The 72,089-nt window shown below is 41.7% G+C and overlaps 1 protein-coding gene across 3 annotated transcripts; it reads right to left on the bottom strand.

Moving 5' to 3' along the window:
- Positions 1 to 15,479: 15,479 nt before the first annotated feature.
- Positions 15,480 to 57,887, bottom strand: angpt4 (angiopoietin 4). Of its 3 annotated transcripts, XM_042301268.1 has the most exons (10): positions 57,117 to 57,887; positions 28,499 to 28,654; positions 26,952 to 27,073; positions 24,219 to 24,451; positions 23,115 to 23,227; positions 22,838 to 22,939; positions 22,367 to 22,533; positions 20,176 to 20,306; positions 16,955 to 17,119; positions 15,480 to 16,913 (listed from the first exon to the last, which is right to left on the bottom strand). In XM_042301268.1, the coding sequence occupies exons 1-9, from the start codon at positions 57,444 to 57,446 to the stop codon at positions 16,959 to 16,961; spliced, it is 1,515 nt and encodes a 504-aa protein (XP_042157202.1). In that variant the 5' UTR covers positions 57,447 to 57,887; the 3' UTR covers positions 15,480 to 16,913; positions 16,955 to 16,958. The 3 variants fall into 3 exon arrangements, with proteins under 3 accessions (XP_042157202.1, XP_024300164.2, XP_042157205.1); XM_024444396.2 differs by having other exon boundaries at positions 15,480 to 17,119; XM_042301271.1 differs by lacking the exon at positions 57,117 to 57,887 and adding an exon at positions 29,933 to 30,039 and having other exon boundaries at positions 15,480 to 17,119.
- Positions 57,888 to 72,089: the final 14,202 nt, after the last annotated feature.

Genomic DNA, 72,089 nt, shown 5'->3' with positions numbered 1-72,089 from the left:
GAGTCACATATGTGCAGCCATCTGTACCTCTGATCGTTTAACCACAGATAGAACAATGAGACAGATATTTATTTCACTGTCACGTTAAAGCCTTATTCAAAATATTTTTAATATGCAAACTTGATTGGAGTCCACCTGTTGAGTGGACATGATTTAGAAAGGCACACACCTGTCTATATAAGGTTGCACAGTTGACAGTGCATATCTGTGCAAAAACCAAGCTATGAGGTCGAGGGAATTGTCTATAGAGCTCTGAGACAGGTTTGTGTCGAGGCACAGATCTGGGGAATGGTACTTAAAAATGTCTGCAGCATTGAAGATCCCCAATAATACAGTGGCCTCCATCATTCTTAAATGAAAGAATTTTGGAACCACAAAGACTCTTCCTAGAGCTGGCCGCCCGGCCAAACTGAGCGAACGGGGAGAAGGGCCTTGGTCAGGGAGGACTCTGACAGAGCTCCAGAATTCCTCTGTGGAGATGGGAGAACTTTACAGAAGGACAACCATCTGCAGCACTCCACCAATCAGGTCTATAATGGTAGAGTGGCCAGACGGAAGCCACTCCTCAGTAAAAGGCATATGACAGTCCGCTTGGAGTTTGCCAAAAGGCACCAAAAGGACTCAGACAACGAGAAACAACTGATGTTGTACCCACAGCGACTATTAAAACCTTCCACAACCAGAAACGATGGATTGATGGCAGCATTCGTGCAAAACTGAAAGCGCGAACCACTGCTTTTAATCAGGGCAAGGCGACCGGAAACATGACCGAATACAAACAGTGTAGCTCTTCCCTCCGCAAGGCAATCAAACAAGCTAAGCGTCAGTATAGAGACAAAGTAGAGTCACAATTCAACGGCTCAGACACGAGAGGTATGTGGCAGGGTCTACAGTCAATCACAGACTACAAAAAGAAAACCAGCCCTGTAGCAGACCATGAAGTCTTGCTCCCAGACAGACTAAACAACTTCTTTGCTCAATTTGAGGACAATACACTGCCACTGATACGGCCCGCTACCAAAACCTGCGGGCTCCCCTTCACTGCAGCCGACGTGAGTAAAATATTTAAACATGTTAACTCTCGCAAGGCTGCCGGCCCAGACTTCATCCCTATCCACGTCCGCAGAGCATGCGCAGACCAGCTGGCTGGTGTGTTTACGGACATATTCAATCCATCCTTATCCCAGTCTGCTGTTCCCACATGCTTCAAGAGGGCCACCATTGTTCCTGTTTCCAAGAAAGCTAAGGTAACTGAGTTAAATGACTTCCGTCATCATGAAGTGCTTTAAGAGACTAGTCAAGGACTATATCACCTCCACCCTACCTGACACCCTAGACCCACTCCAATTTGCTTACCGCCCCAATAGGTCCACAGACGACGCAATCGCAATCACACCACTCACTGCCCTAACCCATCTGCACCAGAGGAATACCTATGTAAGAATGCAGTTCATCGACTACAGCTCAGCATTTAACACCATAGTACCCTCCAAACTCGTCATTAAGCTCGAGATCCTGGGTCTCGATCCCGACCTGTGCAACTGGGTCCTGGACTTCCTGACGGGCCGCCCCAGGTGGTGAGGCCACCCCGGTGATCCTCAACACTGGGGCCCCACAAGGGTGCGTTCTCAGCCCTCTCCTGTACTCCCTGTTCACCCCTGACTGCGTGGCCATGCACGCCTCCATCTCAATCATCAAGTTTGCAGACGACACTACAGTGGTAGGCTTGATTACCAACAATGATGAGACGGCCTATAGAGAGGAGGTGAGGGCCCTCGGAGTGTGGTGTCAGGAAAATAACCTCACACTCAATGTCAACAAAACAAAGGAGATGATCGTGGACTTCAGGAAACAGCAGAGGGAGCAGCCCCCTTTCCACATTGACGGGACAGTAGTGGAGAAGGTGGAACGTTTTAAGTTCCTCGGCATACACATCACAGACAAACTGAAATTGTTCACCCACACAGACAGCGTGGTGAAGAAGGCGCAACAGCGCCTCTTCAACCTCAGGAGGCTGAAGAAATTTGGCTTGTCACTGAAAACACTCACAAACTTTTACAGATGCACAATCGAGAGCATCCTGTCGGGCTGTATCACCACCTGGTACGGCAACTGCTCCGCCCACAACCGTAAGGCTCTCCAGAGGGTAGTGAGGTCTGCACAATGCATCACCGGGGGCAAACTACCTGCCCTCCAGGACACCTACAGCACCCGATGTCACAGGAAGGCCAAAAAGATCATCAAGGACAACAACCACCCAAGCCACTGCCTGTTCACCCCGCTATCATCCAGAAGGCGAGGTCAGTACAGGTGCATCAAAGCGGGGACCGAGAGACTGATAAACAGCTTCTCAAGGCCATCAGATTGTTAAACAGCCATCAATAACATTGAGTTGCTGCTGCCAACATACTGACGCATCTCTAGCCACTTCTTCAATAAAAATTGGATGTAATAAATGCATCACTAGCCACTTTAAACAATGCCACTTTATATAATGTTTACATACCCTACATTACTCATCTCATATGAAAATACTGTACTCTATACCATCTACTGCATCTTGCCTATGCTGTTCGGCCATCGCTCATCCATATATTTTATGTACATATTCTTATTCATTGCTTTACACTTGTGTGTATAAGGTAGTAGTTGTGGAATTGTTAGATTACTTGTTGGCCTTTCTGGCGCAGGCGTTCCGCTAGCGACCCACCTCGACAACATCCGGTGAAATTGCAGAGCCCCAAATTCAAAATACAGAAATAGTCATGATAATCATTCAGAAAAAATACAAGTGTTATACATCGGCTTAAAGATGAACTTCTTGTTAATCCAGACGCTTTGTCAGATTTCAAAAAGGAGGCGAAAGCATACATTGCAATTATCTGAGTACAGCTCCATGCTTACAAAAGCATACAAACATTTTACAACATAGTAAAGGAATTACAAGTCAGAAATAGCGATAAAGTTAATCACTTACCTCTGAAGATCTTCATATGGTTGCAGTCACAAGAGACCCAGCTACACAATAAATGTTTGTTTTGTTCGATAAAGTCCCTCTTTATATCCCAAAAACTCAGTTTTGTTGGCGTGTTGTTCAGTAATCCACATGCTCAAAGGCAGTCAAAACATGCAGACAAATACATCCTAATAGAACCGGTAAAGTTTGTCAAAACATGTCAAACGATGTTTATAATTAATCCTCAGGTTGTCAATTGTCTAAATAATCGATAATATTTCAAACAGACAATAGCGCAATCATTCGCGCGCACAAACCAGCTCTGCATTCTTCCTCAGTCCACTGACAGAGGGTCTCATTCTTCTTCATTTTTCAGAAAACAAGCCTGAAACAATGTCTAAAGACTGTTGACTTCCAGTGGAAGCCATAGGAACTGCAATCTGGGTCCTAACCCATTAGATACTCTATAGGTATTCAATTGAAAATACCCAAATCAAAAAAATCCTACTTCCTGGATGGATTTCCTCAGGTTTTCGCCTGCCATATCAGTTCTGTTATACTCACATACATTATTTTAACAGTTTTGGAAACTTTGGAGTGTTTTCTATCCAAATATACCAATTATATGCATATCCTAGGAACAGGCAGTTTACTTTGGGCACGCTTCTCATCCAGACGTCGAAATACTGCCCCCAAGCCATAAGAAGTTAGATATTACTGCATGGTCGGAACCTAGAAGCACAAGCATTTCACTACACTTGCATTAACATCTGCTAACCATGTGTATGTGAGAAATAAAATTTGATTTGATTTTGATTTCACATCTGAAGGAAACCTTGCACCATCCCTAAGTTGAAGCAGGGTGGTGGCAGCATCACGCTGCGGGGATGTTTTTCAGCTGCAAGGGGGAAGATGAATGGATCAAAGTACAGAGAGATGTATGTAGTTGGTTTTGTAGTACTGTCCTTGAGTTGTTCTTGTCTAATTATGTTCTGTATTATGTATTATTCTGTACTTTTGCAACAGCTAATGGGGATCTTAATAAAATACCAAATACCAAATCTTTGATGAAAACCTTCTCGAGTGCTCAGGACCTCAGACTGGGGTGAAGGTTCACCTTCCAACAGGACAACGACTCTAAGCACACAGCCAAGACAATGCAGAAGTGGCTTCAGGGCAAGACTCTGAATGTCCTAGAGTGGCCCAGCCAGAGCCCGGGCTTGAACCCGATCTCTGGAGAGACCTGAAAATAGCTGTGTAGCGACACGCCCCATCAACCTGACAGAGTTTGAGAGGATCTGCAGAGAAGAATGGGGGAAAGTGTTGAAGCATCATACCCAAGAAGACTTTAGGCTGTAATCGCTGCCAAAGCTGCTTCAACAAAGAACTGAGTAAAGGGTCTGAATACTGTTTTTGCTTTGTGATTGTGGAGTATTGTGTGTAGGTTGATGAGGGCAAAAAATGATTTAATCCATTTTAGAATAAGGCTGTATTGTAACAAAATGTGGAAAAAGTCAATGGGTCTGAATACTTTCCGGATGCACTGTATAAATGTGAAGCCAATATGATAGTGAGAGGAATCCCACTGGCGGGCAGTGGGAGAAGATGGAAGGTGGGATTTTGTCTGATATTCTGAAAATGTTCTTATCGATGAAACATTTGATCTCAATACAGTTTTCTGTTTCCAAAACTAGAATATGTTAAAAACAGAGTGGACTCATTTGAGGATACTTTACCCTTTGCAAAAGTTTTTTTAAAATGCCATTGTTTAGAAGGTGCTCAAAGGCAAATTGTCACGTTCGTTCATAGAAACGGACCAAGGGTTATGTTGAGTTCCACATATTTATTAAAGAAGTGAAACTTAGCAAAGACAAAAAAACAAATAAACAAATAAACTAACAACGAACCGTGACTACAGAGAATGTTAACGTACAATAACTCAAAGTTATTGTGGTGGAAAAAATGTGGAAAAAATGGTGGAAATAATGCTACTTAAGTATGATCCCCAATTAGAGACAACGATAGCCAGCTGCCTCTAATTGGAGATCATACCAAAACACCAACATAGAAAAAACAAACTAGAACCCCACATAGAAAATATAAACTAGACTAAACCCCTAGTCACGCCCTAACCTACTCTACCATAGAAACTTAAAGGCTTTCTATGGTCAGGACGTGGCACGAATTGAGTTATTGTACATGCTCACATCACAAAGTAGGCGTTCCCTATAGGCGTTCCCTAACGGAAATATGCAGATGCATACCTAGAACACACCACTAGGACCTTGTGCTTGGCTCTGCCCACCTCCTTGCTTGTTCTGCCCACTATGACTAATTTGTTCCCATTGGAAACGACAGGCTGTGGTCTATCTCGGTTGAGTTATAAAAAAACGATTTGGTATAACTGTGTTATTCTCACTTACAAATGTAGTTCCTGTGTCAAACAATGTTCATGCATTAGAAAATGGGGCATCATTTCTCTTGTGTTTCTCCGTTTGTGCATGAGAAATTTCTGATTGATTTCACATTTCCGATTTACAATACCTACAGTAAGCTTTTCTGTCATCTCCTGGGATGCTCTTAATCCATTATATCCCATTCTCTTTCCCAGTCTTTGCAAGATTTTGGCCCATATTTTCCCCATTTTACCTGGCATACTGACAATAGAATTGTGTATAGCCAGTAAACTAGCGTGTTAAATCGGTTTGTTCCTCTGTCCTCATCTCTGCACGTTGCTACATACACAGAGAGAAAGCAAGTTGTTTGATCCTTTCTCCCTCTGAAACTGTTGGATGATTATTTCTCAGTTTCTGTCCTTTGCTGTGTTGGCTATAATGATCGGTAGGACTGGGGGCGGTCAGGATACAAAGAAAAGAAGAATTTTGAGGGAGAAGTATGTCGTTAGCTAGCTAGTGCTTCTGTTCATTGTTGAATCTCACATCATTTGCCATTATTTGTGCGCCTGCTGCTCTCCTCTCACTGATGTGACTGAGCTGAGCTACCTGCTGCAGCAGAAAAGCCACTCTGATGCAACAGTACGACACACACACCCCTCAAGCCCGCCCTTCTATTTCAATGACTTTATGAAGCTCCTTCCCAGTCACCACTCACTCAGCATCAGCAGCCTGCAGTTGTGGAAAAAGTACCCCATTTTCATGCTTGAGTAAAAGTAAAGATACTTTAAAAGAAATTAACTTAAGTAAAAGTGACTTTCACTTTAACTTGAGTAAAATGCTACTTGAGTAAAATTCTAAAAGTATTTGGTTTTAAATGTACTTAAGTATCAAAAGTAAAAGTATAAATAATTTAAAATGTATTGTATTAAGCAAACCAGACAATACGATTTTCTTGTTTTTTTAGTTTACGTGTAGCCATGGACACAGTTCAACACTCAGACAAAATTTACAAATGGAGCATTTGTGTTAAGTGACTCTTCCAGATCAGAGGCAGTAGGGATGACCAGGGATGTTCTCTTGATAAGTGCGTGAATTAGAGCATTTTCCTGTCCTACTAAGCATTCAAAATGTAAAGAGTACTTTTGCTTGTCATTCCACAAGTTACCACCAGCTAAATCTATGATGTTAAAATGCCTATTTACTCTGTTCCATCTGACTGCGCAATCCACTGTCTCATCAGCCCGGCCAGTCAATTTATAAACTAAAAGCATTAATTAATTTTCAACAGCGGAGATTTGTGTATACCTTGCTCTGTCTCTCCGACATTTGCAACATTGTTTCAGTATTCAAATTCGATCTCCCGCTGTCCCATATGAACAATTTGGGACGAGACAGACAAGCAGGCAGTGTTTCTCAGCCAGTCGAAATCATGAATCGGCTGGCATAATTTTTAGCAGCTAATTTACAGTCTTTCCAGCTTCCGTTTGAAGTCATTGTTTTACTGTAGCTGTGTCGCTGGCAAGCTCCTCTGGACAACAGACGAGTGAGAACATTTTCTTTGCCAGGCAAAATCACACCTCATTAGCTCCTTGTTATTTATGTATCCAAATAAATGTCACTAGAAAACAGCTTAGATGAATGCAAATGCAGCTACTTTGCTGTTATACTGGTTTCACGTCCTGACCATAGAAAGCCTGTATTTTCTATGGTAGAGTAGGTCAGGGCGTGACTAGGGGTTTTAGTCTAGTTTATTATTTCTATGTGGGGTTCTAGGTTTATTTTTCTATGTTTGGGTTGGATAGATACAATCAATGGAGCGTAAGTACTTCCACATGGATGATATCCCTTCCATCTACACGTTGGAGAGCTACATAATAGAGAGACCTGGTATTGTTCAAGCTCTGAGCGAGAAGATGACGGTATCCGTGAAATAAAGGCTCTGCCAACATGGAATTGCAATCATCGATAAGATGCATTTTCCGTGTTTCAATGATAACAAAGCCCTTTAGTGTCAATCAAGATGTTAATCACTGATGACCATTGCAATTGATCTTGACTTACAAAATATAAATCAAAATCAAAATTGAATGATGCTTATGTTTTTATAGTTATAACACACGAGTAAAAAAGCAAAAATTCAATGTCATAATACTGTTTTTACGAGCAAAGGCAGTCATCTTCACCGCAACAATGAGCATAGAAACACTTATTTTCCAATTTAAAAGCGATATCAATATTTGACTGAAATGTTACAAGTAAACATTTTATAGCTGCAGAGAGAGATATAATGTGTGTGTTGGGGAGAGTTTTGGGATCCTAACTGTGCTTTCAACAGGGAATGTTTCAAATGCTTCTGTTTGTGTTGGCTTGTACAAAATAATTTGGTACGAACAAATGGAACCACTTTTTTAAGACAGAGGAATACATTACATTTCTTTACTACAACCCTGCTGAGCTCTTTGCAATCAACCATGACATAATTCTGTGTTCAAATGTCACAGTTCAAATAAAGATCTATCATGTGCACTTATGAGAAAACAACTCACTGGAATATTGCTGTACAAAGAGAACATTTGCAGTATAATATCTTTTATTCAGTGCTCCTTGTTTTGTATAGGCCTATGTTTCCAAATATTTTACTTCTGTAGTGATGGTGAAGAGAATACTGCATCAGCACAATGGCGTAAGAGGCCTAGTTATTAAGTTCCATACATTAGCACAGCTGGCATGAACATGAGTTCACATTTATGTTTTTGCTTTTCATTCAAATCAATGACAATATTAGCAATACAAAAAAGTGATAACATAGCTGTCAAATGTTACAATAAAATAATGTAAGGGCTGCCTCACTGTCACACTGCAATTCAAACTTCTAAAGGCTAGAAGGCAGTATTCGGAAGTTCGGATGACTGAGGTGCCCAAAGTAAACTGCCTGTTACTCAGGCCTAGAAGCTAGGATATGCATATGCATGGTGGTATTGTATAGAAAACACTCTATAGTTTCTAAAACTGTTCAAATAATCTCTGTGAGTATAACAGAACTAATTTAGCAGGCGAAACCCCAAGGACAATCCATCCAGGAATATTTGTTGTTGTTGAGGTCATTGTATTTTCCAATGCTTTTCTATGGGAAAGGCAAATTATTAGGACCCAGATTGCAGTTGCTATGGCTACCAGTTCCTATGGATTTAACAGTCTTTAGAAATTGTTCAATGTTTTTTTTTTTAAATGAAGAAGTATTCGTATTCTTTCTTAGTGTCATTCAGGTGGACTCTAGTGTTTTGGTGCGCGTGAATGAGAATGCGTTCCTTGTTGTTTTTCTCCGGTATTGAAAACAGTTTATTCTGTCTTAAATTTGATCTATTATTGACATATTAGGGTACCTGAATTTAGAAACGTTGTTTGAAATGTTTGCACCAAGTTTACAGGTAACTTATTAGATCCTTTGTAGGCATGTTGGGTGAGTTGGAGCAGGTGTAATTCTGAATCAAACGCACCAAATAAACATTTTGGGGAAATAAAGAAGGACTTTATCAAACAAAACGACCATTCATTGTGTAACTGGGACCTTTGGGATTGCAAAAATATGAAGATCTTCAAAGGTAAGCAATTTCTTTTATCGCTATTTCTGACTTCCGTGATGCATCTGTCCTCAGATAGTCGCATGGTATGCTTTCGCCGTAAAGCCTTTTTGAAATCTGACAAAGCGGCTGGATTAACAAGAAGTTAAGCTTTTAAATGATGTAAGGCACTTGTATCTTCATGAATGTTTAATATTACGAATTTAGTATTTTTTGAATTTCGCGCTCTGCAATTTACCGGATGTTGTCAAATCGAAGAGTTGAAGAGTTATGGGGCTAATTAATGTTGCACAAAATTGGCCAAAATATGGAAAAACTGGCACAACATAGACACTCCCTGCAAGAAAGTAACATGTTTCAACAGTAACTCAATGCGAAAATGTACCTCACCCTAGGTTTAAAAGAAAGCTTTGGCCATTTACTGTATCAGATACTAAGTTGTAATAAAGTGCATCATCTCAAAAGTTAAGTTGGAATAATTCACTTCGGGGCCAATTCAGACTTTTACACCTTTCTTACGCACGCCTTTCATACTCACTTCTCAGTATTTGGTATTCAGACTTACCTAATTCAGTCGCGTAACTCGCTCTGCCGATGTGGCTACCTTGCTTGCTCTGAATACTTTTCATTCAACCACTGAAAACCCTCAAACTTGCAGGCCAAAATATTTTCTTGTGGACTTTTCAGTCAATAGGTTTTTCAATACATGTGTCTTAAGCCATTCCTTTAAAGCTGCTATATGCAACTTTTTGGGCGGCCCGGCCAAGTTCACATAGAAATGTGATTTAAAGATCTGCCATTTTCATTGAAAGCAAGTCTAAGAAGCGGTATATCTGTTCTATGTGCTTTATTTCTATGCTTCCCATTCTGAAGTTTCATTTTTGCATCTTTTAATTTCAGTTTTGTACACCAGCTGAAAATACAATATTTTGGGTTATGGAAGATGTATTTCACAGCAGTTTAAATGGTACAATGATTCTCTACACTATACTTGCTCGTCACCGAGCTTAGGACTTTAGGTCTGAACACCGCCCTCTGCAACTGGATTCTGGACTTCCTGATGGGCCGACCTCAGGTGGTGAGGGTAGGCAACATCACCTCCGCTACGCTGACCCTTAATACACAGGCCCCACTGGGATGTGTGCTTAGTCCCCTCCTGTATTCCCTCTTCATCCACGACTGTGTGACCACGCACAACTCCAACACCATTATCAAGTTCCCTGACGACACGGCAGTGGTAGGCCTGATCACCGGCGATGATGAGTCAGCCTACAGGGAGGAGGTCAGTGAATTGGCAGTGTGATGCCGGAGCAACAACCTCTCGCTCAATGTCAGCAAGACCAAGGAGCCGATCGTGGACTACAGGAAAAGCGGGTGAGGTGAGCACGTCCCCATCCACATCGATGGGGCGGCAGTGGAGCAGGTAGACAGTTCCTTGGTGTCCAAATCACTAAAGACTTAAAATGGTCCAAACACACACACACGCACACGCACACACACACACACACACACACACACACACACACACACACACACACACACACACACACACACACACGCACACAGAGTCTTGAAGAAGGGCCGACAGTGCCTCTTCCCCCTCAGGAGGTTGAAAAAGTTTGGCATGGGCCCTCAAATCCTGAAAAGGTTCTACAGCTGTACCATTGAGAACATGCAATAGCACAAGAGGGTTGTGTGGACAGCCCAGTACATCACTGAGGCCGAGCTCCCTGCCATCCAGGACCTCTATATCAGGTGGTGTGAAAAGAAGGCCCTGAAAATGGTCAAACCACCCAAGCCATAGACTTTCTCTGCTTCCGCACGGCAAGAGGTACAGGTGCATCAAGGCTGACAACAACAGGCTCTTGAACAGCTTCGATCCCCAAGCAATATGACTGCTAAATAGCTAACAAAATAGCTACACGGACTATCTGAGTTGACCTTGTACCTTTATTGACCTTTAATTTCAATATTTGTCTCTATGCAGACTCACAGTGCCTTATACAACACACACAAACACTCACTCCATCACTTGCTCACTCACACATAATATGCACATACATTTATACTGACTCCACACACCCACTCACATGCAAGCTGCTGCTACTCTGTTTATCTTATATCCTGTTGCCTAGTCCCCTTACCCCTATACATATCTACCTCCATCCCTCCAACATCATGTAACTATGGTATGGATTGGATTTCCTGTATATAGTATGCTTACTTACTTATTTATATTGTGTATTTCATATTCTTATTTCTTGTGTTTTTAAAGTATTTGTTTTGAAAGTATTAAATTGTTGTTGATTATTGTATTGGTGGGTTTTGAGTTAGCAAGGCATTTTACTGGATGTGAAATGTGTGACAATGTGACAATAAAACTTGAAACTTGTTTTGTCAATAAACTGAAATTAGGCTAAATATTAGAGTTTTTGCAACCAGGAAATGGTGGAGCGATTTCTCCACAGTGCTCCTTTAAATATGGTGTACCTTTTAGTTAGAATTTTGTCGACAGACTCACTAGAATACTGTATATCGAGAGAATGGGTTCAGAATATTAGGGATTAATGAAAGAAAGCCATCTACATATACCATAAAACTTAGATACATGATAGATAGATAGATAGATAGGTAGATACATGCTTCTATTTGAGCCAGGTGTCTATTTCTTTAATGTACACAGCTTTTGATCATTTGCATAGTTTATTGTTTAATTCCAGCATTCACTTTCAGCATTTTAATCAATTTCTTCATTTCCTGCACTAATGTGTTGTCATTTACACACTGTGACACTTTTATTTTGATTCAGACACCTTGACCTTTTCCACATTTTGTTATGTTACAGCCTTATTCTAAAATGTATGAAATTAATTTTCCCCCTCCTCAATCTGCACACAATACCCCATAAAAACGAAGTGAAAACAGTTTAAGAAAAGTTTGCAAAAAACAGAAATACCTTATTTTACATAGGTATTCAGACCCTTTGCTATGAGATACGAAATTGAACTCCGGTGCATCCTATTTCCATTGATAACCCTTGAGAAGTTTCTACAACTTGTTTGGACTCCACCTGTGATAAATTCAATTGACATTATTTTGAAAGGCTATATAAGGTTCCACATTTGACAGTGCATGTCATAGCAAAAACCAAGCCATGAGGTCGAAGGAATAGTCTGTAGAGCCCCGAGACAGGATTGTATCAAGGCACAGATCGGGGGAAGGGTACCATAAAATGTATGCAGCATTGAAGGTCCCCAAGAACACAGTGACCTCCACCATTCTTAAATGGAAGAAGTTTGGAACCACAAAGACTCTTCCTAGAGCTGGCCACCCAGCCAAACTGAGCAATCGGGGAAGAAGGGCCTTGGTCAGGGAGGTGTCCAAGAACCCGATGGTCACTCTGACAGAGCTCCGGAGTTTCTCTGTGGAGATGTGAGAACCTTCCAGAAGGACAACGATCTCTGTAGCACTCCACCAATCAGGCCTTTATGGTAGAGTGGGCAGACGAAAGCAACTCCTCAGTAAAAGGCACATGACAGCAGGCTTGTAGTTTCCCAAAGGCAACTGAAGACTCTCAGAACATGAGAAACAAGATTCTCTAGTCTGATTAAACCAAGATTGAACTCTTTGGCCTGAATGCCAAGCGTCACGTCTGAAGGAAACCTGGCACCATCCCTACGGCGAAGCATTGGGGTGGCAGCATCATGCTGTTGGGATATTTTTCTGCGGCAGGGTCTGGGAGACTAATCAGGATTTAGAGAAAGATGAAGAGATCCTTGATGAAAACCTGCTCCAGAGCGCTCAGGACCTCAGACTGGGGTTAAGGTTCATCTTCCAACAGGACAACGACCCTAAACACATATCCAAGACAATGCAGGATTGGCTTCGGTACAAATCTCTGAATGTCCTTGAGTGGTCCAGCCAGAACCATACTTAGGCAGCCTGTTTTCCCACTATGGGTTGTGGGTAGTTGTTTTCTGTGTCTGTGTTTTCCATACAGAACTGTTTCGGTTTTCATTTATTTCTCTTGTTCTTTTGTATTCTGTGTTCAGGTTAATAAATATATTATGGACACTTACCACACTGTGCATTGGTCCGATATTTCATACTCCTCGTCAGAGGAAGAAGAAAATCGTTACACAGCGTCTATTTGAAACAGCCGTTTATTTGATGAAATGTGTGACATTGCCCGGCTATTAAAAGGGATACGCGGCTATTTGAGACTGAGCGTTTAATTAAAGTTTACAGTATCCATCTCGGTTTCAGCACCAATTCGTATATTTAAAAATATGATGATCTTGTAGATTATTTAGTTTTAGGAAAGTATTTGTGAATCATAAAAAACAGGTTTGGAGAGCCTTTACGCACAAAATAAAGAAAACGGTGGTTTGAATCATTCTTAAAATTGCCACATTCAGTTTTTCCACCCATGGTAATGTTGGAAGATTAGTGTATATTATATAATTATAATAGGGAGAATAGTGTAGGTTATACCCTTGTCTATTGCATGCACTAACCATGGAACTGTGTGATGACGGCCATGCCTCTGGTTCAAACTGTTATGGCTTGGTCTGCTCGCTGCTCCTGTCACGTTCGTCATAACGAGGAGACCAAGGCGCAGCGTGATTGGAATACATTCTTCTTTTATTTAACGAAGAATACTTAAACAAACTAACAAAACGAACGTAAAGCTATAAACAACTAGTGCTGACATGCAACTACACATAGACAATAACCCACAAAACAAAAATGGAAAATGGCAACCCTAAATAGGATCCCCAATCAGACAACGATAAACAGCTGTCTCTGATTGGGAACCAATTCAGGCCACCATAGACCTACATATACCTAGACATACCAAAACCCCATAGAATACAAAAAACCCTAGACAAGACAAAGCACACATACCACCCATAGCCACCTATCCCTAATAAAGAAAGAAAAAAAAGATAACTAAAAAAAGTGCAGACTCCCGGCCGCAAACCTAAACCTAAACCTATATGGGAGGGTCTGGGTGGGCATCTAACCTCGGTGGCGGCTCTGGTTCTGGATGCCGCCCCCCTTCTTTACTCTGAGTCCGCTCTTGACCCGTGGATCATCTTCGGATGTTTTGGACTGCGGATCCTCGCCGTAGGCCCCGGGCTGGGTACCCTCGCTGCGTGGATCATCGCCAGATGTTCTGGACTGGGGACTGTCGCTTGAGACCCCGGGCTGGGGACTGTCGTCGGAGGCCCCGGACTGGGGACCGTCGTTGGAGGTTCCGGACTGTGGCCCGTCGTTGGAGGTTCCGGACTGGGTACTGTCACCGGACGCTCCGGACTAGGTACTGTCGCCGGACGCTCCGGACTGGGTACTGTCGCCGGACGCTCCGGACTGGGTACTGTCGCCGGGCGCTCCGGACTGGGTACTGTCGCCGGACGCTCCGGACTGGATACTGTCGCCGGACGCTCCGGACTGGGTACTGTCGCCGGACGCTCCGGACTGGGTACTGTCGCCGGACGCTCCGGACTGGGTACTGTCGCCGGACGCTCCGGACTGGGTACTGTCGCCGGACGCTCCGGACTGGGTACTGTCGCCGGACGCTCAGGACTGGGTACTATCGCCGGACGCTCCGGACTGGGTACTGTCGCCGGACGCTCAGGACTGGGTACTATCGCCGGACGCTCCGGACTGGGTACTGTCGCCGGACGCTCAGGACTGGGTACTATCGCCGGACGCTCCGGACTGGGTACTGTCGCCGGGCTCCGGACTGGGTACTGTCGCGGGACGCTCCGGACTGGGCACTGTCGCCGGATGCTCCGGACTGGGTACTGTCGCCGGACGCTCCGGACTGAGTACTGTCGCCGGACGCTCCGGACTGGGTACTGTCGCCGGACGCTCAGGACTGGGTACTGTCGCCGGACGCTCCGGACTGGGTACTGTCGCCGGACGCTCCGGACTGGGTACTGTCGCCGGACGCTCTGGACTGGGTACTGTCGCCGGACGCTCCGGACTGGGTACTGTCGCCGGACGCTTTGGACTGGGTACTGTCGCCGGACGCTCTGGACTGGGTACTGTCGCCAGACACTCTGGACTGCCGAGGCGCATTGGAGGCCTGATGACTGGTGCCGGTACTGGTGGTACTGGGCTGGTGACACACACCTCAGGGCGAGTGCGGGGAGCAGGCACAGGACGTACTGGACTGTGGAGGCGCACTGGAGATCTGGAGTGTAGAGCTGACACAACCCGTCCTGGCTGGATGTTTATTTTCGCCCTGCACAGGACGCACTGGGCTGTGCAGACTCACCGGAGACACAGTACGCAGAGCCGGCGCAGGATTTCCTGGTCCAAGGAGGTATACTGGAGACCAGGAGCGCTAAGCCGGCACCCTCCTTCCTGGCTGGATGCCCATTCTAGCCCGGCCAAGGCCACCATAGACCTACATATACCTAGACATACCAAAACCCCATAGAATACAAAAAAACTTAGACAAGACAGAAACACACATACCACCCTCGTCACACCCTAACCTAACCAAAATAATAAAGAAAACAAAGATAACCAAGGTCAGGGCGTGACAGCTCCATAACGATTTAATTAGACTACATGTCTTTTAGCTCGTATCAATAGCTCAAGTTGTAATTTACAGTGAATGGAGAATGGTGTTATTTCTACCTGAAAATGTAGTAGATGCTTTTCCCACTTGGAACTGGTAGGGTCGCTAAACTTTATTAATGGTTTCCTCACGCATAAATGTGGTTGAATTATTAGGGAATTAAGTCAAGGCCAGAATACAGAGTATCTGTAGACACACCTCCGCCACACCTTCATTTATTCCATCTCCACCCCAAACTAATAGTGGGTGAATAGCATTCTATACTCATGCTTAAATTCAAGGTCAGAATGCGCATATAGAGAAAAGTACATAAAAAAGGAATGTAGACATATCCTTAATAGAAAAAACAAGCTTAGAGAAATATTAACAGATTCACACGGAATGGCAGAGCAATGAACCCAAAATTTAACATACAATCCAGTTATGCAAAACAATTATGTCAAAGTTTAGCTCACATTTACAGTACGCAAATACAATTTTGCAAAAAAAAAAGTAGGAATGTTGAAATATTTCATAAGCAGGCCTCACAGTATGACCTGTCCATATCACATCTTGTCAATCATAAAATATTCTGGCACATTCTGGCCAAAATGTCCTCCATATCTTTGTCTTGGTGTCTTTATCTGTGGTTAATTTAAAATAGTCCTCTTGGCTCATGGATATGAGACATTCTTATATATTCATTTAATGTTGTCTTGATGATGACAGCTTCAGAATGTTCTGGAATAAACACTGAGGGTGTGAGGGAGCTGTGTAGATTTTTTGTATTTTTGTATTTTTGACATCACTAGCACATTGTGGTAAAGCAAGACATCAGAGGACTGAGAATCTGGCACCTTATAGTATATATTAAAAAGAGCTGAGGCCAGATCTACACTGCATAAAAGGTGCCAAGTGACGAAGACTATCAGTCTGGTCTCTTCTGCTGACTCCCAATGTTTTCGCTTGTACTAAATGACACCCAGTCATCCGGTGACTGATTGATTGTTTGCTATTAAAAACTTAAATTTACACCTGCCTTTGTCCTGGAGACAATGAGGCAAAGAAATGTATGTCCCTTTCCCATTCACAGCCCTTCCCCTCTCCAAATGACTGTCCCTTTCCCATTCACAGCCCTTCCCCTCTCCAAATGACTGTCCCTTTCCCATCCACAGCCCTTCCCCTCTCCAAATGACTGTCCCTTTTCCATTCACAGCCCTTCCCCTCTCCAAATGACTGTCCCTTTCCCATTCACAGCCCTTCCCCTCTCCAAATGACTGTCCCTTTTCCATTCACAGCCCTTCCCCTCTCCAAATGACTGTCCCTTTCCCATTCACAGCCCTTCCCCTCTCCAAATGACTGTCCCTTTCCCATTCACAGCCCTTCCCCTCTCCAAATGACTGTCCCTTTCCCATTCACAGCCCTTCCCCTCTCCAAATGACTGTCCGGTCTTAGAAGTCGGATGGTCGGATCATCATGGCTGTCGAACTAAGTGAATAACTCGGTCCCCGAAAGTGATGCCACTTTATGCCGTTCAGCTTGCGGATGTTGTGGCCCACGGTGTAGTAAATGCCGTTGAGGTTGGACAAGCCACAAGCGTCAAACCACCAACCTAAAGAACAGAAAGAGTGGTTGGGTTATAGCAGGATGGACTCTGGAAGATATGTCTTTGTGTTAGCAAAATGGTTACAGCAATTAAAGTGGAACCGACACTTGTGAACAGCTTGCCACACAGTCCTTAAGCCTCAATTAATCATTCCCCCCTTTTCCAACCAAGTTCTTTCTCTCTCACCAAATGTGGTGTTTTGACTCATGGTAGTGGTGTGCTAACCTGCTGTGCATAAGGTTCTTATTCCATTTCAAAGCAAACATGGATCCTGCTATGAGAACCACACTCGCGCCTCAGAGAGATACTGCAAATTCATCTCTGATCAATCTAATATCACCTCACTGCTGTTTGCTTTGGATGGCATGTGTCAAGAGGTTGTACCCCATAAGTGGTTTGATTACGGATGACATAGTTTCAAACATTTTGAAAGGGGTTCCAGCTGTGCTGGAGCAATTAACTTGAAAAACTTTCAGAATCAATCAAAGTTTTAGTATTAAAAAGCTATTTATCTTGGAGTTTGTGTGACTGAGGGAATGGTTTGAGGTCGGGATGTGTTTTACACAGCACTTAGGAGATAGGAGCTGGAATGCTTGTATCTGGTGAAGATCCCAGAAATTGCGTTTATGCCTTGTCTTGTTGTCTTTAGCTCTGGGCCTAGAGTCAAGACCCACTGGGCAAAAACTGATTTAGTTAACGTTGTTTCCATGTCATTTAAACCAAAAAATATATATGGGATGATGTTGAATCAACATGGAAAACTGATTGGATTTGCAATAATTCATCAACGTAAGAGAACTTCTGATTTTTTTCACCCAACTTTTATTAACCTAAATCCAATGGCAGGGTGAACTTTTTGGTTGATTTCACATTGAATTGAAATTAGTTGACAACTCAACCCAAAGTAAATTAAAACTAGAAGTTGAAATGACGTCTGTGCCCAGTGAGGAGTCAAGAAGAGAGTAAGCCATTCAGATTGAAACTGCTGTATGGAGTTCAATGAGTTTATCAGGGTGTTACACAAAAAGCACAGACTAAAATAAAATGATCGAGAGTACTATAGTACCACAAACAAACTAATAATTATATACAAACATGTAGACCTGAAAAACATATATTTTTTTAGTATGTAGGTATTTACAGTGGGTCTGAAATCATTGACAGCCTTGATAAAGATGAGCAAGAATTACTGTATAAAATAAATAATTCAAATACGGAGCTACAGTATATTGTACGCTCAATAAAATTGGGAAATATATTATTTTATACTAACTAATACAATTGCTCAGAAAAATAGATTTTGTTTAAGTAAAAAAAATATATATACAAAAAATGTAGGGGTTAAAACGAACATTCCAGTTTTCTATAATAACTTTCCATAACTAACCTGGCGAGGATAACGGCACTAATCCTTTTTCTAAAATGTTTTATGAGATTGGAGGACATATTGGGCCAAAAGAGCTCGGTTTTCATGCCATCTTACAGTAGCACTGGTTCCAATCCAAGTGCCAGTGCCGTTTAGCAAACTCCAGCCATTTACATTTGTTGAATCACATGAAAATAAAGCTCTTTGGCCATGCACACAAGTGGTCGGTTTTGGCGTCGAAAAGAGGAATTAGATGCAGAAAAGAACCACATACCAACTGTAAAATATGGTGGTGGATTTGTGATGTTATGGGGCTATTTTGCTTCCACTGATCCTTGGGCCCTTGTTAAGGTCAACAGCATCATGAACTTTTAAAAACCTGGTTGTCTCGGCCAGGAGGCCGAAACTTGGCCGCAAGTGGATCTATCAGCAAGACAATAACCCCAAGCACATATCAAAATCCACAAAGAAATGGTTAACTGACCCAAAAAAATCTACATTTTGCAATGACCATCTATGTCTCTGGACTTGAATGCCATTGAAAACATGTGGTTTGAATTGAAGAGGGCCGTCCATTAGTACAGACAAAGAAATATCAATGTTCTGGAATGATTATGTCTGGAGGCATAGTCTAATTGTCACGTTCTGACCTTTATTTCCTTTGTTTTTGTATTTATTTAGTATGGTTAGGGCGTGAGTTGGGGTGGGCAGTCTATGTTTGTTTTTCTATGATTTGGGGATTTGTATGTTTCGGCCTAGTATGGTTCTCAATCAGAGGCAGGTGTCATTAGTTGTCTCTGATTGAGAATCATACTTAGGTAGCCTGGGTTTCACTGTTTGTTTGTGGGTGATTGTCTATGTTAGTTGCTTGTGTCAGCACAGGTCTCATTTATAGCTTCACGGTCGTAATTTGTTTATTGTTTTTGTATAGTTTGTATTCAGTGTTCAGTGCTTTCTTTTATTAAATATTCATCATGAACACATACCACGCCGCATTTTGGTCCTCCGATCCTTCTCGCCTCTCCTCTTCAGATGAAGAGGAGGACGTCCGTGACACTAATATCACTCCAAATGTGTTCTCCAATATCATAAAACATTTTAGAAAAAGGCTCACTGCCTTTAGCTGGTGAGGTATTGAAAATAGGGGTGTTGATCATTTTGCCCACTACCCTTCTGAGAAAAATAAATATTCCTTGGTAAACAAAATCTATTTTTATGAGCAATTGGATTAGTATAAAATAATATAATTTTAATGTTTTGGAAATACAATATAGCTCAGTATTTGAATTATTTATTATACACTGTCATTTTTGCTAATCTTTATGAAGGGTGTCAATAATTTCAGAGCCCACTGTATATGTCACACCAAGCACTTAACAATTAAAACAACTGATTAACTTTACTTGAGCTTTACTTTAGCAAGGTCAACAGAATACATGTCACAACACGTCATAAAAAACTGCTGGCATGTTATGACATGTTGACACCCACGTAAATTGACGAAAACAAAAATATGATCTATTTATGTCACGACATGAAAGGCATTAGCTATGTTATTCATTTACCAGAGTGAGAAGTCATATTGGCAGCATGCCTCAAGTCAGCTAGCTGTAAGAAAGGGGTCACTGCTTGTATGTCACTTTCACATAACATAATGCCCTAAATTCCCTCGTGGAGGACAAGTTTTAACCCTTACCCCCAGTCAGCATGAGGGCACACTTGCACAGGCAGTTGTCGTTGTCGGCGTCGCGGGTGCTGAAGCTGGTGCCATGCGATACCAGGCTGCTCTGCTCTCCTGCTGTTCCACTGTAGCCCCACAGGAACAGCCTGCAGATGGGAAAGTCAGCTTGACTGAGACTGATGGATGTCTGACGCCAAAATCACATTTTGAATTCATTCCATACAAAAAAAAAGTTGAAGCAAAAGTTGAAGCAAAAAGCGAATGCTGTAGACTTTTTTTCAAAGTAATTTTACATGGCTTTCAGATATACAATAAGAACTGTATTATTTTACTTGTAATGGAAAGGCGATATATGATTAATAACAATATTGATATTTATTCCTATATCATTGGATCCAGGATTATTCATGTGCAATGAGTTTTGTTGTGGTGACAAAGACATAGTAAACTTGAACTGTGTACATATTTGCATAGTTCTTGCCAGAAATCCTGTTATCGTTCCCCATTTCTATCCTGGCAGCCTAGCTCTGGCTTATATGCTTTATTTGTTGTGGTCCTTTGAGTCAGATAAAGAAATGACCACATCGACATTGTGACTCAGTGTTACTCGTGGTTCAGGCATTTGTCACCACACACCTCATCACAAACTCCTGACCTTGAACAAAGTGAAGCAGACAAACTTCAAGGCCTTTTTGCTTGCCACTTCCCACCCACTTCGCCTGTCAGCCAGCCAGATCAAGTCCCTACGATCCGTCTCGTACGACCATAGCCTTAGGAAGTCGTTTGGGAGTGGGAGGTCATGCCATTTTCTTTTCCCGGGGATGCAGGAAAAAAGAATGCCTGCACTGAAGAAGTCTAAATCTGAAGAAGTCTATATTGGTCCACTAAAATACAGGACTACTAAAGGCATAGTGCACTACTTTTGTAAAAACATTTCAACCAAATGTATTTGAGTGTTTACTTGCGGAATATAAAAACCAGAGCATTGCAAGCCCCACGTTGGGCACTACCATTGGGGCTCCTGAGTGGCACAGCAGTCTAAGACACTGCATCTCAGTGCTTGAGGCGTCACTGCAGACACCCTGGTTCAATTCCAGGCTGTATCACAACCGGCCGTGATTGGGAGTCCCATAGGGCGACGCACAATTGGCCCAGTGTCGTCCGGGTTTGGCCAGTGTAGGCTGTCATTGTAAATAAGAATTTGTCCTTAACCGACTTGCCTAGTTAAATAAAAAAGCAACATGCTCTACCAACTGAGCCACATCATCAAAAACCACTTGATGTCTCAATGTACTCAATTACTGTAGTGTGCATAGTTTTTTTTCATGGTGATGGAAAGTCTGCAGGTACAAACCTAGATGACCAGCCTATTTACAACACAGCCTGTGTACATTTACATGAAGTCGTTTGTAAGGATTGTAAATTAATACTGCACAAAACTAGTTGTTTTCCATGTTATTTGATCAAGAAAAATATTTAATTTGATGTGGATGTTTTGTGTCTATGCCCATAACTTTTCAACTTTTGATGTGTTTGAGGACAGGGTGCTGTTATTTCTGTATTCCATTACATTTACAATCGCAGAGAAAGGGACAGGGAAACAACTTTTACAATTCCAACTATTGAATCCTGCAAGATACTGTTCTATTGGTTTGCTAATACTAGTAAAGGCCAAGTGCACTACTTTTGTGAAAAAATTATATTATCTTTAATTGTTATGTATTTTTGGATAAATTGTCACGATCGTTATAATGATTGGAACAAGGCAAGTGCGTAGAGCTCCACATATTTTAATGAACCGAAACTCACCAAACAATACAAACAAGTACAAACGAAACTACTGGTGAGCACACAGGCAACTAACTGTAGACAAGATCCCACAAACACAATAGGGAAAATATGATCCCCAATCAGAGACAACAATAAACAGCTGCCTCTGATTGGGAACCATATCAGGCCACCATAGAAATACAATTAACCTAGATGACCCACCCTGGTCACTATCACGCCCCAACCAACATAGAGAATGGTCAGGACGTGACATAAATATTGTTTTTAATTCTGATTTTTCAGCGGGTGCTGCAGCACCCTTACTTCCCAAGGCTATGTGGGAAGTAGAAAATTGTGTTCAGCCATGAAAAATCTGTTTAGAAAGAGCTACGTTTTCCATATGGACATGGTGAAGTCACAAGGTCGAGTACTGTACCTGTATTGTTGTTTCTCACTGGCCAGTTGGAACTTGTCGTAGTGGGAGTAGGGTGTGTTCCCCTCCCAGTCTCTCAGCTCCACTCTCAGGGCATACTGGGTCTGACTGGTCATCTGAAACGCCAGCTCATTCCCAAGCCAGTGCTCTCCCGCAGGGTCCCCAAAACCCTACAGACAAACATCGGATGATCACACCATTACACAAGGGCACCTTACATCTATATTTTAAGTTCAAGTAGTCCATGTTTGATGCTTTGTCAGCTCTTGGCATCTGAACTGGTCTGCCAATGGATGAATAGGTGTCCAAGCGGCCCAATGGATGAATGGGAAAATATTTTACACAGGGCTTTATTGGGACAACAACATTATTCTCAGCACCTGCACAACAAATCTGACACAGGTAGGTACAGTACAGTAACATCCCTACCGTCAGCTGTGAATTCCAAAGTTGGAGGTTGTCAGGAGTACCTACCATTTTGTATTCCATCCATGTTCTCTGGAAGTCCACACTGCCGTTGACCCTGCGCTGGAACAATGTCCAGCCTCCACCACTAGTCTCCATGTCACAAAACACCTGGTGAAACAATAACTCAAATCTAGTCATTGCACTCAGCAACGACAGAGGCACCACTCAAAAAACCTTGATCTATCAGCCGCACTTGGAGAAAGTTGACAACGTAAGAGTTGGATTGAAACATGCAGTGTACTCAGGATGGATCGTGAGGATGATGACAGTGTTATTTATTCACCTGGGTGGGTTCTGTCATGTTGCTGATGTATATGTAGTAGACTCCACTGATGTTGTGTCCTGCTTTATAGGCTTCTGCACAATCACAAAACCTCTGGTCTCTCAGCAATATCCCTACACACACACACACACACACATTTTGAAACAAAGCCAAAAATAAGTGTTTTGTTTAAAATCTACAAGGGGTAGACAACCATCCGATGACGATAATTGAAAGCAGTCTCATTTGAGTTGGGAACGTCTCCGGAAACAGATGCTGACATGTCCTACTCAGGCAAGATGTTGATTGGGAAGTTCAAATGAGAGTTATCAAAGTGAATCCAAGACTTGACGGCCAAAAACATCATGAAGTCAGCTCCCAACAATCTCTCTCTCTCCTTCTCTCGCTCTCTGTGTCATTAACGACTGGAAGTCATTAAGACCGCACAGCACATATGATATCCGCACCCATTTTCCAGAATGTTAGTTTTATCTGAATTTATGAATGTGCAATGGTCCCCAAACGTGTACACATTGTGGCCCGCCCAAAGTCTTTACATTTTCATGTTGACCCATCAAACAAACAAGCCACGTCTTTAGCTCCAACCCAGCCTTAAGCTGTGACTCTAGAGAGGAACTGGCTCAGATCCATCAGTGGATTCTATTTCTCCAGAAGGGACCTAGGTGTTGATGTCTGATAACGTTTGATCTTTTCATTGCCGTGAAAGTGTGCACTCATGGTGGTTTACAACATGTCTATCGACTGTCTGTCTGCAGACAGTTGTCACAATGACATTATGAACATTCTTTCTATCTGGAGTTAGACACTGGAGTGTACTGGATTTGATTTGCCACTTCAACAGAGCGCCGGAGTCTGGTTGAGTTATGACACTCGACTCCTGGACCACCTCTGCAATGTGGTTTGAGCCTTGGTTCGGTCGCTGTCTGTGGCCTTCCTTCCCGTCATTCCTGCTTTATTGTCTGTTCCCCTAACTTCATTCTGTCCTGTCGAAAAACCAATCAAAACAACAAAAGGTTGTTCGACTCTGATCTCTTCAGCCGAGTGTGGACTTATCAGAAAGCAAACTGCATTTGACAAAACCTGAGCTTCTGAAGGTGTTCCTACCTGTACCGGTAGACACCATGTTGATGAGCGTGTGGACCGACTCCATGAGCTGCTGATGCTGCCTTTGCAGGGCTGAGTTGTTGGTGCTGGCCACCCTCAGCTGCCTCTCTAGAGCCTCGATGGCTGTCGTCTGGGTCCTCACCAGTCCTTGTAGCCTATTCTTCTCCTCCCTCATGTCCTCCAGCTCGTCCCGCTGCTGTGACTCCAACACCTGCACCTTGTTCTCCAAATGACTGAGAAGATAGTTGACAGGTATATTTCGTAGTATTTTGATTACCAAGCCTTCTTTTGTCGCTTGTTCTCTAAATGACTCAGCAAAAGGGGACGGGTGTTTATTTGGATAGTTCATCTGCAGATGCTCTACAAACTATCAGCAACATGTCAACTGCATGTCTGTTGACTTTCAATGATATACTATGTGCTTTGATAAAGCATTCTACCTCCCTACTGTACCTACAGTTTTGGTGTAAACTTGAACCCTTGCTTTACCAGAATAACCACAATGATAGAAGGACAAATAAGTATTTGAACAGGCCCAGTTGTCTCTTGACAACCAAGCTAACTAATTCACTTTCACTGCTTCCATGTGTAAGTAACTCCAAAAAAACACTAACCGTTGAGTAGATAAACCCATGCTCTAGGGTCGTAGCTGAAAATAGATGTGGACTCTGGTTGACTAAACACTGAAACAAGCCAAATGTATGTAACTTGATGAGAGGATAGCAAAGTGAACATAGCACTAGATGAACAACACTGCAACTGAATGTTTGGCCAAAGCACACATCTGGTGATTCTAAAAGTGGCTCAAAGAGTGGATGAAACAGGCAGGTAAGTGTATGTCAGTGGTTTTGTAAAGATGTAACCTGCTTCAATTACATCTTTCACAACTGCTGTTGGAGTGAAACAAGGCTGACCTTGAATTGTGCTTCTAAAACAATGTATTTACATGGGCAGGTTGTTACGCCCTGAGCTGTTTCATCTGTCTTTGTGCTTGTTTCCACCCCCCTCCAGGTGTCGCCCATCTTCCCCATAATTCCCTGTGTATTTATACCTGTGTTCTCTGTTTGTCTGTTGCAAGTTTGTTTTGTTCGTAGAACCTACCAGCGTTTTGTTCCCCTGTTCCTTGCTCCTGTTTTCTAGTTTCCCGTTTCTGACCATTCTGCCTGCCCTGACCCTGAGCCTGCCTGTCGTCCTGTGCCACACTACTCTGGATTTACTGACCTCTGCCTGACCTGACCTGACCTGTCATTTGCCTGCCTCTGTTTAAAGAATAAACTTTTGTTTCTTCAGCACTGTCTGCACCTGGGTCATACCTTAAAACATGATACAGGCATAATGTAACTAACTATCTGCATAGCTCAGTAAACCTGTTGACATTCTGTATATGAAAAGATCTCAAACAAGGGTGAGATCCTAGCAGGGTAATTATGAGTTTGGTTGAAACTGCACACAGATATTATTGTTGTAATCCCTACAGGTAACAATTTGTACATTCACTGTAATTACACCTGAACAATGTAAAAACTATGTAAATACCAAAAACCATGTAAATAACAGTTATAGCAACACTAAGTGACTTGGGCATTCAAAACCCTTACATTGGCACAGTGAGATCTGAGTTGAGGCTTAAACCCATTGTATCATTATCCTATACCGCATACCGTATGAGTGATTTCATAGCTTTACAGTAGTGGATGTCAGAGCCAAACTAAATTTGCGCAAAATTATAAATTCAACATGCTGACCATTGCAAAGCAACATAAATTGTGAAAATTATGATTATTCCTAATGGAAATTTATGAGCAGTGAATTATTTTTATGTTGCTGTGGCCTGCTGCTGTTGATTATGGGCACCAGTTCAGTTGTAATGGTGATCAAGAAGCTGAGAAAGGATCCCCTTATAGAGTCAATTTCCGTATGATGTAGTGGCCCATTATATTTGTCTACGGTACCCCATATGGCCTGATGTGTAACCAAAACAGAGTGCAAAACAAGATTCAGCTGTGAGCCCCATGATCTCATTTAAGACAAATTACATCAGTCTATCTGTTACATCTAGAACTTTTATGGGAAATCTGTCATATTTCTTAATGAAAACTGTACCCAACTACCTCATCCCCATATTGTTATTTATTTTGTTGCTCTTTTGCACCCCAGTATCTCTACTTGCACAACATCATCTACACGTCTATCGCTTCAGTGTTAATGCTAACTTGTAATTATTTCGCCACTATGGCCTATTTATTGCCTTACCTCCCTAATCTTGCTTTATGTGCACACACTGTACATAGATTTTTCAATTGTGTAATTCACTGTACGTTTGTTTATCCCATGTGTAACTCTGTGTTGTTGTTTGTGTCGCACTGCTTTGCTTTATCTTGGCCAGGTCGCAGTTGTAAATGAGAACTTGGTGAAATAAAGGTGAAATAAAAATATTTTTAAAAAAAAGTTTTGCAAGGGCTTTACTTTTGAGAGTTTTGTTTATATTGTAGTTATTAATCATTATTTTGAATTTCTCATTACATACATTTTACTGCAACGTGCTCTGTCCAAGATTCCCCAGTACAGGAGTAATGTTATGGTTTCAAATATGCTTCTTTGAACTGATATGTCTTTTCAACATAAATTATTTTTCAGCTCAAAGCTGCAGAAATATGTAACAGCTATTTTAGTTGAGATTGTCTTAATGAGGAAATAGCAAACATATGCAGATATCCAAATATTATACTGTACCTGTTCTTGTCTTGCAGTTTAGTGATTTTAGAAGTCTGTACCAATAATTCCTTCTCCAGTTTGTTTGTAGATAATGAGTTCTCCAACAACTTGATCTCAATTCTTGATGTCTGGTTCATAACCTACACATAATGACAATAAATGGTAACACTTTACTTAGAGTGGTGATATGTAGAATTCATTTTCAATGCGTCATCAATTATTTCCAAGGTAATGTACAGAACGGCAGCCTTAATCCCTTCCTTAATGATTACTATGTCACCAATATAAGTAAAGTGTTACCAAATAAACAGATTCCACCAACTTGTGAGCCATGTTTTAAAAAAAATACATTCCACAGTTTTATTCTGTTGACCAGAGAGACAAATTAGCATTATGAGGCTATGCAGAACTTTTACCTCTGATGGTGTTCTTGAGCCAAAAGGGGTCCTATAATTGGACAGAAATATTTACCCGAAATGACCTAATTGGACAGAGAGCGGCAATCTTCCATAAACAAATGAGCAAACATTTTGCCTAAAACTAAGGATTGGTGTGGTTTCATGAGATCATAAATTGATTTATATTATACTGAACAAAAATATAAACGCAGCTTTCAACAATTTCAAAGATTTTACTGAGTTACAGTTCATATGATAAATCAATCAATTGAAATCAATTAATTAGAACCCAATCTATGGATTTCGCATGACTGGAAATACAGATATGCACCTGCTAACAGATACCTTCACAAAGGGCCTCGGGATTTCGTCACGGTATTTTTGTGCATTCAAATTGCCATCAATAAAATGCAATTGTGTTCATTGTCCGTAGCTTATGCCTGCCTGCCCATACCATAACCCCACCATGTGGTACTCTGTTCACAACGTTGACATCAGCAAACCGCTCTCCCATACGACGCTATACACAAGATCTGTTGTTGTGAGGCTGGTTGGATGTACTGCAAAATTCTCTAAAACAATGTTTGGTAGATAAATTCATATTAAATTCTCTAGCAACAGCTCTGGTGGAAATTCCTGCAGTCAGCATGCCAATCTGTGGCAATGTGTTGTGTGACAAAACCGCACATCTTAGAGTAGCCTTTTATTGTCCCCAGCACAAGGTGCACCTGTGTAATGATCATGCGGTTTAATCAGCTTCTTGATATGTCCCACCTGGCAGGTGGATGGATTATCTTGGCAAAGGAGAAATGCTTACTAACAGGAATGTAAACAAATTTGTGCACAACATTTTAGAGAAATAAACTTTTTGTGTGAATCAAAGATTTCTGGGATCTTTTATTTCAGCTCATGAAATATGGGACCAACACTTTACATGTTGTGTTTATATTTTTGTGCAGTGTATATCATTTGAACCAAACAGCAGACATTCAAGCCAAATATTAACGTCTATTAGCAACTTAAGTTCCATAGTGTGTCTCTTAGGATATATTTTTTATAGAGTATACGTTTTTGTGTCATGCATATCCTCGTTGTTAATTAGTTTTATGGAACATCTCATTTAAGAAGCATCTTTGAGATTCTGATCACATATAATGTAGCCATTACCTTAGCCTCGACAACGTTTAACTTGTGGGTCTGTTCTGCAGTCTGAGTCAACAGGTTAGTTCCGATTTCCAGCATGGTAGCAGTCTGGTTGTGTACTGGATGGTCTTGAATATGCACCATCTCCATCTTGATGTTTTCCTGGATATACTTTTCTAGCTGCAGACACACAAAAACAAATGTTTAACTTCTAGAGCCCCAGGTTTTTGTATTCTACAGTAGATTCATTTCAGTTTACCTTCCCACCTTGTGCAGTAATTGTTCCATATTTTGGAGGGTAAGTATGGAAACAAATTATGCATAAGTTAGGAAAAGGTTGTCCGGAAAAATGTCTATTTTAAAATAATTTTTATCTCTCACATACAGTGACAGATGATCTGAAATCGCAACATTTCCAGTCATTGAGTTCAGTCAGAGTGGCACAAATTTCTACATTGCTTTAAATAACCACAGTGCCTGAGCACCCCAGGTTGAGGACAGGCTGTTTGTTATTAGAGACATACTGCATCCCTCTTCGTAGTCATCCTATGACCTGGGCTCTTTGGGAACATGCACTGGTGCCAGCAAAGGTGCGGAGAAGTGGCCTCTAACTCAAACTCAGCACAAATAAATACTCGGTCCCCACGATATCAGAAAACACTGAGAAAGAGAGGGAGCCGATACATTTATCTTAACTGTAACAAACACAGGAATCCCTGGGGTATATTTCTAATGTGGTCAGTAGAACATTAGCGTGATAGCGTTTTAAAGGTTCAAGTTATTCACAGGCATCAGTGTGCCCTTGGTTTGTTGACAAGACAAAAACGACCAGAGGAAGTAGATGGAATATGGCCAATTTTCCTCGTCAAGGTTCCCTTAACACTCTAATTACTTTTGCAATGGCTAATAACTCCACCTGATTCAGCCATGGCAGGGACCGGAGGTTTAGTGGGGGGAAATTAATTGACATAAACAAGAAACAAAAAGGTCACGTTTTTTTTGTTGGTTCCCCAAAGACACAGTGTGCTTTTACTGGTTAATTGACCCTTGCTTCCTGCCTTTGGATTAAAATTACACAAGACCTGCCCATAATATGAGTTTGGGAACACAGCTACACTTTCTAAGGGTCTGTTAAACTGCTGTTAATTTAAACCAGATGTCTTGTTCTTTCTGATCCTAGTACCTCGGAGTGACTGTGTGACCAAACAGCCCTAATAAAAAAGGGAACTGGCACTGATAAAGAACTAGGTAACAACTGCATAGAAGTGTGTCTGGAACTATTGCAGGGGAGTCATTTCAGCTAAACCTAGGGTATGGCAGTGTGACAGGGAATTTCCCTGCGCAGAATTGTTATAAAATTGAAGTTAATTTACTGCATTTCTACACAATTTAAAAACTCAAATAGTTTATTTTGGAGAACAGCAAAAAACAAGCAAAATTGACTCCAGCCATTATCACCTTGTTGATGTTGCTTCATTCACCTCAGTCAATAGGGGACTTAATGTTCTACAAACCCATGTCATACAAGAATTATCTGCTACGCACTAGCTCAGCATCTGCTCTGTTTTGAGAAAAGATTGCGCTGTTTCCTGCAGCTGAGTCGATGGGCTCTCCATAAAGCCAGCCAGCCATACAAACAGCCTTCCCTCCCGCTCACAGGTGTTTGCATGGTCCTAAAGTCAGTCGGGTTAATACCGTTAAACTGTATTTGTCTATTTATCAATATTGTAATGATTTTAGTAGCCTATTTTAAACTGTTGGTGTTGCTAGGGTATGGTGACTGCTAGGGTATGGTGACTGCTAGGGTATGGTGACTATTTTATTAACACTTACTTGTAACCTTCAAGCCGTTGTGAAGGCTGGTATCACATACAATAAATCTCCATCCCAGCATTCGTGAGACATTACAGGTCAATCATACACCGTCATACCAAATGGTCTCATTGCATGACAAGTGAACACATCAAGATGATCACTCAAAGAATGCACACATTAGCTGAAAATCACTGCCATAAAACTGAAAAAACGTGTATATTCAAAATGTTCAATTTAGCAAGTAAGTGAGTGGTTAGCGAATGGTTAGGGGTGGGTTAGGGATTAGTTAGTGACTTATGGTAAAGCATGGAAACTAGTTAAGGTTAGGATTAGAGATAGGCCTAGATTCAATTTTTTTTTTAAACCATTAGGGTACGTCAAAATGTGTAAACAACAGGCATGGATTCATACCACCATCACGCATACCTGGGTTCAAATAATGGCTGTTTGCTCGAGCGTGTCTGGGGTGCCAGATGGGTGGGTTTGTACTTTCTTTGACAATTTGATTGGTTCCATTGTACAAGGCAAACTCAATCAAACACAGGTAAAGTCTTTTAAAGATTTCTAATACTTTTTGAAGCCAGGTTTGTCGTGAACTGTGTAACACCGTTGTAAATACTCTCAGAATTTATTTGCTATAATTCATCGTATGATTATTACATTTGAAAAGACAATTCCTGAAATTGGGGACACAGGGTAACCGAAACAAAAGTTGTCCAACTTAATAAGGCATTTTGCAAATGAGTCCAAAGCTAAAACACATAGAGTGTCCTTGGCCAGTCGCACACGTTTCTCTGTAATCCCCCCAAATCCTTAATATCTTTGGGGTTTGCCTCTGTCTAGGTTGCTGCCTGAAGTCAACCACTCCACTCGGCTGAACAAAACAATAACTTCCTGCTCCTGGGCTCTTGACTGGTTTCCAGTAGAACTATTAGTAGTAAAACCGTTTTAACCCTCCATCACTTCACTCTCATATGACAAGCCCAAACACGGACTGAAGCAATGGCCTGAGGTTCTGTTGCTAAATGAATTTCCAGTGGCATGGAGGAAGGCCTCCGTCAAACATAGGAAAGTTAGATAGATTTGAGTAATTCATTTCCTAATAAAGATAAGAAAGTGTGATAAGAAAGGTTTTCCTTAAACCTCAGATTAATTGGGAGAAGAGTGGATATTCCAAGAACTTGATTAAAAACTAATGTTGCATTATGTGTTCATGGTATTCATGAAGACATGGTGGAATCTAGGGAAGTATTTTAGACACGTAGAAATTTCAGCTAGGCTGATTTGATTTTGTAGACTGTGACTGTATCAATTCAAAGTATATTAAAGCCTCCAGCTTGGACATTAAACCCCTTGCCTGCATCATCTAATTGCAATACCACACATTATACCTTCAGCTACAATGACATATTTTGTTATAAGTGATAAGCCCAGACAGCAACCGTCTGCGGGGCATATCTGGTTGTTTTGTGACACACATGGGTTAGTGCACATCATATGGCTCAGATATTGTCTGAATGTGGGATATTCACACTTTCCTATGGGCCAGATCTGGCTTGAGGTAAGTGGCCCGAACAGCTTCCTGTAGTTGCTGGCCCACTTTTGGACTGAATGTGAGCTGCATTTATCTTGCTGGGAAAGTTCTGGCCTTTTCATGGCCAATATCTGGTTTGGTTAAAACTGTGTTAGCCTCTCTTGAGCTTAAGCCATTGCATTAGTTTGTGGAGCTAATGCAACTATTCTGGTCTCAGGCAAGGTTACTCAACACGTTACAAGGACATCAATGGCAAAACTGCATAAAGATGGCTGAATACAGACATGCCGTCATTGTTTTAGCACTGTGTGTTAAGACGATTGTTATGAATGATACTGCAAAGGTGTTATGGCTGGTTTCATAAAGCTGTTATGGCTGGTTTCATAAAGGTGTTATGGTTGGTTTCATAAAGGTGTTATGGCTGGTTTCATAAAGGTGTTATGGCTGGTTTCATAAAGGTGTTATTTTTTTCCTCTCTTTTTATGTCTCAGAGAGAGAAAAATTGCTAGGGTTCAAAGATCAGCTCGTTCTACATGATATGGGATAAAGATGTTGCTATAGAATACGGACAGAGCCATCTTGGGTGCGGCACAAACATATTCCGATTGATAAACACAGCATGAAGCATTCTTGTTGCCGAAAGTCCACAATGTGGATGTGTTGGTATCATCTGGGAGATGCATGGAATACTCCCCTGAACATTGCTCAGTTTAACCTCAATACAAGCCAAATGTGTTTATGTTGGACGGATCGGAAACATTGTCTGCTTTCAAATGTCACTCTAAAAGAGTGTTCCGCAACAATGTTATGTAAATGTTATTGTTATGTATAAAGGTTTCTAAAATATTGTTTAATTTGTGTTCATAGGACAGCATCGTTTTTACAGAGAGTCATGTTGTTGAATGTTCAAGTGTCCCTCTTTTTCATCACTCAGTTAGAGAAGCAGTTTCAGCATCTTTTGTATGCTGGTTTGAATCTAATTGTATGAAGTTGTGGGAGTTTATGATTATCGAAACTCTAGTACATCATCCTCCACCACACACCCAAAATAAAACAATGACCAACCACTGAAGTTACAACCTTCAAAATTAGTTTAGCAACTCTTATTTGGTATTTCTTATTACCATGGATGTTTGAGTAAAGAAGGGCAAAACAGTTACTCCACACCAGGTGGCAGTTGGCAGGCACAAGATGCAATGATGTCCTGATGATTGAGAAGAGCTGGCGTGTTTACAAAGCTTTAGGGTCTTATGTATGGAAGTGGGCTATGCTAATATTGACCTAAACATACCTTCCATTTTACGTGGTGCCAAGCAACATCTAATCCCTGATCAAAAGTGACCACTGTGGATTCTTCCTTACCCACAATCCTCTAGCTGAAATCTTCCCACAATAACAGGTCATCAAAAACATATTGTTATGTAGAATATTATCTATTTAGAGTACACAGCATTCAAGTCCATTCCTATCACATTGTACTGTTCTGTTGCTGCAACCTATGACTGTACCGTGTAAGCCTCGCAACACTCTCTGAGTATGTGGGAGGGTCAGGGGAGGTTGCTAATCCCCTACAAACAAGCTGCAACAAACATCTCACTCATCCAGGCCCAAATCAGGACCAGATGGACAAAGTCAACAATGGGTACTGCAAGCAAGCTAAAGGTCTTGCTTTATGCCCTTTCTCTAGCTCTGTCAACATGTACAGTGCATTCGGAAAGTATTCAGACCCCTTGACTTTTTCCACATTTTGTGACTTTTACAGCCTTATTCTAAAATTGATTAAATAGTTTTTTCCCCTTCACCAATCTACACACAATGCCCCATAATGACAAAGCAAAAACGTATTTTTAGAAATGTTTGCAAATGTATTAAAAATATGACATTTACATAAGTATTCAGACCCTTTACTCAGTACTTTGTTGAAGCACCTTTGGCAGCGATTACAGCCTCGAGTCTTCTTGGGTATGAAGACAAGCTTGGCACACCTATATTTGGGGAGTTTCTCCCATTCTTCTCTGCAGATCCTCTCAAGCTCTGTCAGGTTGGATGGGGAGCGTCGATGCACAGCTAAATAGGTCTCTCCAGAGATGTTCAATTGGGTTATAGTCCTGGCTCTGGCTGGGCCAGACAAGGACATTCAGAGAATTGTCCCAATGCCACTCCTGCGTTGTCTTGGCTGTGTGCTTAGGGTCGTTGTCCTGTTGGAAGGTGGACCTTCGCCCCAGTTGAGGGTCCTGAGCACTCTTGTGCAGGTTTTCATCAAGGATCTCTCTGTACTTCAACCCGTTCATCTTTCCCTCGACCCTGATTAGTTGCCCAGTCCCTGCCACTGAAAATCATGCTCAAAGCATGATGCTGCCACCACCATGCTTCACCGTAGGGATGGTGCCAGGTTTCCACCATGCTTCACCGTAGGGATGGTGCCAGGTTTCCACCATGCTTCACTGTAGGGATTGTGCCAGGTTTCCTCCATGCTTCACCGTAGGGATGGTGCCAGGTTTCCTCCATGCTTGGCATTCAGGACAAAGTGTTCAATCTTGGTTTCATAAGACCATAGAATCTTGTTTCTCATGGTCTGAGTCCTTTAGGTACCTTTCGGCAAAGTCTCAGCGGGCTGTCATGTGCCTTTTACTGAGGAGTGTCTTCAGGCCACTCTACCATAAAGACCTGATTGCTGGAGTACTGCAGAAATGGTTGTTCTTCTGGAAGGTTCTCCCATGTCTGTCAGAGTGACCATTGGGTTCTTGGTCACCTCCCTGACTAAGGCCCTTCTCCCCTGATTGCTCAGTTTGGCCGGGCAGCCAGCCCTAGGAAGAGTCTTGGTGGTTCCAAACTTCTTCCATTTAAGATTGATGGAGGCCACTGTGTTCTTAGGGACCTTCAATGCCGACCAAATGTTTTGGTACCCTTCCCCAGATCTGTGCCTCTTCACATACCCATCTCGGAGCTCTACGGACAATTCCTTCGACCTCATGGCTTGGTGTTTGCTCTGACATGCACTGTCAACTGTGGGACCTGTGTGTGCCTTTCCAAACCATGTCCAATCAATTGAATTTACCACAGGTGGACTCCAATAAAGTTATAGAAACATTTCAAGAAGGATCAATGGAAACAGGATGCACCTGAGCTCAATTTCGAGTCTCATAACAAAGGGTCCGAATACTTACTTAAATAAGGTATTTCAGTTTTTTATTTTTAATACATTTGCAAAAATGTCTAAAACCCTGTTTTTCGCTTTGTTATTATGGGGTATTGTGTATAGATTGATGAGGGAAAAAAAGTAATTTCATCAATTTCAGAATAAGGCTGTAATGTAACGAAATGTGGACAAAGTCAAGGGGTCTGAATTCTTTCCGAATGTACTGTATATAGTGCATTGCCTTGTCTATGTCTATGTCTCTTGCATACAGTGCCTTGTTTCAAAGACCAGTGTAAAAGTACTTCAATCGCACACCCCCTTTGTCCTCCTCAGCTTCCATCCATGGCAAATGTTACCCGAAGAGGGAAGTAGGTGATGGTTGGGTGAGAAAGGCATTATTTGCTATGGTGCAGTCATACTGTACTATATGAATGCCTGGTTGGGGGCAGGGTTGGGTATGTTACTTTCTAAATGTAATCCATTACAGTTACTAGTTACTGTCCAAAATTGTAACCAGTAACGTAACTTTTGGATTACCCAAAACTCAGTAACATAATCTGACTACTTTCAGTTACTTTTGGATTACTTTACTCAAGAGGCATTAGAAGACAAAGAGGATCCATCAAACGTATTTGGTGTGTCATCATAGTAGTCTCTGACTTGTGGTCAGACTTGCTCAGGTTGAACAAACTTAAACTTCCGCCTTTTTATAATTATGAATTGAATGTCATTGAGAAAGCAGACAGGTGTCAATGTATTTTTTCGCAAAAACATCCTTGCCAAATTTAAAAGTAATCAAAGAAGTAATCATCTAGTTTTTCGAAAGTATCTGTAATCTGATTACAAGTACTTTTGCTGGTAACGTAACTGACTACAGTTTTAAAAAATTGTACTCAGATTAAATGTAATCAGTTACACTCAAACCCTGGTTGGGAGGATATGGTTTTAAGCTGACCATAGGGGATGATACTGTGTATATGCATATGGAGTTCAAACCCAAAACACATAAAGGTCCTGCTTATCAATCTTGTTAATCAAAGACCTATTATTTCAAGCCATGTCACGCCCTGACCTTAAAGATCTTTTTTTCCCCCTCTATGTTTGGTTAGGTCAGGGTGTGACTCGGGTGGGAAAGTATATGTTTTCTATTTCTTTGTTTTTGGCCGTGTGTGTGTGTGTGTGTGTGTGTGGTTCCCAATCAGAGGCAGCTGTCTATCGTTGTCTCTGATTGGGGATCACATATAAGTTGTCATTTTCCTTTTGGGTTTTGTGGGCTCTTGTTTTCTGTTTAGTGTCTGTACCTGACAGAACTGTACGCTTTCGTTTTCACTTTTGTTATTTTTGCTTGAGTGTTTAAATTATTATTTTTTTAATATCATGAACACTTTCCACGCTGCGCTTTGGTCCACTCTTCGCTTTGGTCCACTTTCGACGAGAGCCGTTACAAGCCATTTGACTTGGCACACAGATGACTTCATTTTTGAAACACAGGGATTTGACGTTACATGTAGCCCTACTTATTTTATTAACTATGGTAATAAATAGCCCCCACATGACTATTAATAATAGCTATTAACAAACACCGTTGTCAATGTGTTTTCACAGATGGCATTTGACGGACATCTAAGATTAACAACATTTTGTAACTCGGGTACTGTTGAGTCTGTCCATCTACAGATGTAGGCTCTTAATTTGATCACTATCTTGTTACTGAGAATTTCCCTGCAAGGCAGGACATGCGAAGTAGTAGTGCATTTGAGTTTTAAAAAGGCTTCTAAAGTTTGTAATTTTCACACTGAAATGTCAGACTTGACAAACGAAACATGTATCAAGCCATACAGACATTTCCATTAATTATAATCCACATAATAATTCACATTTCCTGCTGTAGCAAACTGGCTCAAATTAAGATCCAACATCTCTACTCTGTTTTACCTTGCTTTGTGTCTTGAACGCATGCAACATGCTCAATTAGCCTGGATAGCATCTCAGGAAAGAAATCATGTTGATAACAAGGAACGGGACAAAGTCAATCTAGATCTGTCTATCTAATTAAAATCAGGGTAACACTTTATTTGTATCGTCCATCTGTAGACTATCTGTCTATCTACAGACTATCAGCAACATTTCAACTAACTATCTATTAACCTTAACCCTTATCCTAACCCTAAACTTAACCATTACCCTTAGTCTAAACCAAATCCTAACCATAACCTTAGCAAGCAGTTGCTTATCAACAGATAGTTTGTTGATAGTATGACCGTATGTAGAGCATCTACAGATGGGCTATTCGGACTACACAAATAAAGTGTGGCCAACATCAGCCATGGGGTTTCATTGTCCAATGATGTGCTGTCCTGCTGAGGAGACCTTGCCATGGATTTTAGAGCTTGAACAAGGCTTGTTGGTTCTCTGTGATAAAAAGGGAATGTTTTAGGCGCTTGGCCTGGCTCCAGGGTATGGAGAGGGAGGTCTCTAGGGATCCTGCATGGTTGTGAGCAGACTGGCGCTCTGCCACATGCACTGTGAATCTCCCCCCCGTTCCCAACCCCTCAACCCCCCCAACCCTTGAACTCCGATATCGCCACTGCAACACTCCCCATCTGATCATACTATTTCATAGAAATAAGCCATTTTCATCAAAAAGAGGCAGACTTGTTAAGCTCTGCCGCTGATAACACATGTCCATGTTAGAGACAAATACTTGGCCTTTTGGACATAGATAAATCTCACATCATACAGCATGTGCTTGTTCGACAGCACTTTCATCATATAATATGACAGTATATCTTAAAAGGGAGCCTAACCTTGAAGCCACATGCACGTCATACTCTGGAATGTGTCCAGAATTCATTCATTGTAATTCAACATGATAGGAAGGACTGGAGTCTAGTTCTTGGCCTGAGAATCTAATGAGCCATAATGTTGCCATATAGAGCTCTTCCAATGGCTTGGCATGCAGCATTTTAAAAACTTGTTCAGTTAAAAACATGCCATGACGAATGGCTTTATCATTCTGGGACCCTCTCAGAGTTGAAGGCGCTTCAAAGAGTTGTGAACGGATATAGTGAAGCGTAAAATGATTCCCAAAATTCAAAGAAACAGTCAGAGACATAATATACTGTATCCTATTTGCCGAAGGTAAAAGAATCCAGCGAATGTAAAAGATGGTCTGAAAATATGACCCACCATCAGAGGATGTAGTCATTAAATCATCCATCACGTTCATTGATAAGTATGCAGTAAAACAAGAGGATTTATAGAAAGTTTTAAAGAAAAATATTGCATTTTTGAATGATTTTATTGTAATTTTGTTCAAGTTATTCAACACATGTTGTTCAACACATGTTGATCTACTCTGAATTGTCGAGAATCATCCATATTATACAAATGCTGACTGGTATATCTGTTATAACAATTGCATGGATTAGATGGGATAGACTTCAAGGCTATATTGAATGTTTTCCACGTCATGCACATTGTGTATTGATGCATGAACATTTTACAGTCTGACATAGATTCTTGAGCAATTCTTGACCATTTCTGATAGAGAAGTGACAGATCAGTAACATCTTTTTAAACTGACTTGTTATAAGCATTTATATGAACCTGTACAATGTCTTATTATAGGCTTATCGGGTTAATAATATTTGAATAGACTGAAAATAGCTGTTATTTAGTCGGGACCATTATGAAATAGGAGTAAGACATTACAAGGGGTTTCTTACATGCTTATTGGAAGTTTTACATTTACTGTACCTGTCGGCTTTAAGGTAAAGTGTTACCAAAATATCGAATAAAAAAATATGTACGGATATAAAGGCATGACACATCCTCTTCTCCATTGTTTGTTTTTGTTTAGGCGCACCTCTTCATTACGAAGAGTGTCACTGTCACGATCGCCGTCTTCGTGGAAATGACCGGACCAAGGTGCAGCGTGGTGAGCGTACATTTTACTTTATTATAAATGTCGGCAACAAAACAAGAACCAACAAAAACAAACGTGACGCTTACTAAGGCTATACAGGCCACTAACAAAGACAAATACCCACAACTAAGGTGGAAAAACAGGCTGCCTAAGTATGATTCCCAATCAGAGACATCGATAGACAGCTGTCCCTGATTGAGAACCATACCCGGCCAAAACATAGAAACACAGAACATAGAGTTTCACACTCGAGTCACACCTTGACCAACCAAACATAGAGAATAAAAAGATCTCTACGGTCAGTGCGTGACAGTCACTAACAAATCAACAATCATAGGAAAAAGAGTATGTTCAAATGTTATGAGGAAACACACTGAAGACACCATCACTACAATCTCGGTTTGTTTAGAGGAGAAACTAAGAGCAAAGCAAACAGTACCCCAAAACGGTTTCATTTTTTCCCTTCACTTTGAATAACTTATAATGAGGTGGAGGGTTAAGACCATATTTGACTGAACCAGATTCCAGCCTTAATTATCATTATCAAAGTTACAAGTCAGCTGGAAGCAAACCATGTTTACTTAGCAATTGAAATCATGCTGTGACCAATCGCAAGGAGAGAGCTGACCCAGTGCAAAGGGAAAGTGCAGTGCTATAGTGCAAGTGCAAAGATTCCTCTCTCTAAGCTAACGCACAATGTTTAATAGACACTGCTAAGGCGAAGGCTAAGACTGAGTAAACTTCAATGGAAGAGAGTTTAGAGTTTATGAGAAACACCATCATCTTTGAAAAGAGTACAGATCCAGAAATGAACTACAACATAGTATTTGTGGTAAATAAATCAGAGGATACCATGCTCCTGGTAGCCTGGCAGAGTGAAAACTGTAAAGCCCGACGCTGGAGTAGAGATGCAGGTACGGGGAGTCAAACATTTAATCGGAACAGACATGAAACAACACAGGAACAGCGTCAGCACACGGGTATAATGGACAAATGACAATCAATGCTGAATCGGGGAACAGAGCGGGGGAACAGACAGATAAAGGGGAGGTAATGACAGAGGTGATTGAGTCCATGTGAGTCCAATAATTGCTGATGTGCGTGACAGGGAAGGCAGGTGTGCGTAATGATGGTGGCAAGAGTACGTAATGCTGCGCTCTCGAGCGCCAGGGGGAAGAGCGGGAGCAAGCGTAACAATTTTGAGTATGATTAAACTCATATTACTGTTACATAATGTCAGATACTTGTGAAGATGTCAAATTGCTCATATATTTCTTGAAATCATGATGGTAAAGACATCTTATAAGCAATACATGAAGTTTATTTCTAAAACGTTACATCCACACATTTTTTACATCTGTGTTTTTTAACGAGAAATGATTGCTTATGGGTACCTTCATGTGTGTGTAAAATATTACCATTCTCAAATGTTTATTCGTATATTTGAGGTGTGTATAATATACAGTACCAGTCAAAAGTTTGGACACGCCTACTCATTCAAGGCATTTTCTTTACTTTGACTATTTTCTACATTGTAGAATATTAGTAAAGACATCAACACTATGAAATAACACATATGGAATCATGTAGTAACCAAAAAAGTGTTAAACAAATCAAAATACATTTACAATTTGAGATTCTTCAAAGCAGCCACCCTTTGCCTTGACAGCTTTGAAGACTCTTGGCATTCTCTCAAACAGCTTCATGAGGTAGTCACCTGGAATGCATTTAATTTAATAGGTATGCCCTGTTGAAAGTTAATTTGGGGAAATTATTTCCATCTTAATGCGTTTGAGCCAATCAGTTGTGTTGTGACAAGGTAGGGTTAGTATACAGAAGATATATAGTAATTTAGTAACATACAAGTCCATATTATGTCAAGAAAATAAGCAAAGAGAAACGTCATTCAATCATTACTTAAAGACATTAAGGTCAGTCAATGTGGAAAATTTCCATAACTTTTAAAGTTTCTTCAAGTGCAGTCGCAAAAATCATCAAGTGCTATGATGAAACTGGCTCTCATGAGGACCACCACAGGAAAGGAAGACCCAGAGTTACCTCTGCTGTAGAGAATACATTCATTAGAGTTAACTGCACCTCAGATTGCAGCCCAAACAAATGCTTCAGAGTTCAAGTAACAGACACATCTCAACATCAACTGTTTAGAGGAGACTGCGTGAATCAGGCCTTCATGGTCGAATTGCTGCAAAGAAAGCACTACTAAAGGACACAAAGAATAAGAAGAGACTTGCTTGGGCCATGAAACACAAGCAATGGACATTAGAACGGTGGAAATCTGTCCTTTGGGCAAAATTTGCGATTTTTGGTTTCAACTGCCGTGTCTTTGTGAGACGCAGAGTAGGTGAATGGGTGATCTTCGCATGTGTGGTTCCCACCGTGATGCATTGAGGAGGAGGTGTGATGGTGTGGGGGTGCTTTGCTGGTGACACTGTCAATGATTTATTTAGAATTCAAGAAAGACTTGCATTCTGCAATGATACACCATCCCATCTGGTTTACCCATAGTGGAACTATCAGTTGTCTTTCAACAGGACAATGACCCAAAACACACCTCCAGGCTGTATAAGGGCTATTTGACCAAGAAGGAGAGTGATGGAGTGGTGCATCAGATGACCTGGCCTCCACAATCACCTGATCTCAACCCTCTGGAAGCCTGTATTTCAGACATAAGGGAGGGATGGTTGCAAATGTTTTACTTTTAAACTCAGAAAAAACAGAGATGCTAGTTCTGGGTCCCAATAAACAAAGAGAGCTGCTGTTGGATCTGACAATGAATCTTGATTGTTGTAGAGTCATCTCAAATAAAACTGTGAAGGACGTCGGCGTTACTCTGGACCCTGATCTCTCTTTTAATGAACATAGTGTGGCAGACCACGGGGTTGGTGTCAAAACGTTTACACAGATCAGACATGGACAGAGTAGGATGAGCTCAGTTTCAAAGGTGTTTATAAAAATAATAGTCCAAACGAAAAGAATAGGTCTCCCCCAAGAGACCCTCTCGGGGATACCGTTTTCTGGGCTCCGGGTCTTGCTGTATCCTGTGGGGATCAAAAACTGAACTCCCTCCTGTTACCTCTGGTACCGTCCCCAACTATACCGGAGTCCTTTCCTCCCCCTGTCTCTCCCCTGTGTGCTTCCCTTCTGGCAGCTTCATGGGAGTTGTACAGCTGGTGAGCAATCAGCCCTTGATTACTCACCAATCCCCAATCAGCCCCAACTAGAGCCTGTCGAGACCTGGCACGTCCTGAAGAAGGAGCCTTCGCCTCGTGATGTATACTCCGTCTGTCACCAGGCCTCGACGAGTCTCCCCCTGGTGGCTGACCTGCTGTACGCCACAATATCAAGAATATTTCAAGGACAGCTTTTTTCCATAATCTCCATAACATTGCGAAAATCAGAAACATTTTGTCCAAAAATTATGCAGAAAAACGAATCTACGCTTTTGTCATTTCTAGATTAGACTACTGCAATGCTCTACTCCCCGGCTACCCAGATAAAGCACTAAATAAACTTCAGTTAGTGCTAAACACGGCTACTAGATTCCTGACTAGAACCCCACAATATGATCACATTACTCCAGTGCTAGCCTCTCTACATTGGCTTCCTGTTAAGGTGAAGGCTGATTTCAATGTTTTACTGCTAACCTACAAAGCATTACATGGGATTTCTCCTACCTACCTCTCCGATTTGGTCCTGCCATACATACCTACAAGTACGCTACGGTCACAAGATGCAGGCCTCCTTATTGTCCCTAGAATTTCTAATCAAATAGCTGGAGGCAGGGCTTTCTCCTAATAGAGCTCAATTTTTATGGAATGGTCTGCCTATCCATGTGAGAGACGCAGACTCGGTCTCAACCTTTAAGTCTTTATTGAAGACCCATCTCTTCAGTAGGTCCTATGAGTGTAGTCTGGCCCAGGGGTGCGAAGGTGAATGGCAAGGCACTGGAGTGATGAACTGCCCTTGCTGTCTCTGCCTGGCCGGCTCCCCTCTCTCCACTGGGATTCTCTGCCTCTGACCATATTACTAGTGCTCTTCCATGACGTCTCTTGGAGGGGTGCGTCACTTGAGTGGGTTGAGTCACAGACGTGATCTTTCTGTCCGTTTTTTCACCCCCTCGGACTCGTGCGGTGGAGGAGATATTCGTGGGCTATACTCAGCCTTGTCTCAGGGTAGTAAGTTGGTGGTCTGTTGATATCGCTCTAGTGGTGTGGGGCCTGTGCTTTGGCAAAGTGAGTGGGGTTATATCCTGCCTGGTTGGCCCTGTCCGGGGTATCGTTGGACAGGGCCACAGTGTCCCCCGACCCAACCCCGGTCTCAATCTCCAGGCTCCAGTATCTATGCTGCAATAGTCTATGTGCCGGGGGGCTAGGTCTGTTATACTTGATATAAATTGATAGAACCTTGACCTGTTCACCATATGTGTTTCCTTGTCCCGAACCTGCTGTTTTTGACTCTCTCTCTCTCTACTGCACCTGCTGTCTCGGCCTTTGAATGCTCAGCTATGAAACGCCAACTGAAATTTACTTCTGAGGTACTGACCTGTTGCACCCTTTACAACCACTGTTTTTATTATTTGACCCTGGTGGTTATCTATGAACTTTTGAACATCTCAAAGAACAATCTGGCCTTAATGGCCATGTACTCTTATAATCTCCACCCAGCGCAGCCAGAAGAAAACTGGCCATCCCTCAGAGCCTGGTTCCTCTCTAGGTTTCTTCCTGCCTTTCTAGGCAGTTTTTCCTAGCCACCATGCTTCTACATCTGCATTGTTTGCTGTTTGGGGTTTTAGGCTGGGTTTCTGTACAGCACTTTGACATCTGCTGATGTAAGAAGGACTTTATGAATACATTTGATTGATTGATTGATTGATTGATTGGTCAGATGATCTGGCCTCTACAATCACCACAATCAATGGTTTGGGATGAGTTGGACCAGAGAGTGAAGGAAAAGCAGCCAAAAAGTGCTCAGCATATGTGGGAACTCCTTCAGGAAGGTTGGAAAAGCATTCCAGGTGAAGCTGGTTGAGAGAATGCCAAGAGTGTTACAAAGCTGTCATCACGGCAAAGGGTGGCTACTTTGAACAATATAAAATCTAAAATATATTTTGATTTATTTAACAGTTTTTTGGTTACAACATGATTCCATGTGTTTTTTCATAGTTTTGATGTCTTCACTATTTTTCTACAATGTAGAAGCCCTTTAATGAGTAGGTGTGTCCAAACTTTTGACTGGTACTGTATATATATATTATTTTGCCAAATACTATACAAAACATTAAGAACACCTGCATTTTCCATGACATAGACTGACCAGGTGAATCCAGGTGAAAGCTATGATCCTTATTTATGTAACTTGTTTATTTGACTCTGTGGTAGTCTCATCTAGCTATCTTAAGATAAATGCACTGTAACTGTAAGTCGCCCTTGATAAGAGCGTCTGCTAAATTACTAAAATGGCAAATGTAAATGTTTTATGTACAAATCTCATATTACTGTTTTGACAATTTTTTTATATTGATGTCACAAATATATAGTTTTTATTTTTTTTATTTTTTACATTTGACTGTGTAAAACCTAGTAGTACTACTTATTTCTCTGAGAGTGAGGCAGATATATAGGGTTTTGCCAAATAATCATCATTAGTCTCTCTAAAATAAAACCACCAAGTGATAGATTCAAACAAATACATGTCTGTCATTGAACAAGCCCATGCCATAGTTAGATGGTGAAAAAACAAACAAACCTTTTTCATGAGTTCTTTTAACAACAAAAGCTAATTTACCAACATTTCTGAAAATGGATATACACTCCGTGTACAGTTTATTAGGAACTCTCATCTAGTACCATGTCGGACACCCCTTTGCCTCCAGAACAACCTGAATTCTCCTGGGAATGGAACTGTTGCTCAATTGGTATCAAGGGACCTAACGTGTGCCAGGAAAACATTCCCCACACCCTTACACCACTGCCACCAGCCTGTACCGTTGACACCAGACATCATGGGGTGGCAAATCCTGACTCTGCCATCAGCATGACACATACGGAAACAGGATTCGTCGGACCGGGCTATTTTTTTCCACTCAATTGTCCAGTGTTGGTGATCGCGTGCCCACTGGAGCCGCTTCTTCTTGTTTTTAGCTGATAGAAGTGGGACGTCTGCTGCAATAGCCCATACGTGACACGGACCGGGGAGTTGTGTGTTCCGACATGCTGTTCTGCACTCCACTGTTTTGAGCCGCCTGTTAGCTTGCACAATTCTTGCCATTCTCCTTCGACCGCTCATCACACGCTGTTTTTGTCCACAGGACTGCCGCTGACTGGAAGTTTTTTTGTTTGTCGCACCATTCTCTGTAAACCCCAGACACTATTGTGTGTGAAAAGCCCAGGAGGCCAACCATTTCAGAGATACTGGAACCGGTGCGCCTGGCACTGATGATCAAAGTCGATTAGGTCACTCGTTTTTGTCCATTCTAACGTTCAATCGAACAGTAACTGAATGCCTCGATGCCTCACGTGGCCACATGACTCAATGTCTGTAGGAGCTAACAATTTTTTTTGATTGGGGTGGTGTACCTAATTAACTGGCCACTTAGTTTATAGCATTTTGGAAAGAAACTCTGCACATATTTGTTATTAAAAGCCCTGGAAGAATGTTTTGCTACAGTAATGGCCAAATGATGGTGTTCAGTTCATGTGTTCTTTACTTTTCTTCAACCACAGTTTCATGTCTTGTAAAAACAGCTATTTGAATCCATCTAATGCTTCACAATATCACAGTAATGTGCAGTTTGAACTCTCAACAGAGTCATTTGGAATTCAGAAATTTCTCCTACAACGCATTCTCAAAATCAAAATTGCCCTGGACTTTGTAGAGAACAAACAGTACTGCAGTACACCATCCATAAATATCACATGCAGGGACACACTGGAGAAATACATTAACAGAAAACAACTAGAGTTGTTCCCTTTGGCCAGAGCCTCCTAGTATAGGAGTTTCCAGTAGGAAATAGGCTTGCTGATGGTCTTTCACCAACAATGGATCATACTGTAACATTTAAAAAAATGACACTAACATAATAACATTTGTATTTATTGTACCTGGCAAAGCAGTGGTTGATAGATTGTCTTCATGAAACGAAACGAGAATCTATCCAAGAGCAAGTGCGTTTGCATTACTCTGATGAATGATTAAATATTAGTATCGTTGTCTAAGTCTGATTGGATGCCAGACCCTCACTGTTTGGCAGACGCACCGTTTTACTGGTAGTTGAATCCTCACAAATGTTATTCTGAGCCACGGGATGCGTCCCAAATGGCACCCTATTCCCTGCATAGTGCACTTAGATGGGCTCTGATCAAAAGTAGTGCACTATTAAAGAACAGCGTTCCATTTGGGATGCAACCATGGTGTCAGAGCCATTAGCATGGCACCTATTAACATGACACAGGTATATTTACAGCCAACACTGTCTGCCGTTGGGCTATCAACCCCCACATGTACGTCACACATCCTTGGAAGTCGTGTCAGAGTCACTTGGAGTGGGTGTCACTTGGCACCCTCAAACAGGCAATAAGGAATACCAGTTAAAACTATACTCTGAGCAGCGTCTAACTTTTAAATCCAAGCAGCAAACACAGTTTGTGTCTACCAACCTCAGCCCCTCTAAAAGGGAATAAGTAATAGCAGGTAAACTACACACTGACCAAAGTCTAACATATAAATCTGAGCAACAAACCAAGTTTGTGTCTGTGTAGGGAGCTGGCATCAAACATACTGACAGGTTTACCTTGAGCTCTGTTCCAAGCCGACCTTGTGGTACCCAGCCTGCTACTGTGCCTCTTGCCTTACATCATTTACATGTGATCTCCAGGCAATATAGGCATAGACTCCAGATTACGTGCTTGATTAAGAGCTAATATATCTGATTTCGGATCAGATTCTGGTAGAGCAATTTCAGGCCCTGTCTGCTTCCAAGTCCTCGACGTTGCTGTCAAGGAAATAATGGGAAAGTGATGTTTTTTTTGTCCTGAGTATGTTTTTGTTTCTGCCAACTGCTTCCTTCAATAACCTTTCTTATAGGAAAGGCCAACTGACAAATTCATCTTGTAAGTATTTTCGTACAATGGGAAATCTGTTGGTTGATTAGTGAACCAGTGGACACAGGGTTTGCTAATGTATTTGGCTTTTTTTTTAGCATTGTTTAGAAGCTAAAGGACTTTACAAAGCAGAAAGACATAAGGCAAGGCCAGGCAGCATGGATAAACCCTCATTCTTGTCAGCGTACACGAGAAACAGAAGATACAGCTTAGTTTTGAGCAATGACCATCAGATGTTACAGACAGTATCGTATCGCCATTTGACAGTACTTTCATTGATACAGTCACATATGCATTAACATCTATCTGACTTTAGAGGCGTAGAAGCTCCAGCCTGGCTCTGTCGGTCATAGTTCCAACATAAACCAGTTGGAACGGAGACAGAAGCAACACACAAGCCAACGATTTACGAGGGAGTTAAGAGACGTCCTTATCACTGTCTGGGAGACCGATAAGTGGGGATGGTTCCTTCCACTCCAATGTTGACTGATGTCGTTGCAGGCGACAACTCTGGGAGTGCAGCCCCACTCGACCATCGCGGTCTTGGAGATTTCTGAGACACTTCCTCAGGAATGATAATCATGGGAGAAAATGTTTATTTAGCACATGGAGGCCTCCTCCACTGATCTGAGCCAACCCAATGTACACAAACAGGCTGCAACAGGCAGCCCAATTCTGATGTTTTTTACACTAATTGGTCTTTTGACCAATCACATTGATCTTTCCACATCAGATCTTTCTCAGAGCTGATCTGATTGGCCAAAATACCAATTAGTGGAAAAAAGTATCAGAATTGGGCTGCCTGTCGAAATTCAGCCAACGTCTGGTTATGACTGTGACGTTGGCACACACTGGGTTAAGGCTAGGATTCAAACAAACCGCAAGGGCAGACTTTTAAAGTCAAATGCTGTACAATGTTTATCGTACTGTTACATATCATATGTATTTCACCATCTGCGCACTCTTTCTTTAATGTTGTCTGACAATGCCACATGGGAAGCAAGCTTCTTAACTTTTACTCCGGGATTGAATTTCCATTATGGAGACGTTACTGTAGGATCTTTCAGCCTCTCAAACTGTTCAAATGACACAAACTACAGCAGAATCCCTCTAGGACTTCATTCTTTTCCCAGAATGAACTCCACATATTGGCATTTCGTATGGGGCTTTGAACAAGGGGTTCTCGTCATCAAACATGTGGCAAATTAAAGCTGTAAGAGCTTTTGATGTGTTTCTGCAGAAGTCAGATTCTTCCGATTGATAAGCTGGTAATCAGCAGAGGCTGATCTGAGATCTGGCGTTAGAGGGGAGTCCCGTGACAAAGGCCTTTACGAGGTCGTTAAAGACACTGCAAAACGCACTCCCCTCTCCATGCCCTTCACAGCCTGCAGTGAAAACATTCTCAAACTATTCCCAACATTTCCTCCCATTTTTAATAATCACTCCAATTCACTCCCTGCAGGGAAATGAAACCAGTGAGAACCGAGAGACAAAAATCTATTAACTAAGGCTTCAGGGACTAGTTAATGCAGTATTATAGGAGGAGAAACTCTGCGTATTCAAAGAATCATTGCTATTAAGTATTATTAGAGCTGTCAGATAGAGATTGGTAGAATCTGTTTGAAATACACTATAAAGAATGATGGCGCTGGGATGTTGGCAAGGTATCCTCAAACAGATAATGTGTGAAGGAAGAATACTGCAAGGATTCAGCGATATACGTTTGAAGTTGAAGTTGATCTATTATTGAAATAGTTTGTATTTGCTCTTTTCTTATGTTCAAAGGTCAATGCACAACAAAGTATCACAGCCCGCAACGACCATTCATTCACAACAATTACAGTTTTGTCTAAAACGATCGTACAAAATAATAAACTGGGTACCCAATAAAAATGAAATGTGAGTGCACTCAATTTTCTCAGTTCAGTTCCTACCACGATGTACCAGTCAAATGTCCCTCTAGAGATAAGGTGATGATGAGGATTGTAGAAGCTGCAGATGACGAGCCTCTGTAAAATGCGAAATGATCATCAATATCAAAAGCATTCATGCTTATGTAAATATTCTTACTGGTTTTAGATCCTAAATATTATGTACACCTTAGTTATTCATCAAGACAGGCATAGAACTCAGCTAGCTAACTCACCATGATTCTTTGTTCACAACATCAAGGGAAAAGACTCCCAATTATCTTCTGGTTCAGAACACTGATTATCTAAGCACTTGATTCTTCTGTAGTAGTAATTATATACTTTACAAATTTGGTTTCTAGTTGGTTTCTAGATTTCTTCTGCTTCAAAGTTCGTGGGTGCTCTTCTCCAAAGGCCAGATGGAAAGAGAGCGAGATCGTTCAGACTCTAGGGTTTGCCAACAAACTCCAAACCCATAAGATTTGTGAAAAGAAAGGAACTTTAAGCTGTCAGTACCTGCAATTGGGCACTATATTTACTTTTAAAAATACGTACAGTACCAGTCAAAAGTTTGGACACACCTCCTCAGTTTTTCTTTATTTGTACTATTTTCTAAATTGTAGAATAATAGTGAATATTAAATATTAAAACTATGAAATAACACACATGGAATCATGTAGTAACCAAAAAAGCTTTAAGCAAATGAAAATAGATTTTAGATTCTTCAAAGTAGCCACCCTTTGCCTTGATGACAGCTTTGCACACTCTTGGCATTCTCTCAACCAGCTTCATGAGGTAGTCACCTGGAATGCATTTAAGTTAATTTGTGGAATTTCCTTCCTTCTTAATATGTTTGAGCCAATTATAAGTATTGTGACAAGGTAGGGGTGGTATACAGAAGATAGCCCTATTTGGTAAAAGACCAAGTCCATATTATGGCAAGAACAGCTCAAATAGGCAAAGAGAATCGACAGTCCATCATTATTTTAAGACATGTAGGTCAGTCAATGTGGAAAATTTGTGCAGTCGCAAAAACCATCAAGCGCTATGATGAAACTGGCTCTCATGAGGACCGCCACAGGAAAGGAAGACCCAGATTTACCTCTACTGCAGAGGATAAGTTCATTAGAGTTTACTGCAGATTGCAGCCCAAATAAATGCTTCACAGAGTATAAGTAGCAGACACATCTCAACATCAACTGTTTAGAGGAGACTGTATGAATCAGGCCTTCATGGTCGAATTGCTGCAAAGAAAGCACTACTAAAGGACACCAATAAGAGGAAGAGACTTGCTTGGGCCAAGAAACACGAGCAATGGACATTAGACCGGTGGAAATCTGTTCTTTGGTCTGATGAATCCAAATATGCGATGTGTCTTTGTGAGACATAGAGCAGGTGCACGGATAATCTCGAATGTGTGGTTCCCACCATGAAGCATGGAGGAGGAGATATGATGGTGTGGGGGCGTCTTTGCTGGTGACACTGTCTGTGATTTATTTAGATTTCAAGGCACACTTAACCAGCATGGCTACCACAGTATTCTGCAGCGATACGCCATCCCATCTGGTTTGCGCTTAGTGAGAATATAATTTGTTTTTCAACAAGGATGACCCAACACACATCCAGGCTGTATAAGGGCTATTTGACCAAGATGGAGAGTGATGGAGTGGTGCATCAGATGACCTGGCCTCCACAAGCACCCAACCTCAACACATTTGAGATGGTTTGGGAAGAATTGGACCGCAGAGTCAAGAAAAAGCAGCCAACAAGTGCTCAGCATATGTGGGAACTCCTTCAAGACCTTTGGAAAAGTGTAATCAAGGCAAAGGGTGGCTACTTTGAAGAGTCTCAAATATAACATATATTTAGATTTGTTTAACAAACGTGTCCATATGTGTTATTTCATCATTTGGATGTCTTCACTATTATTCTACAATGTAGAAAATAGTACAAATAAAGAAAAACCCTTCAGGAGTAGGTGTGTCCAAACTTTTAACTGGTAGTGTATATGTTTACATTACTTTTTTGATTGATTTCCCACAATGTTATAAGTCAGAAGACAGCAATCCATACCTTCCTAGGACCATGTAAATGTCCTATGTCGAATTAACGTGTTTTTGCCTCCCTCTGAAGGTTGGCTGCATCACTCCATCCGTTTCTATCACTTCACTGCAACTTTACGTCAAAGGGGCGGTCCTTAGAACATTTTTTTTTATCCAGCTCGACTGCTTCGTGGCACAGACATGGCAAAGCAATTGCTGAATTTGTCTCGAGCAGTCGGATCTCAATACATAACGTTCAGAGCTCTAAGATAAAGAATGCAACTACACACTTCCTTAAACCTAAAATAAATAAAGAAGAAATTTTGTGTGGAAGTCAAACATTTGTATTATGTTGGAGGTAAGACACATCGAACATGCTCAGAACAACTAAATCTAGACCTTTACATATCCCTTCTACCATTGTCTGTAGGAGGGATGCACACTATTTAAATGGCCCAAATGTTGATTTAGACAGTCATTAACTGAACAAATTTAGACTTTCACTAATGTCATGATATGTTTGGTAAATAGTAAAGGTGTAATATTTTGAGTGGATGTTCCTAAACCAGATAACTATACAGTGCATTCAGAAAGTATTCAGACCCCTTCACCTTTTCCACATTTTGTTACATTACAGCGTTACTCTAAAATGGATTAAATCCAATTTTTCCCCTCATCAATTTACACACAATACCCCATAATAACGAAGTGAAAACAGGGTTTTAGCCATTTTTGCAAATGTATAAAAGTTTAAATACAGAAATAGCTTATTTACATAAGTATTCAGACCCTTTGCTATGAGACTCAAATTTGAGCTCAGGTGCATCCTGTTTCAATTGATCATCCTTGAGATGTTTCTACAACTTGATTGGGTCAACCTGTGTTAAATTCAATTGTTGGACATGATTTGGAAAGGCACACACCTGTCTATAAAAGATCCCACAGTTGACAGTGCATGTCAGAGCAAAAAGCAAGCCATGGGGTCGAAGGTATTGTCCGTAGAGCTCCGAGACAGGATTGTGTCGATGCACAGATCTGCGGAAGGGTACAAAGGTCCCCAAAAACACAGTGGCCTCCAGCTTTCTTACAAGTTTGGAACCACCAAGACTCTTCCTAGAGCTGTCCACCCGGCCAAACTGAAGGAGGTGACCAAGAGACTTTCCAGAAGGACAACCATCTCTACAGGACTCCACCAATCAGGCCTTTATGGTCGTGTGGCCAGGCAGAAGCCACTCCTCAGTAAAAGGCACATGACAGCCCGCTGAGACGTTGCCAAAAGGACTCAGGTCATGAGAAACAAGATTCTGTCATTTGATGAAACCAAGATTGAACTCTTTGGCCTGAATGCCAAGATTCACAACTGGAGGAAAACAGGCACCATCCCTACGGAGAAGCATGGTGGTGGCAGCATCATGCTGCGTGGTTGTTTTTCAGCGGCAGGGACTGGGAGACTAGTCAGGATCGAGGGAAAGATGAACGGAGAAAAGTAGAGAGATCTTTGATGAAAGCCTGCTCCAGAGCGCTCAGTACCTCAGACAGGACAACGACACTAAGCAGACAGCCAAGACAGCGCAGGAGTGGCTTCGGGCCACTCAAGGGCAAGTCTCTGAATATCCTTGAGTGGCCCAGCCAGAGCCCAAACTTGAACCCGATCTAAAATCTCTGGAGAGACCTGAAAATAGCTGTGCAGCGACACTCCCCATCTACAGAGAAGGATGGGAGTAACTCTTCAAATACAGGTGTGCCAAGCTTGACATTTCAGGTTTGTATTTTTAATAAATTTGCTAACAAATACTAAAATCTGTTTTATGGGGTATTGTGTGTAGATTGATGAGGAAAAAAAAGATTTCAATACATTTTAGAACAAGGCTGCAACGTAACAAAATGTTGAAAAAGTCGAGGGGTCTGAATACTTTCCGAATGCACTGTAAATAAACAATTCCATTGTCTGTAGGAGGGATGCACACTATTTAAATGGCCCAAATGTTGATTTAGACAGTCATTAACTGAACAAATTTAGACTTTCACTAATGTCATGATATGTTTGGTAAATAGTAAAGGTGTAATATTTTGAGTGGATGTTCCTAAACCAGATAACTATACAGTGCATTCAGAAAGTATTCAGACCCCTTCACCTTTTCCACATTTTGTTACATTACAGCGTTACTCTAAAATGGATTAAATCCAATTTTTCCCCTCATCAATTTACACACAATACCCCATAATAACGAAGTGAAAACAGGGTTTTAGCCATTTTTGCAAATGTATAAAAGTTTAAATACAGAAATAGCTTATTTACATAAGTATTCAGACCCTTTGCTATGAGACTCAAATTTGAGCTCAGGTGCATCCTGTTTCAATTGATCATCCTTGAGATGTTTCTACAACTTGATTGGGTCAACCTGTGTTAAATTCAATTGATTGGACATGATTTGGAAAGGCACACACCTGTCTATAAAAGATCCCACAGTTGACAGTGCATGTCAGAGCAAAAAGCAAGCCATGGGGTCGAAGGTATTGTCCGTAGAGCTCCGAGACAGGATTGTGTCGATGCACAGATCTGCGGAAGGGTACAAAGGTCCCCAAAAACACAGTGGCCTCCAGCTTTCTTACAAGTTTGGAACCACCAAGACTCTTCCTAGAGCTGTCCACCCGGCCAAACTGAAGGAGGTGACCAAGAGACTTTCCAGAAGGACAACCATCTCTACAGGACTCCACCAATCAGGCCTTTATGGTCGTGTGGCCAGGCAGAAGCCACTCCTCAGTAAAAGGCACATGACAGCCCGCTGAGACGTTGCCAAAAGGACTCAGGTCATGAGAAACAAGATTCTGTCATTTGATGAAACCAAGATTGAACTCTTTGGCCTGAATGCCAAGATTCACAACTGGAGGAAAACAGGCACCATCCCTACGGAGAAGCATGGTGGTGGCAGCATCATGCTGCGTGGTTGTTTTTCAGCGGCAGGGACTGGGAGACTAGTCAGGATCGAGGGAAAGATGAACGGAGAAAAGTAGAGAGATCTTTGATGAAAGCCTGCTCCAGAGCACTCAGTACCTCAGACAGGACAACGACACTAAGCAGACAGCCAAGACAGCGCAGGAGTGGCTTCGGGCCACTCAAGGGCAAGTCTCTGAATATCCTTGAGTGGCCCAGCCAGAGCCCAAACTTGAACCCGATCTAAAATCTCTGGAGAGACCTGAAAATAGCTGTGCAGCGACACTCCCCATCTACAGAGAAGGATGGGAGTAACTCTTCAAATACAGGTGTGCCAAGCTTGACATTTCAGGTTTGTATTTTTAATAAATTTGCTAACAAATACTAAAATCTGTTTTATGGGGTATTGTGTGTAGATTGATGAGGAAAAAAAAGATTTCAATACATTTTAGAACAAGGCTGCAACGTAACAAAATGTTGAAAAAGTCGAGGGGTCTGAATACTTTCCGAATGCACTGTAAATAAACAATTCCAGGTGAAAGCCAAAGGTCATATTTTTCTAGTGGGGGGCACTACTACATTAATGAAATATTGCCCTCTTGCTAGATTGATGACTAAAGCCATTGCGAAACAGGGCTGTCAGCTCAACTGGTTAATTAAGGACTGTCTTGTTTTGTGAAAACATTAGGGAATGTCTAAAATAGCATGGTGTGTGGTCCCATTTAAAAAAATGTAACCTTTATTTAACTAGGCAAGTCAGTTAAGAATAAATTCTTATTTACAATGACGGCCTAGGAACAGTGGGTTAACTGCCTTGTTCAGGGGCAGAACAACAGATTTGTACATTTTCAGCTCGGGGATTCGATCTAGCAACCTTTCGGTTACTGGCCCAACACTCTAAAGAGCATTGTAATTTATAATGAAGCACAGGGAAATCAGCAGGTGCAAAGTAGCAAGCATATCCATGTTCATATTGAAAGTTTATGGTTCCACTACAGTATGTCACTAGAAAGCCCTAATCATATGAAGTGGTGGGCATCCCGAGTGTCGCAACGGCACTGCATCTCAGTGCTAGATGGTTCGAACCCAGGCTGTATCACAACCGTCTGTAGGGAATGAGTTCTTAACTGACTTGCCTAGTTAAATATTTGTATTTATTGTCTAACTGTGAGGCCTGCGCATCCCAAATGTGATCCCCCCCCCTTGGCAAGTGGCAGAATTTTCACTCAGTACAACCTGGGGCCCGACCATATCTCAAGCTCTTTCAAATAGGACATATAATCACTGATCCCTGTGTCTTTGATGGTGGCAGAGCTCTTTTCCAGAGAAGCCTTTGGACCACAGCCGTAAAAAAAAAAAAAAGCTGAAACTTCAAATGGCTTCTGCCTTCTCCATTCTCTCTCTCCCCATTCTTTGGAGCCGATCTACACTTTCTGTAGCCAGTGATCGGTGCTGGCTATCAGGGAAAGAGCACTCTGCCACATCAAAGGGTGACTCCACTCTGTACGTACCAGGCTGAATGAGAGCCTCATTTGATGTCAGTCATTTGGCAGCAGGCTAAACAACCTGCTGTTAACTGCCTCACTTACTGGTGTTTACAAGGAAACATGTCAATTGAATATTATTCTCCACAAACACTGATGCATTTAGAAAGTTAGAATATTCCGTAGGAAAAAGTCAAATGCAACTGTACATTTTTTTTAAAGGTTGGGTAAAATACCTACATTTTCTGCAGTGATTTGATATGGTAAACTGAAGGTCAAGGGTCATCCTCCTCTCTCCTGTTGAGGTGAGGCAGTCTTGAGCTCTTTTTACTTGGCCCTTTGCATGTTTTTATCGAAGTGGGAGGTACAACGCACACAGTCGATTTGCACACACACACACACACACACACACACACACACACACACACACACACACACACACACACACACACGCACACACGCACACGCACACGCACACGCACACATTATTCTTCTTTTCATCATTTGTTCGATGAATCCCCATAAGCATAATCCCAATAAATCAAATTGAACTGGTGTTCACACTCCAGAATATAGATTAGAACTGAGGTATTTCAAAGCAATTAATTTCCATTTCTTCTTCTGGGTCGGTTTCCTATTGGTTGATCACAGTTAGAATTTATAGGGCCAATTATAGTGTAAATAATGAAACGTTCATTTGGTTCATTAAAGTAATTCTCCTGAGATTTAAAAGCAGCACCGTAACAAAAAATGTGCACATTGTTCAGGCTTAATTACCGCTGTTACTCTTGTGCAGCATTGTAATGATGATGAATGTAGACCGTAGGGGAGAGTGGGGTAAGTTGAGCCACTTTTACGTTAAGCATCACTCCGTCAAGGGACATATAATAAGTATTCAGACCCCCTGACTTTTTTCACATTTTGTTACGGTACAGCCCTATTCTAAAATGGAGTATGGCCTGAACGCCATCCTTTAGAATGCACTATATATTTCATGATGTTGTGTATACCTGGAAATAATCAGAATTCATGTAAACGTTACAGTTTTGAAAACATAGCTTGTACAACAAAGTGGTCTCGTGGCACAACTTACCCCAGGCATGGGTTAAGTTGAGCCAAGGGACAGGTTAAGTTAAGCTGCCTACACATGTCTGTATTAAGTGAAATATTACCACTACCGTTGTAAAAACCATGTGTATATTTATTTCCCAAACACAATTCAACACAATCACAATCACTTGTTTGTCTTTTAATAACTTTAAACATATTTTAACACAGGCTTAACATACACTTCATGTTTTTTTTAACCCTTTTTACATAGGCTAAGCCCTGTTGTTACTTCATATCCCAGCGATAATGTCTTGCATTACGCCTGGGAAGAAAATACTTCGATTTGCTCAATTTGCCATTGGTTCCACCACCAGTTAGAAGCTAATGTTTTATGCAATCAGTTAAGTAAAAACTAAACAAGGGAAACTTGCGTGTGGTCTACATTCACCATAGCTCACTGAGGACCACTGCTCTTTGCTTTGCTCTTGGTCCTCTTTCTAAACCCACAATATCAGAACCATATATTTGGCTCCCGATTGGCGCAGCGGTCTAAGGCACTGCATCTCAGTGCCCAATTGGCCCAGTGTTGGCTGGGGTAGGCCGTCATTGTAAATAAGAATTTGTTCTTAACGGACTTGCCTAGTTAAATAAAGGAAAAATAAAAAGTACAGGTATCAGCTCTTACCTTCTGCAGCCACTGCGTGTTGTTCTCCATGGCCGTCTCCAGGTGCTGCAATTTCTGTGCAGACCAGTCACTCTCTGCAGGGGGTGGTTTGTCCCTTTGAACCATGTTGGTGCTGCCGTATTGGACCGGGCTGGCCTGACAGCGCTCCATCTCTGGTAGGATGAAGGTGTAGCTGCAGTGGCCGTGCTGGACACGATGGAGCCCTCTGCGCTTTTCTCCTCTGCGCCTCTGCCCTCTACCACCTCCTCCTCCTCCACTAGCACCCACTACGCTAGCCCCCATTACCCCAGCCGTCAGCATCAGCCCCCAACCCAACAGGATTTTCCTCATGGTGCTCCCCACACCTTAATGCCCAGGTAGTAGCACCTGTGCCGAGGTGTTGTGATATAAGTGCCCCCTCCCCCCCACTTCACTCACTCACTTGAGGTATGGATGCACATGGTTCCAAGCAGAAAAAGGAGAGGAAGCCCTTGTGTTCTCTTCTTCTTAATTTAGATGTATTTTGTCTGTGCTTTGGTTCTTATTATTCTTGATAAAGTCCTGATTTTCTCCCCGCAGGTCCCTGTTTCCTCTAAACTTTCCCTGGCCCCAGTGCTACGTAAGTGAACAGACACAAACATTGACCCCTAAATAGCCACAGAGAAAGAGAGAGGGAGGGGGAGAGAGACAGAGAGAGAACAAAAAGTGAGGGAGCAGCTCCAAATGAGTCTCAATCTTCAATGTCCAAAAAAAGAGAGAAATGCTTTCCTCCCATCCCACTCCAGTGGGTCGAGTTTCAGAAATGGCCAAAGTGAAATAGTTCTGCCCCCTCTTATCTGAGAGTTGGGGGTGGGGGGGGAGCTGAGGGAGGTCTATTAGAACACCCCGTCTCTCCGCTCCAATAATCTGCTCTGTCCACGCTGGGGATAAAGATGCCATGTATGGTCTCTCCCCGTTTCAGCCCAGGTTAGGAAACATACATAAGTAAATGCACATGAATCAGGGCTTGTTGCTTTTTACATTTTCTTTCTCTAAGGCACTTTTGGTCACTTTTCACTGTTTTTCGAAGTGTCGATTCATTCACATGCGTCTAAACTTTTGAAAGCAAGCCAAATTAGCATATGCTTATCAGTCAACTAAATGTAAAATGTGTCATTTTTCACATTTTCTGAATAGAACGTTTAACTTGTCGAAGCTTGAACGTACACAACGTCATCCAGTTCTACTGTAGTCAGCAAATATACCATAGCATGCAGCTCATTGGTGAAACCATTTTTCGTCTACTGCACCTCGTTGCCCTTTATTTATTTTCTACACAATCCTTATTTTTGGCATAGTTTGTCTTGTATCTTATGTTGCGGCTGTTGCAATCCTTAGGGAGAGAGGTCACAGGGAGTGACTTTTTGCCCTGCCTAAAATTATTCTCATGAGAACTGGGAGAGAAGCCTGGTGAAGGTTCTTGAATATTCTATTTTGACTGAAATCAGGACTTTCAGCAAGTGAAAATCATAAACTACCCCTTTCACCTTCCCTGTGGGAACATTAGTGATATATTTTATTCTGCATTCTTTTTCAACTCTTGCATGTGGTGGTCATCATGCTGTTTGGTGTCTTTTTACGTTGATTTTTTACTTGGTTGTTTTACAGCGAAGTCACAGCCCTTATTTCATATCACACGCCGACAGCGCAGACTCCAAGTCAATCTTCAGTGGCCTGAATGGTGGTAGGATGTGGAGGAGAAGGTGAAGGAGGAGGAGGAGGGGGTAGGATTTATATTGCCTTGATTGCTGTCTGGGGAGCAGAGCAGAGTCTCTATATCACACCCAAAGGACACATTCATAGCAACAGATTGAGACATGGAGTGAAAGGTTAACACCTTCACAATATAACTTCCTGTCGGACTGTTTCAACTGATCATTTTAGCAGTTCAAACTCTCCCTGGTAGTAGGACAAGATCTGCCAAATCAATCACAGGTTTTCTGTTTGGGATTGTGGAGTAGTGTGATTTATTTTACTATTACGTGGTTATCCCTACTGCCTCTGGCCTGGCGGGGCGGACTCACTAAACACAAATGCATCTTTTGTAAATAATGTCTGAGAGTTGGAGTGTGCTCCTGTAAAAACAAGAAAATGGTGCCGTTTGCTTTGCTTAATATAAGGAATTTTAAATGATTTATACATTTACTTTCGATACTTAAGTATATTTAAATCAAATTACTTGTAGACTTTTACTCAAGTAGATTTTACTGTCTGATGTTCACTACTTTTACTCAAGTATGGCAATTTCATACTTTTCCCACGACTGTTGTGGTGTGTAGGTCAGCATCTGTCAAAGTTCGTATTATAAATTTGATCATTTCATCTTTTCAAAATAAATTCCTTTCATTTTTTGGGTTGGTAAAGCCTGGTAACCCCAAATCTCAACAATATTACATATGTGGCCGACCGCATCGATTCGGTCTTTCGGAATAGTGTTTTTGACACTGGATAAAAGTATAGACTCAGCGCTACAAAATGGTATATCATACACTGCAGGCGAGGAACAATGGGAAAATAATTCTGCTTTGAAAGTTGATAAACTTGAAACCCCAATTTTGAGAAAATAGCCATTGAATGTTTTGTCACACATAATGGAGAGGTCTTCTTTGTCTACACCTACTCAGCATCATTCACCACCTCTTAAGCCTTAGCCCCACCCATTTCTTTAAGGATTCACATGTGCTAAACAGAGTGAGTAAGGTAGTGTAGTAAACAACCAAAGATTTCAATACCAAAAGTGGTGAAAGTAGTAGCCTACAATAGTTTTAACTCCAGGTAAAAATACACTTTATCTAGTCCTTAGCCTATATCCTACTCTCTTTGGTTCAGGTCATGTTGTTCTTCACATTTTGATCTGGATATTGCTACTCTGCAAACATGCAAGTAACCATTTCACTGTACCGTTTACACCTTCTGTATCCTGGGCATGTGACAAATACACTTTGATTTGATTTGATATAGTGTGTTTTAACCAGAGATTATATTTTCTAAGTATTAGATGATGCTTACCCAGACACACGTGTCTAAAATGATGGGTCATGTGAAAAAAATGCTAAATGCATCCCCCAGTCACATTTAGCTACTGTATGTGGATGGGTCACTATTGTCTAGACTATTGTACACATGTTCATGAAATACAATAGATGGCAGTAATCAACCCCAGACACACCTGACTAACTTGATGGGTCATGTAATCATCTGGCCAAGTGTAGTCTTTTGTTTAGACATGTAGCTAGCTAGCTAAACAATGAACAATAATCCCAACCCCTAGCTACAGTACAAATGGATTGTCATAGCTAGCCACTATGCATGAAATGCTGTGGTATGAATCTGTAGGTAGCTAAAGCTTACCTACTAGGTTCAATATTATCTAGCTACCTAACATTAGGCGATAACCAGCAATGCAAATTATTTCTGTGATACGAATAATATAACTACACATAACATTAGCTAGTGAGCCAGCAAGCTAACGTTAGCTAGCAGTACGCTTTAAATTGCAATGTAAATTACTTTCTGACAAAATTAGAAACGTTTAATATCTGAAAATGTAGCTAGACTCTTCTCATATACATGGATGAACGCTTCACGGCAGCGTGTTTTTTCCATTTGGTTTGTAGCTAGATACAGCTCGTTTGGCTCGTTTGGCTGAATCACAAGAGACACCACCTGGTGAAGTAAGTTTAGTTTTTTTTCAAGGGGCCATCTTATCTTCTACTGTAACTGTACCTCAGAGGAGGCTGTTGGGGGGGGCTATGGGAGGATGGGCTCATTATAATGGCTGGAATGGAATTAATGGACCGTTATCAAACACATCAAACATATGGAAACCATGTTTGACTTCATTCCACTCATTTCATTCCAGCCATTACAATGAGCCTGCCCTCGTATAGCTCCCCCCCACGAGCCTCCTCTGAGGTAGAGGTACAAAAGAAGATAAGATGGCCGCTTGAAAAAAACGAAACTTACTTCACCAGGTGGTGTCTCTTGTGATTCTGCCATTCTTTAAGGATTGTGAATGGCTGGGTCATAACCTGCCTTACAATTCATAATGCTCTCCACCTGCACAATCACCACTGGGGGGGAAAGACTCACCCCAGACTGGCAGTAACTTGAGAGGGTACCATAATATAAATGGCCTAGCTGCATGACATCCTCACTGTTTCGATTGTCTGAGTGTGATGATAAGGCTGATTTATTTTCCCGTTTTAGATCTCAGCTCTTATGAATCAGTGGCATTTATAGACATGAGAGAGAAAATGGACTACAGGGTGGGGTAACTCGACAGCTTGGTCATTCCGTAGTCATTCTGCAATATATGACATTTACTTTTTGTCGCTCCATGGCAAAATACTCCACATGGCAATGATCACATATAGCGATATCTAATGAAATGTTCAGAAGTGCGACATTTAGATGTTTCTGAAGTCTCCTACTACAGAAGTACTGATATTATCAGTATTGCATACCTCTAAAGGGGCAACCTGACATTGCGGAATCCAGAGTTAGTGGAAATGTGTTTGTTCACATTGCAACACCATAATACCAAAACACTAAATTTCCAATACATGTTTAAGTACAGTGTCTTCAGAAAGTATCCACACCCATCCACAAGTTTTTTGTGTTACAGCCTACATTTAAAATGTATTAAATGTATATGTTTTTGTCACTGGCTTATACACAATACTCCATAATGTCAAAGTGGAAATGTTTTTTGAAAAGTTTACGAATGGAATACTTGTTGTCTTGAGTCAATAAGTATTCAAATATGTTGCTATGGCAAGCTTAAATAAGTTCAGGAGTAAAATGTTGCTCAACAAGTCACAATAAGTTGCATGGACTCACTGTGTGCCACAGTAGTGTTAAACATGATTTTTTAAAGGACTACCTCATCTCTGTACCCCACACATACAATTATCTGTAACTTCCCTCAGTCGAGCAGTGAATTTCAAACACAGATTCAACCACAAAGATCAGGGAGGTTTTCCAATACCTCACAAAGAAGCATGGTGAAGTTATTAATTACACTTTGGATGGTGTATCAATACACCCAGTCACTACAAAGATACAGGCGTATCTGCCCAACTCAGTTGCCAGAAAAAGGAAACTGCTCAGGGATGTCACCAAGAGGCCAATGGTGACTAAAACAGTTAGAGTTCAATGGCTGTGATAGGAGAAAACTGAGGATGGATCAACAACATTGTAGTTATTCCACAATTCTAACCTAATTGACAGAGTGAAAAGAAGGAAGCTTGTACAGAATACATGTATACTGTTTGCAACAAGGCACTTAAGTAACACTGAAAAAAATGTGGCAAAGCAATTAACTTTTGGTCCTAAATACAAAGTCTTGTGTGTTGGCAAATTCAATACAACACATTAATTAGTAACATTCTCCATATAGTGGTATAGTGGTGGCTGCATCATGTTATGGGTATGCTTGTAATTGTTAAGGACTGGGGAGTTTTTCAGTATAAAAAAAAATGAAGCTAAGCACAGGCAAAATGTTAGAGGAAAACCTGGTTCAGTCTGCTTTCCACCAGATACTGAGATTACTTCAACTTTCAGCAGTAGAATAACCTAAAACACAAGGCCAAATCTACACTGGAGTTGCTTACTAAGAAGACAGTGAATGTTCCTGTGTGGCCGAGTTACAGTTTTGACTTAAATCTACTTGAAAATCTAGTAATGATCAACAACTAATTAGACATAGCTTAAATAATGGGCAAATGTTGCACAATCCAGGTGTGGAAAGCTCTTAGAGACTTACCCAGAAAGACTCCCAAAGTATTGACTCAGGGGTGTGAAATTTTAAATACATTTCTAAAAATATGTTTTCACTTGTCATTATGGGGTACAGCGTTGCTGTACAGCACTCATGGGTGCACACATAAACCATATACTCATATACAGAGTGCGCAGCTAAACACTGTATGCTGGAAACACTTGGTTTGTTGTTTTTGACAAAAAAGAACTAATCTTCGTTAGATATAAATAGTGAACATGTTATTGGTTAGATTCCGTGACACGGTTAGCTTTTAACAGTTAGGACCGCTCGTTCATGTACCGGAATCCCGCTTAACAGACAGGTTGAAGCCTGCTCGAACAGAGCCGCTAACCTTAGCTAGCTAATCTGCTAGCTAAACTGCTAGCCATCAAGCTGATGAAGTTAGGCCCTGATGAGTATTGCAATGGAGTCCTTTTTGTCTGGAGAAGTAAATGAACGGTTCTGGTGCTATAGGAGCTGTATCTACTAAGCTTTGTTTCGGGACAAATTGGATCACTCAGTTTCAACGCGGCAATTGTTTGCTCTCTGAGGATTATAGGATTGAAGTGGCTTCCTTTAACAAGCAGGTTTCCAGCCTACGTAAGAAACTGGGTAAAACGTAGAGTGGAATGTTCACCTTTTCCACGCCGGTGGCTGGATGACGTTATCATTTGTTGGATGCATCTCCGCCTTGGCGTTTGTTGTTGTCCGACTGGTCGTGTTGCCCGTAGTTCATTCGCCAGTGGAGCCTTCGACTGCCTTTCCTCCCACATCTGATAGCGGAGTCGAAAGAGCATGCCAATCAACGATGGTCGCATGTCACGAGCCGTGGAAGCCAAAGACAGCGGTTTACCGCAAACAAGGCTGCAGTCGCAACGGGAGGCCCGGAGCGGATGCAAACAACGAATAGTTTCGCAGCCCTGGAGCCTGATCTTCCCGCACCTTTGTCGCTGAGGGTACCTGTGTCTGCGGCCGCTGCCCACTCCTTCCCCTACGATTTCGAACTCGATATCGACAACCTTCCATCGCTGCTTTGGATCGAGCGGGGCTTCCCCATCTATAGGATGCCTGCACCAGGCGTTGGGAGCTATGGAATCAAGTTATCCTGCCTCTCGCCCGTCCTTAAAGGGTTCTTCAAATCCAGTGAAGCGTGGGAGTGGGCGAATTTCCTCGTCCTTCTCGCCAGACGTGATTTTGGGCAGCTCCATGGTAGGAAATGTCACTGTTACTGGTGCAAAAACAATGCCCTATCCCGGAGCTCGAGTATATGACATTACTAAGCTGCCCACTATTCTACGCCAGGATATGGAAATCTATTCCATCGTAGTCCATGTGGGTTTTAATGACATTATGAAGAGCAACCCTGAACAGTTGAATCTGGATTTTAAAGAGCTGATTGAGTCTCTGCTAGACACTAATAAAAGACCCATCATATCTGTGTCACGGCTGTTCAAAGCAGAGGACGAAGGTGCAACGTTGTGAGCGTACATTATCTTTTAAAGATCAAAATGACGCCAACCAATAAACACTACAAAACGAAACCGTGAAGCTCAAAGGCTAAGTGCCCTAAACAAAGTCCACCTCCCACAAAAACAGGTGGGAAAAAAGGGCACCTAAGTATGGTTCCCAATCAGAGACAAAGATAGACAGCTGTCCCTGATTGAGAACCATATCTGGCCAAACACAAATAAATAGAAAAATATAAATAAATTCATTAAAAATCCTACAATGTGATTTTCTGTATTTTTTTCTCATTTTGCCTGTCATAGTTGAAGTGTACCTATGATGAAAATTACAGGCCTCTCTCATCTTTTTAAGTGGGAGAACTTGCACAATTGGTGGCTGACTAAATACTTTTTTGCCCCACTGTATATACTGTATCTATCCTACTGTATCTTAGTCTATGCCGCTCTGACATTGCTCGTCCTAATCTTTACATATTCTAAATTGAATTCCTTTACTTTAGATTGTGTGTATTGTTAGATATTACTGCACAGTTGGAACTAGAAACACAAGGAATTCACTACACCCGCAATTACATCTGCTAAATACGTATATGTGACAAATACCATTTGATTTGATTTGATTTGAAAAGGTCCTGAAATTACAGGAGCTCGTCCCTTTTAATGAGTATAAAGCTAGGGTAAACAATATGATGGAAAATTAAGTGGGTGGGCTGTCAATGTTTTGACCCCTAGTTGCACCATACTTCCCCAAACCATCTCAATCTGTAAATTGATGTTGTTTTTTAAAAAATTGCAGTGCTTCTATTTTCAATGTGTCTGCAACTTTGTGTGCCGCTATTTTGGTCAGGTCTCTCTTGTAAAATAGATTGTCAATCTCAATGACACCAACCTGGTGAAATAATGGTAAAATAAAATAATAAAATAGATTGCTCTGACATAGAGAAAAAATGAATTGTATCGTAGAAATTAAGAGTGTTCAAAGAAGGAGCTCCACTTTGTCGAGAAATCTACTCATTTTCAGATGACAGGCAAAAGTAGAGCCAACAGTAACTTACGGTTTGTAACCATATCACACGGATGATTATCTGAATTCTTAGGATTGTAAAAAAAAAAGACCTGTAATAATTGTTCATGAGCCCAGTGTCCTTTAAAATGATATATGTTGAATTTATACTAATGTATGTTTTGGAAATGGAGAAACAGGATTGCAAACAGTCATTCTTTCATCGTCCCTTTGAGGTGCTATCAGATGGGCCAGAATTGAAAGAAGACAACAGAGCATCTCTCTCAACTCAAGAACTACTGTGTTCTCTTCTTTGAAGGGATAGTTCACCCAAATGTCAAAATCACCATATGACAACAATCAATACAAATGCAGCATTTAGAGACACTAGACAGTGGCCTGCTAAACAAGACCCAAGTATGGATTGCTGTCATATCTTGTCCATAGACTGCTTACAGGGTGAAGCAAACAGAATACATTTGTTTGTAATTTGGGTGTACCTCCCTTTAAGGATTTTTATGTGAATAAAATGTCTATGTGGATTACCTGCAAGGATAATCAGAACACCTTTTCAAAGTCAGTAATACCTACAAGCTTCTTGTTTTCATTGGTTCAGAAGGAGAAACTGACAAAAGCTGAAAGGAATACCTTTACAGGATTACATTTTTACAGACTGATGAGTTCTGCGATCTCCTTCAAACCAAAGAGGGGAACATCCCACAATGCTGCTACCTCTCAGGGGAATGCAGAAAAATGTACAGTGCAGTGTGTATCACACCACTATAGGCAATTCCTTTTATCTATGACATTGAGGTCTTCCCTACAAGCTTCCTGTGAGTCCTATCACTTTTTTTATTGGGGCGAAACATGTTATAAAAATGCATATGGAATTGTAAAATGTTTATGCAGACTTTACACATTCATCTATGTCAAATGTTATTTCCCTTCAAGCATCATGAAGCTTTACATTTCTGCCATCAAGCGGATGTTCTTATCAGTTAGTGGTACAATTGAAGTTAGTGGTACAGTCGGAAGTTTACATATAACTTAGCCAAATACATTTAAACTCAGTTTTTCACAATTCCTAAAATTTTATAAGGAAAAATTCCAGTCTTAGGTCAGTTAGGATCACCACTTTATTTTAAGAATGTGAAATGTCAGAATAATAGTAGAGAGAATGATTTATTTCAGCTTTTATTTCTTTCATCACATTCCCAGTGGATCAGAAGTTTACATACACTCAATTAGTATTTGGTAGCATTGCCTTTAAATTGTTTAACTTGGGTCAAATGTTTCGGGTAGCCTTCCCACAAGAGTCCCAAAATAAGTTGGGTGAATTTTGGCCCATTCCTCCTGACAGAGCTGGTGTAACTGAGTCAGGTTTGTAGGCCTCCTTGATCGCACACACATTTTCTATAGGATTGAGGTCAGGGCTTTGTGATGGCCACTTCAATACCTTGACTTTGTTGTCCTTAAGCCATTTTGCCACAACTTGCTTGGGGTCATTGTCCATTTGGAAGACCCATTTGCAACCAAGCTTTAACTTTAACTGATGTCTTGAGATGTTGCTTCAATATATCCACATAATTTTCCCACCTCATGATGCCATCTATTTTGTGAAGTGCACCAGTCCCTCCTGCAGCAAAGCCACAACATGATGCTGCCACCCTTATGCTTCATGGTTGGGATGGTGTTCTTCAGCTTGCAAGCCTCCCCCTTTTTCCTCCAAACATAACTGTTCTATTTTTTTTTCATCAGACCAGTGGACATTTCTCCAAAAAGTACGATCTTTGTCCCCATGTGCAGTTGCAAACCATAGTCTTGTTTTTTTATGGTGGATTTGGAGCAGTGACTTCTTCCTTGCTGAGCGGCCTTTCAGGTTATGTCGATATAGGACTCGTTTTACTGAGGATATAGATACTTTTGTACCTGTTTCCTCCAGCATCTTCACAAGGTCCTTTGCTGTTGTTCTGGAATTGATTTGCGCTTTTCGCACCAAAGTATGTTCATCTCTAGGAGACAGAGCACTTCTCCTTTCTGAGCGGTAGGTAGGATGGCTGCGTGGTCCCGTGGTGTTTATACTTGAGTACTATTGTTTGTACAGGATGAACCAGACTTGAAGAGGTCTTGGCTGATTTCTTTTAATCTTCCCATGATGTCAAGCAAAGAGGCACTGAGCTTGAAGATATGCCTTGAAATACAGTCGTGGCCAAAAGTTTTGAGAATTAAACAAATATGAATTTTCACAAAGTCTGCTGCCTCAGTGTATTTAGATATTTTTGTCAGATGTTACTCTGGACTACTGAAGTATAATTACAAGCATTTCATAGTGTCAAAGGCTTTTATTGACAATTACATGAAGTTGATGCAAAGAGTCAATATTTGCAGTGTTGACACTTATTTTTCAAGACCTCTGAAATCCGCACTAGCATGCTGTCAATTAACGTCTGGGCCACATCCTGACTGATGGCAGCCCATTCTTGCATAATCAATGCTTGGAGATTGTCAGAATTTGTTGGTTTTTGTTTGTCCACCCGCCTCTTGAGGATTGACCACAAGTTCTCAATGGGATTAAGGTCTGGGGAGATTCCTGGCCATGGACCCAAAATGTTCCCCGAGCCACATAGTTATCACTTTTGCCTTATGGCAAGGTGCTCCATCATGCTGGCAAAGGCATTGTTCATCACCAAACTGTTCCTGGATGGTTGGGAGAAGTTGCTCTCAGAGGATGTGTTGGTACCATTCTTTATTCATGGCTGTGTTCTTAGGCAAAATTGTGAGTGAGCCCCTTCCCTTGGCTGAGAAGCAACCCCACACATGAATGGTCTCAGGATGCTTTACTGTTGGCATGACACAGGACTGATGGTAGCGCTCACCTTGGCTTCTCCGGACAAGCTTTCTTCCGGATGCCCCAAACAATCAGAAAGGGGATTCATCAGAGAAAATGACTTTACCCCCGTCCTCAGCAGTCCAATCCCTGACACCGGGCCATCCTCCAAAAGTCTTCGCTTCGCTGTGCGTGCAGATGCACTCACACCTGCCTGCTGCCATTCCTGAGCAAGCTCTGTACTGGTGGTGCTCCAATCCCGCAGTTGAATCAACTTTAGGAGACGGTCTTGGCGCTTGCTGGACTTTCTTGGGCGCCCTGAAGCCTTCTTCACAACAATTGAACCGCTCTCCTTGAAGTTCTTGATCCGATAAATGGTTGATTTAGGTACAATCTTACTAGCAGCAATATCCTTGCCTGTGAAGCCTTTTTGTGCAAAGCAATGATGACGGCACGTGTTTCCAACCATAGTTGACAGAAGAAGAACAATGATTCCAAGCACCACCCTCCTTTTGAAGCTTACAGTCTGTTATTTGAACTCAATCAGCATGACAGAATGATCTCCAGTCTTGTCCTCGTCAACACTCACACCTGTGTTAACAAGAGAATCACTGACATGATGTCAGCTGGTCCTTTTGTGGCAGGGCTGAAATGCAGTGGAAATGTTTTTGGGGGGATTCAGTTCATATGCATGGCAAAGAGGGACTTTGCAATTAATTGCAATTCATCTGATCACTCTTCTTAACATTCTGGAGTATATGCAAATTGCCATCATACAAACTGAGGCAGCAGACTTTGTGAAAATGTATATTTGTGTCATTCTCAAAACTTTTGGCCACAACTGTACATCCACAGGTACACCTCCAATTAACTCATATTATGCCAATTAGCATATCAGAAGTTTCTAAAGGCATGACATCATTGTCTGGAATTTCCCAAGCACAGTTAACTTAGTGTATGTAATCTTCTGACCCATTGGAATTGTGATACAGTGAATTATCAGTGAAATAATCTGTCTGTAAACAATTGTTGGAAAAAGTACTTGTGTCATGCACAAACTAGATGTCCTAACCGACTAGCCAAAACTGTAGTTAGTTAACAAGAAATTTGTGGAGTGGTTGAAAAATGAGTTTTAATGATTCCAACCTAAGTGGATGTAAACGTCTGACTTCAACTGTATAACCAATTGAAGTTTTATTTATGCCATCAAACTCACTCTTGACCAATCAGGAAAAAAGCGCTCCTGTTGGGTGACCGATCAGCTGCTAAGAGGAGACCAGATGGGATCACGAGACACGTTTCTGACATTTTAACAGTACAGACTACAGGATGGAACCTGGTTTCCAGAGCTAACTGACAGCTTTATGGTCCTGAAGATTTAAAGTACAACCCCCACCCTCCAGGACAGCTTTTACCGCCGTCTATCAAATATTTGTCTCATAGTGATTCAGTGTTTCTGGATCTCTTGCTGTTTGATTAACGTTTTCATATCGACCGCATGCACTTGATTCCAAATCCCAACAATTAGCGTCTTTAAACAAGCAAATCAACATGTTGTTCTAAAGAGCTCCTGGGGCTCCTCTTAAATAAATGAAGGACTGGTTTCTTAAATTGCAACAGAATGTTGCCATGTGCACTCTTGGATAGAGAATCCATCCCTGCGTGAATTCTATCTTATCTATCTTTTTCTTACCAGATTGGAGCCTATTTCTCTGATATCAGCCAGAGTAATGAACACATTAACCATTGTTTCTTAGTTCATTTGGAGCACACCCCACGTGTGTTTTCCAGTACAAGGCCCTGCCAGATAACATTCATGTTTGTAAAATAAAAGGACACCCCTCCCAAGACGAAATGTGCAATTTCATAAAAAATAAAAAATAAACGTTAGGGTTTGGAATCAACTGATCTTGTACAAGCATTACACCGAGGAATTTCACTAGGACTGATCATAGAGGGAAATCATATTATTCGTTTGTACAAGATAAATATTAGCAATTAAATATCCTAAATGTATGTCACATTTTTGCTTTAATGTTTTCTGTAAGGTTCCCACACATTAATCCATTTCTTATCTCATACAACCCCACAAAAACTTAGTTTTAGGAAAACAATATATTATCTTGCTCATGGGGGTGGGGAGCTTGGGCCCGTTTGGTTTAATGAGGTCATTTCAGGACCATCATGTCTGTCCATTTAAGGGGACACCTGTTGACTCAAGAGCACCACCAGAGGAACACGTTCTATATAGCCTTTTTTAAGATGCCCCAGTCATCATAGATTGTTACAAATGTTTTTGGTGATCAGCAATATTCTTTAGTTGCATAAATGGGCAGAGGGGCATCTTTCTTTAACGGTTTCAGAGTAGATCTGGATGAGAAGCAGGGCACTATTCCCATGGTTGGGCTGCTGAGCACATAGGGACAGAGAAGCAAATTCTGGTTTGTTCCCAGTAAAATGATGCTTTTTCAATGCTTCATCACTATAATGAAAGCAGGTCCAGAGAAGAATACAGACTGGACTGGTGTGTGTCGGTGACGGTGTGTATGTGTCTAAACATGTATGGGGGAGGAAGAGGGAGAAGGTCAAATGTAAAGGATTAGACGACGGCATAGACCTCCAGTGAAGACAAACTCTGGGTAAGAGGTCCGAGAGCGAGACAGAGAGCGAGACAGAGAGCGAGAGAGTGACAGAGATTGAGACAAAGACAGAGAGCGAGAGAGTGACAGAGATCGAGACAGAGACAGAGAGCGAGACAGAGACAGAGAGCAGGACAGAGAGCGAGACAGAGACAGAGACAGAGAGCGAGACAGAGAGCAAGATAGAGACAGAGAGTGAGAAACAGAGCGAGAGCGAGAGCGAGATAGGGAGCAAGATAGAGACAGAGGCAGACAAAGAGAGCGAGACAGAGAGCGAGAGCGAGAGCGAGATAGGGAGCGAGATAGAGACAGAGGCAGACAAAGAGAGCGAGACAGAGAGCAGAGCGAGACAGGGAGCGAGACAGAGACAGAGACAGAGAGCGAGACAGAGAAAGAGAGCGAGACAGAGAAAGAGAGCGAGACAGACTTAGAGCGAGACAGAGAGCGAGACAGAGATGGAGAGCGAGACAGAGAGCAAGACAGGAGACAGAGAGCGAGACAGAGAGCGAGACAGAGGGCTAGACAGAGAGGGAGAGCAGAGACAGAGAGCGAGACAGAGAGCGAGACAGAGATCGAGACAGAGAGCGAGAACGAGACAGAGAGCGAGAGCGAGACAGAGAGCGAGACAGAGAGCGAGACAGAGAGCGAGACAGAGAGCGAGACAGAGAGCGAGAAGGAGAGCGAGACAGGGAGCGAGACAAAGAGCGAGAGAGAGAGAGCAAGATAGAGACAGAGAGCGAGACAGAGAGCGAGAGCGAGATAGAGAGCGGGATAGAGACAGAGACAGACTAAGAGAGCGAGACAGAGAGCGAGACAGAGAAAGATTTTGTATTGTTTATTTCACTTCATATACTCACTTTATATATTATCTACCTCACTTGCTTTGGCAATGTTAACACATGTTTTTCCATGCCAATAAAGCCCTTGAATTGAATTGAATTGAAAGAGAGCGAGACAGAGACTGAGAGCGAGAGCGAGACAGAGAGCGAGACAGAGAAAGAGAGCGAGACAGAGACAGAGAGCGAGACAGAGAGCAAGATAGAGACAGAGAGCGAGACAGGGAGCGAGACAGAGACAGACAGCGAGACAGAGAGCGAGACAGAGAGCAAGATAGAGACAGAAGCAGACAAAGAGAGTGAGACAGAGAGCGAGACAGACAAAGAGAGCGAGACAGAGAGCGAGACAGAGAGCGAGACAGAGAGCGAGATAGAGACAGAAAGCGAGAAACAGAGCGAGAGCGAGGTAGGGAGCGAGAT

The sequence above is a fragment of the Oncorhynchus tshawytscha genome, linkage group LG02 (genome assembly GCF_018296145.1).
Source record: "Oncorhynchus tshawytscha isolate Ot180627B linkage group LG02, Otsh_v2.0, whole genome shotgun sequence".
Taxonomy (NCBI): Eukaryota; Metazoa; Chordata; class Actinopteri; order Salmoniformes; family Salmonidae; genus Oncorhynchus; species Oncorhynchus tshawytscha.
This window is presented reverse-complemented; position numbering and strand designations above follow the sequence as displayed.

Excerpts from the sequence above, each read along its gene's own strand:
- angpt4 (XM_024444396.2), bottom strand. The coding sequence starts at position 57,446 with ATGAGGAAAATCCTGTTGGGTTGGGGGCTGATGCTGACGGCTGGGGTA. Across the intron at positions 27,074-28,498 it reads TAAACGTTGTCGAGGCTAAG|GTTATGAACCAGACATCAAG; the intron begins GTAATGGCTACA and ends CATTATGTGTAG. Across the intron at positions 23,228-24,218 it reads CATGGTGTCTACCGGTACAG|GGATATTGCTGAGAGACCAG; the intron begins GTAGGAACACCT and ends GTGTGTGTGTAG.